The 68,122-nt window shown below is 33.3% G+C and overlaps 1 protein-coding gene across 1 annotated transcript; it reads right to left on the reverse strand.

Moving 5' to 3' along the window:
* Positions 1–16,374: 16,374 nt before the first annotated feature.
* Positions 16,375–57,080, reverse strand: LOC122268573 (peroxidase-like). Its single transcript, XM_087163460.1, has 13 exons — positions 56,911–57,080; positions 50,484–50,604; positions 49,171–49,394; positions 41,869–42,036; positions 35,733–35,882; positions 33,035–33,139; positions 31,308–31,415; positions 27,905–28,040; positions 24,717–25,070; positions 22,709–22,897; positions 19,955–20,124; positions 17,944–18,046; positions 16,375–17,304 (listed from the first exon to the last, which is right to left on the reverse strand). The coding sequence occupies exons 6-13, from the start codon at positions 33,123–33,125 to the stop codon at positions 17,238–17,240; spliced, it is 1,218 nt and encodes a 405-aa protein (XP_087019586.1). The 5' UTR covers positions 33,126–33,139; positions 35,733–35,882; positions 41,869–42,036; positions 49,171–49,394; positions 50,484–50,604; positions 56,911–57,080; the 3' UTR covers positions 16,375–17,237.
* Between the last annotated feature and the right edge of the window lie 11,042 nt (positions 57,081–68,122).

A 68,122-nucleotide genomic window follows, 5' to 3' on the forward strand; every position in this document is an offset into this window, starting at 1 on the left:
GCAAAGCTATCACAAAATTCTTGCCTATTCCTGAATAGAAATTTGTTCAAAAATACTAACCTGCTTCACCTGTTCCAAAATACTAGCCTGTGACAAAATACCATCTGTTCCAAAATACTAGGCTGTGACAAAATACTGCCTATTCCAAAATACTAGCCTGTGACAAAATATCGCCTGTTCCAAAATACTAGCCTGTGACAAAATATCGGCTGTTCCAAAATACTAGGCTGTGAAAAAATATCGCCTGTTCCAAAATACTAGCCTGTGACAAAATACTGCCTGTTCCGAAATACTAGCTGTGACAAAATATCGCCTGTTCCAAAATACTAGCCTGTGATAAAATAACAAGCTGTTTCGAAAAAGCGTGTGTTGGCTTCGAATGTTGCTGAATTAAGACTAATAAAGTCTTCATAGAAAACAAAAACAATATTTATTAATAATATAAGTACACTCGTAACTTACTACATTCACGTACATATCGTATTATTCTACAGAATAATAATGTTTACATCACAAAATCGAAACTGAAACTAAAACATAACCGCTGTTGCCATTCTTCATTTTTACAATATATATGTGCTTACGGTGGCCAAGCAATAAGTTTTTGGCAAGATAATTGTTTGCCTAGTATTTTGGAACAGGCCTTTCCAAGTAACCTGTTATTTTTATAACAGGTACGATTAAATAACAGGTGAAAAATACCTGTTCCAGAAAATATTAGCCATCTTTATTTTTTTCAGATATATCATGCTAAACCTTTTAAAAAGCTAGCGAAACCTGTCTAATATTTGCAAATTTTGTTCGTAGTTATTTACCGTTTTTTTAAATTATTTTGGCTAGTCCGGAGCAGTTGGCATCTCCGTACCATTAATAAAAATAGGAGGGGTCCTAGTTTGCTCCCCTGGGGAACACCGCTATTAATAGATCTTAAGGTTGAGAAAAAGGTGTTGCACTTGACCATGAACTTTCTGTGTGTTAGGTAGGATCGTATAATTAGAGTAAGTGGTCTAGGGAAATTGTATTTAATTAATTTATAGATTAGTGCATCGACCCATACCTTGTCGAAGGCTTTAGCCTAATCGAGAAAGACGGCACCTGTATGTTTGTTGTGTAGCCATCCTTCATGTATGAGATAGACAGAGATGCCAACTTGCTCCGGACAGCAAATATATATTTTAAAGTGGTAGTTTATCATTTGTGATTCTTGGTTTAATAAATTCAATTTAGTAGATTTTCATCCACCACTATTTCTAAATAATTCGTAGGCTTATATAATTCACCACTTTATAGTACTTATGTCACGCTATACCATTTAAAAAGCAAGCAAAAATAGCAAAATATTTGCAAAATTTACTTTGTAGTTATTTACCGTTTTTTTAATTATTGTGGCATCTCTGGATAGATAGCTATAGAGAACAGGGCTGAAAGCCTATATATATCAAGACGGAAAAGAGTAAAAACTGGTTACAAGCAAGTTTCATTTTTTAGCTTTTTTTCGGGAATAATAAATATTCATAACTACCAAAAGTTTTTAAGGAGTATAATTTTTATATTGCTTCTTCGCTGAGAAAAAAGCAATTACAGTGAAATGTTTATTGTTGTGAATAGATTAAATAGTTCCCTACCAGTATTTTCTCTTTTCCGTCTCGCTTTCATGAGTGATGGAGATGGTCTTGACGAAGAGCACAAGGTGGTTTAGTGTGATGACTGCAACCAATCTTCCCTGAAATGAACAAATAATCAGAATAATTTTAAGTATTGATAAATATGTAAATAAGAAGGAAAAAATTTGATTCCAATTTAATTAGTAAATTCACAATTTTCACTTCCACAAAATTTTCACTTCTAACAGTTGACCATAATATGAAAATTTTCACTTCTAACGCGTCGATTACTAACAGTTCACTTTGAAACACAGAAAAGAAGTCCAAATTATATTGACTGAGAGAAAATCTGTCTTGTCTAGCAGATATTAAACAAATAAACAAAACTTTTATTTCAAGCAGGTACCTCGAAAAAATTATGAAACTTCTTTGTTTTCTACAAAAGAAAATTGTTTTAATTTTTAAATAGGTTTAAAATTTACTAAATCTGGTTACTGGTTTAAAATCAAATTACTAAGAGAAGCATTATTTAACTATGTTTGGCTATAGCATCAATTTCAGCCGATAGCTGCGTTCCATTAAAATAAATTTGCCTATTTCAATGGAAATTTCATTGCCTCTGAAAATTTTAATTCATCTAATAAAGTTTTATTTTACGAAATATTTTGGAATTTTCTTTGCAAATTATTTTTAAATCTTCTTACGTCATGCTAAAAATATATGCTTCCAAATTAACTTGTGAGTAAAAATATTTTGAATAGTCGTCATACCTATCGAGACAATAATTATGTCATGACGGTTAGCTGTAATTCTCAGCACCTATAAAGACCGTTTCTTCAGGTATACTGTACAATCAAATTAATATATGTAGAAGATGATTTGTCTCCAAATAAAAAACTAGGATAAGTAACACCTATTTTTTGCGTGAAGTTTTTCTCCAAAATGCGAATATCATACTCTCACACATTACACTGAGATTGTGTTGATTATTTATTTCTAAAGTAAAAACTTACGTTAAGGAACAACTACGAAAGATTCTTTATTAAGAGTGTCAACAGCTCGGAAGTTCTATCTATATGTAAGTTAGAAGCGTGCAATTGGCATCTCAATTACCCCAGCCAGATTACAAATTAAAATATATAACAAAAAATCTTCCGAAACAATAAATAAAAATTATAATATTTTATATGAAATAATATAGATTTTTTATGAAGATAATATTGATAAATATAGATGGAAAATATAGATTTTTATGAATTTTTATTTTACAGGAAGATATTTTATGAAGATATTTCTTATGAATATATATAATTTTACATTGCATACTCCATAGTCTTTAAGTTAACTAAAATAGTCAAATAAAATATTCATTCTGGATACTACGTTTATAATAAATACCCTATAGTGCTTACAATTTGGAGTGGAATTTTAAGAATGAAGTAGGCGTTACTTTCATTTAAGATCTTATTCAAAGTAAAACGGCCGTCCTTCTCTTTTTATTCTAAGAAAATATTGCTTCATACCAAATATGATAAGTGTAACTGCTCCGGACAAATGCAGACCTGCCAACTTTTAATCCCTACCATTATCATTTTTCCCAGTGGTATTAAAATGGAATTAAAACTTCAATTTTATGCAAACAAATACGTTGAATTTGAAAAAAATTAAGTTGACAACAATGACTTGACTTGATATGATGTAGAACAAAGTACCTGCCCGCGAAGCGGGCATCTCACTTCTTCATCTGGCTAAATTTTGCCATTAGGCAAATGTAAATAATGACTTTAGAAAGGGTAAATCCCACAGAAAAAATTTCTGTGGTCGTCATTTGTGGGCTCTCCGTTTCTATGCCTTTGCAGCTGGGAGAAGGGATTGGAGTAATGTGACTAACTCCGCGTCCTTCAGGAGTTCCTGCAGCTCTCTAACGATGTGTAGGAATCTGGTGGCTGAACTGGCAGCACTCCGGTGTTGCCTTTTCTTTTGTGCTGTTTTCTTCCTCGGCCTGGCACCGCAACCTGTGAAACAGGCCGGGTGTTCGCCTTGGCAGTTGATACAGGTCGGAGGCTCATCTCGGGGCTTTGTGCAGCTGTAGGAGAAATGCGCACCAGCGCACTTCATGCTGGCAGGCGGGCGTTGCTGTGCAGTTTCTTTGGGTGTGGCCAAAGCCCTGACATCTGTAGCATTGACAACAACGCCTATGCCTATGTGAGGTGGGTATCTAAGTGTCGGCCCCGAAGGGGCCCTAACTCATTCATCTTAGTGGTGTTGGTGGGAAATTGCCGAAGCAAATCTAAGTTGGAGGTGATTCAAAAGGTGAGGCAAAAGTTCATCATGTGGCTATGGCTGGCATGGTGGTGAGAGTCAGTAGACTAGGTCTTGAGGGCTGGTAGAAGAGAGGAAAGCAGTGATAAAACTGCTTCATCCTTGAGTAACTCCTGAAGCTCTTTGAAGATTTTCAGGAACCTTGTAGCATTGGAGTGAGAGTCTTTTGGTCTGGTTGAAGAAGCTCGTTGTTTTCTCTTTGGCCGGGCACTGCAGCCTGTAAAACAAGCTGGGTGATCGCCTTTACAGTTGGCACAAGTAGCTGGGAGGGAGAGTGGCTTCTCACAAGTATAAGTGAAGTGTGCTCCAGCACACTTCATACAAGCAGGTTCGTTGGGGCAGGATTTCTGCGTATGATCAAATTTCTGGCACTTAAAGCACTGAATGGCGTAGCGCCCTCCATGAAATTTTTCAATCTTAACTGGCAGAGTCAGTAGAGTCTTTTCGTTGAGAAAGTCCCGATGTTCAGGGGTATCTGGAAATAACACTAGGAGAAGGGGGAGGAGCTTGTACTCGTTGTCCCGCCTCTTTCTTAGCTGCTCTATTCTGATTGGACGTCGTCCGTTGTCCTCGATTTCTTTGCGGATATTGACAACAACGCTTCGCTTCTTGTTGGTTGGCCGGGGTGCCTGAGGCCGGAACGGCCCTATACCCCTTCATCATGAGATGAGTTCCTGGAGGTGTTTCCTTCTGGTACTGTAAATCTAAAATTGAACGTAGAAAATTAGTAATGAGCAAGTTGCTCAAGTAGTATCACATAAGGTGATGCCATTTGTGGTTACATACATAAAAATACCGTGCGAAATAATACATAAAATACAGTTCAAAAAGTGAAAATTAAACTTCTAATGTGAAGTTTGTCTAGTATTGTACGCCACTAGTACAATTTTTCTCTGTCATCTCTTTCATAATCTCTAACATCTCTTTCATTCACACTAGTCATACAGTTCTCATTCTCATTCTCTTATTACAAATCTTAATGATTTTGTCAAAGCTTATCAATCTTTTCCTATATAAGGATTGTCCAGTGTATTATAGTGCCATTATACATGGTATTGGTCCATTACATTTTATGCCATACAATAATTATTTACTTCTAGTTAGAAGTTTGTCATAGATATATCATACTATCATATCAACCATATCATTCTTTCTTTATGTACAATATTCATTCATTCTTGAATTTTGCCCCATTACAAAGCATTGTCAGTATAATAACAAATCTATACGATTTTGTCTGCTTATATATAATATTTACATGTCATGTCCGAGTTAGGTTTCCATATTTAGTGTTTTCTATTGCCATAAATAATGCCATTGAGTTTTCTCACATGGTCAAAATTACATCACTTGTGAAAAAGTGTGCAATTGGCCTCAGGGAGGCGTCTTCTGCTAAATTTTCGTACTCAAAAATTGAGTCGAAATTTGCTGCATTGCAGTCTAGAGCCTTTTTAAAAAAGTTTCGATTCAGTTTGTTAAAGTGATGTTCGAAACTGTCCAGTTCTAAGTCCGTGTGTATGTCAACATTTCTCTGATACCACTCTGCGCCAGTTAGTTTTCGCAGGATCTTGTTCTGCGTTTTTGTGAGTTTCCCAAGCTCACTTTCTGATACATTACACCATGCTGGCGAGGCATAGGTCATGATTGGCCTTATCATGGAAATGTACAGTAGCCTTTTTAATTTTAAGCTCATTTTTTCACTGTACATTAATGATTGCAGTTTTAAAGTTGCAGCATTGGCTTTATTCTTCACGTTTTTCACATGATCCGACCATGTCAGTCTGCTGTTAATGACTAGACCTAAATAGGTAGCTTTGTTTACTCTCGGTATCACTTGATTAAATAGTACCAGTTCATTATGCTCTCTAATTGATTTCCTGGTCTTCTGGATAATCAATAGTTGGGACTTTTGAGCATTGATCTCGAATTTCCAATCTAAACACCATTCCTCATAATCATATATCTTTTCCTGTAATTTCTCTATCGCCATGTTCGGGTTGCTAGATCTCACTATGACACCTGTGTCATCAGCGTAAAATGCAGTTAAACTGTTCCAATCGCCCCTATCGATTGGAAAGTCGTGTGTAAAAAGGATATACAAAATTGGTCCGAGTATGCTACCTTGCGGTACGCCTGCTCTGATACTCCTCACCGTGGAGCATACGTTTTTCATTCTAATTTGAAAATTTCTATCTGCCAAATAACTGTTAATAAATTTTATCAAGCCTTTAGGGAATTCTAATTCTATCAGTTTGTAAATAATGCCTTTGTGCCATACTCTATCAAACGCTTTACTAATATCTAGCATCAACAAAGCCGAAGTCTGTTTTAGATGTAGTCCTCTGCCAACATAATCAACTATGCGCAACAACTGTTTAGTAGTATCGAGTTTCGCCCTAAACCCGTACTGCTCATCCGGTAAACAACTTAAGTATGGTTTGAGCCTAGAATATACTATTCTTTCTAGAATCTTCCCAAGAGTGCATAGCAAACTTATAGGTCGATAACTAGTCGGAGATAGTAAGTCTTTGTTTGGTTTAGGAAATAGTATAATATTTGCAGTCTTCCAAATCGCCGGAAAGTAATTTAACAATAAACATGCATTAAATATCTTAGTTAGATATTCTATGTAATGATCTGGTAGGGCTTTGATCATTTTGTTTTTAATATTATCTAAGCCAGGGGCTTTTCTATTATGCAGTTTAACTATTATCGCTTTTACTTCTTGAAAATCAGTGCTATCTATCAGCTGAGGATCTCTATTTTCGCTCAAAAACTTATCAACGCTTTCATTTACTATCCTATCATTATGATGATTAAAATTTTGATTTAATGAGAACTGTTCTTCCATACAGTCCGCAAATACCTCAGCTTTCTCTCTTTCTGTGCATACAAAGCCATTGCCAGATCTTAGTGGCTTATTTTTCTGAGGGTCCGTGCGCAGTGCTTTCGCCAGTTGCCAGATGCTATTATCTTTTACACATAAACTTTCTACTTTTTCGTTCCACTGCCTCGTTTTAAAGTTTTTGCACATTCTCTTTATCTGTCTGTTAAGGTCTAAGTATTCCTCTTTAAATTGAGGATCTGATGTTGTTTGAAACCTCTTCCTACACCAGTTTCGTTGTTTGATTAGGTATTTAATTTCTGGTGGGAGCCTTAGGAAGTTGACCTTATACTCTCTAGAAGTACTTGCTTCGGTATGTGCCTCTTGTATGGAAGTTTGGAAGTGCCTTATTGCGTTATCAATGCAGTCAGTTGTATCTAGGTTTTGTTCTGCTATTTCGTTTCTTTTTAGGATATTTTCATAAAGGTTCCAGTTTGTACTATTAATCATTCTTGGGCTTTTTTCAATTGCTACGCCAACAGAGGTTAAAACAGGATGATGATCTGATGATAGATCATTTATCGTACTTGCAGCCATTGGTACTTTCATATTAGTTAAAGCAAAGTCTAATATGTCGGGAATCTGATTTCTCATTACTGGGTAGTAAGTGGGCTCTAAAGGTGCTACCACTGTGAGAGAGTATTTATTGACCAACTTTTTTAAATTTATTCCGTTTACATTCGACCTGTTACAGCCCCATATCGAGTGTTTGGAATTGTAGTCGCCAGCTACAATTGTGTCATAGCCACCTTCAAACATGCATTTTAGCTGTGCCTCTGATATGGTATGAGTGGGTGCGTTGTAAAGACCCGCTATTTTAATTGTATCATTGTTGTAGTTTAATAGGATAGATACATACTCAATACCATTTTCGTTTATCTGATCATACTCATTATGATTCAGACTGTTCTTAGCTAGGATCGCTACTCCACCTCCTCTGTATCTTCTGTCACATCTATATGTTGTGTAATTTGGGACTTTAATATTACACTGTTTGTTAAGGTGAGTTTCTGTGATAACAAATACGTCGGGATCGTATTCTGTTATAAACTCTTTAAGCTCCACTAACTTATTTTTTAGTCCGTTTGCATTCCAGTTGAACAAATTCAAGTGGCTTTTCCTTGTGTTTGTACTACTCATCATGGGTTATTGATTTTAGGGTTTTTAGCAGGTCTAGTAAGCCTTCTTTTTTGATCGAATTTACCAAGTGTTTAAGCTCAGTCATTACTAATCGAGCATCACCTAAGGTGTTCAGATTGTCAGTATCCATGGTCTCTGTTTGTGGTCCGATTTTGATACCCCATACGGGGTCCTTTGTTTTGTCCTTTTGGGTATTTAGGACAATTTCTGAAATTTGAGGGGTGCTCGCCCCCACAGTTTGCACATTTCGCTGGACTACTCTTACTTTTTTCACATAAGTGGGTGAAGTGCCCCTCTCCACACTTTAGACATTTTATGTCTTGATTGCAAGAATCCTGCACATGATTGAATCCTTGGCATCTGAAACATTGTGTTACATGGTTGGTCCGGCCCTTATATGATTCAACTTTGATCTTTAAGTTCATGAGGAAAACTAGATCGAATATCTCTTTGCTCTTCTCCGTTTTGGGCATCGTCACTATAAAAAGTGGGAGTTTCTTAAGAGCCCCATCTCTGAAACTTTTCATCTGTTTCACCTTTTTTAAGGTGAATCCTTGTGCAATAAGTGCACTTTCTACTTCTGATTCCTCTGTGGTCGCAGGTATATCTTTTAGGACCACTTTAAGCGGTTTTTCTGTTTGCAGTTGAAAAGTATGAAACTTTACATTAATTTCTCTGAAATATCGAGTAACACATCTATAGTCATCTTCACATGATAAATTCAGCTTCAAAGTATCCCCGAATACTTTTCCTGTAAATCCATTAATATGGATTTCTCTCAGTATCTTACTAATCGTAGTCCAGGTGTGACTGCTATCATTAATTATTATCGGAGGGACTTTCCTTTTTTTGTTCTTTTGGAGTTGGAAATTTCTCTCTAACTCCATATCTTCCAAATCACTTTCTGAGGCCTCTTCCTCACCTTCCATTTCTTTTTCTACCACTTCCACAACTTCATTCTCCACTACTTTAGGTTTCTTTGTCTGATTACTAATTTTGTCATCGCTATCAGACGATACCGTGTTTACTTTTTTATCATCATTCGTGCCAGCTTTTCTGCTACTCTTTTTCCTCTTTTTAGAGGCAACGTTTGCATAGGTTTGTTTAGCCGTCATTTCTTTGATCGGCTCAGTCACTTTCTCTTTTAGAGTAGGAGTGGGCACCTCCTCTCTCTGTGTCAACGCTTTTTGTAAATGTCTATTTTCTTGTCTCAACTTATCATTCTCTATCGTGAGATTATCAATCTTACGATTTAGTTCTGCCATTACTTCTCGCAATCCTTTTAACTCTTCTACCATACTAGCCAGTGCCCCATCACTGCTACTTTTAACTACACTTACGTTACCCCCACTCATTGGAGGTAACCAGCCATTCTTAATCGCCTCTAAATACTGCTTAACGCTCTCTCCGTTCATCGCATTTGCCCCTGATGCGTGAACCGCTACGTCTAGGCCGGGTACCGCCGCGAAGCCCGGCGGGAAGCCACCGCTGCTTCCGACGCACTCTCCGGTATCAACGTTTCCTTTCAACACTTCACTATACTGCACTTCAGGGGGGGTTCCTACCTGCCTAACCGTGTTGGAGTTAGATGTTTCTCCCGTAGGATACTCCATTAACTCCTGTTCCAGTAGCCCTGTGGCTGCGATGGTGATATTCCTTTTCGAGAGCCCTGAAAAGGGCTGGAGTGAATCACTCAACTCTGAAACTGGCTCAACAGTCCGGATGCCCGATAACCCGGGGATCGAGCCCCCGCAGCACTCGGACCCTGCGACTGAAGAGCACCGAAGGTGACCGCTACCTCTTCCACCGGAAGGCATCTTCTTATCAAGAGAGAATCTCTTATCAGGAGCTAAACTGGAGACGTCTTTCCTCTTCGGAGTCAGGAACCTGAATGGGTGGGTGGTGTGGTGACAACAACGATAGTAACGCATATTAATATATAAGCTTAATTTTTGTAAGAAATAGTGGTGATCAAAATCATTTAAAAATTAAATTTATAAAAGAAAAAATAGTATATATTTACTATCACTTTAAATATGAAAATAAAATCTCCGTCTAAATACGGGAAAGTTGGCAGGCATGCAAATGGCTTAACAACCTACATCCTTGAACGAAGATTCCAAAATGTTTCTTCCTACCCTTTCAAGAATTTGTGATCTCCAAGAGGACTTTTAATCTTTTAGGGACGGTCGACTCATAAATGTATTCGTACGGAACCAGAATCAGGATGGAAAGAAAAAAAATATGCGGTAGCGCAAATTTAGAAAAGGCTTTCTTTTTTTTTTCCAGTTTAAAAGTCTTATTTTTGCTTTCACTTTAATTTTAACATATCTAATAAATGTTAGTTTAAAGTGTTACTATATAATTTTTATATTGAATTAAGTAAAGTAGTGATATGTTAAGAAAAACTCCTCCCCCAAATAAACTGCTATAGAAATATTTTGCCTATCAGTTCTATTATTTTCACCCAGATTGTCGCCACTCTAAGAATGCATATACATACCTGCCAACTTTTAATCCTTTCAACGATGTTATTCGCCAGTGGTAGTAAAATGAAATGCAAATTACAATTTTAGGCAGAAACATTTGCTGTATTATGAACAGTATTACATATTAATCTATATGCTTAATTATTTTAAAAATAGTGGTGAATTAAAAATATTATAAATTAAGTTTAAAAATGCAAGGAATATATAGAAAGCATACATTTCACTACCACTTTAAATATAGAAATAAAATTTTACGCCAAATGCGTAAAAGTTGGCAGGTATGCATATATATATGACTCGCCCATCTGGAAGAAGTTAATCCGGTGTTGTTGTCGCCAAATAACAAATTTTCTTATTACGAAAAACGCATTTCCTAGCTCATTTGAAAAAGCGAAAAGGCTTAAGTATCAACTACCAAATACCAGAAGAGAAAAAATTACAGAAAAAAAGGCAACTTTCTCCCTCCCTAAGTTTGAGACACAATTTTTTAAAAAAAAAATTCCTAATCATTATCTTTTCTCTGCCCTTCTGAGAATTGTTATCCATTCTCGAAGAGCGCTTTTAGAGTTTGCTTGAAGCAAGTGTTGTCCTTGGATAAGCTGCGGAAACTAATACTTGGTGCACTGGAGTACCTAGCCAAAATGGCCACCTCCTTAAATTATATGATTACAAACTGAATCAAAGGCCATTGATATTAAAATTATTTGGGTTAGTGAACTTAATGTTAGGTAGTTAAATAATATTCTGGTAAAAGAAGATAGAACAGGGATAACACAGACAGGTATTAACATGAACAAACAAAAAAATTATTTATTATAAATCAAGCACACAAGATTAATTAACTATTCGTTACAGTCTGTTGAAAAGCAATTTCCATTTGCAGTTGAACCCTATATAAATACTTCATAGCAAATCATACTGGCCTACAATGACGATTAACGCCTACAATCATTTTAAAGCTTAATAAGATGAAACTCTTCCCTCTCTTTATGAGGAAAAGTGGTCTACAATATGAGGGCAAAACAATATTCGTTTCCAATTTCAAAGCCTTTTTAATTTATGAAAAATATCTTACCTTTCACAACATTATATTTGAGAGGAATAAGATACAATATGAAAAACTTTACATTGCATACTCCATAGTTTTTATAAGTTTTAGCAATAAAAAGTCATATTTATTCTGGATACTATGTTTAATAAATACCCTACAGTGTTTAAAATTCGGAGAGAAACTGTAAGAGAGTAATGGGCGTAACAACCGGTTACTCGATTTTACTCTAAGAAAATATTGTTGTATACCAAATATCAGAAGTAAAAAATTACTGCCCACCAGCGGTAAACTCACTTGTTACGTTTTAACAAGAATTATATAAAGAAAAAACCAAATTTTTTCTGTTTGCTGCTGCCCTTATAAGACAAAGATATCTCTAAGAGGGCTTTAGTAGTTAGGACTTGTTCAATATAAAAAAATATGTAATAGATATAAAAATAAAACTGTATTCAAAAACATATTTTTGAAAAAAACTGGTAGTAATAACAATTTAAAAAATTAATATTCTTTTAGTAAACTTTAAGGTCTAACATAGGTATGGCCCAAACAACTTTTGTTGATGTTACGATTTTGATGTTACTATTTTTACTGACGGAATGAAACTAGGTCTGTGAATCCTTTGACGCGCTTGAAATCAACAACCAGTAGGGGAGGAAGCAAAGATGTCTTTCCTTAAAAGTGCGGAGCAGTCTAAGATGTGTGAAGCTCAGGTGGCTAAGCCTTAAAGTGACCATTGGCGAGAAGCGGGAAGCTGTTGTTAGAGCTGGAAGTGTGAGATAAAGACCCGGCTTCCTACCCTTCTATCAGTGAACTTGTGGAGGTGACAAGTTTTCAGTTTTGTGGTTTTATTCGAGAGAGTATCTCTCTTGAGTCAGCTGAGTAGAAGTGGAGGAATGATGACCTAAGCCTTCTTTAGCAAGGCTATCAGCCATTTCATTCTTATAGATGTTAATAAGTGAAAGGATCCAATGGAAATGAATATCATGTTGATTGGAGATGAGCTTTAATTTGTTCATAAAACATATAGTTGTTGTGTCCGTTTGGTCAGGTGTTGAATCATGCCGCGGCTGTCAGTAAGCATCAGAAGATTGGTATGGTTACCTTTATTCAGGGCAGGGCATACAATTGCATGACATACAATATTCTGTTATTTGTAAATGTGTTTAATAATTTCATGGGTAGATATAATGGCTGATATTGTTTTTAAAAATAATAACTCATTGAAAGTACAATGCAATGGATAATATATTCTGAAAATTGAGAATCGTGCAAAACGGCAATCAATGTTATGAACACATGCATGCGCCTTAGAGTTCTGCTATTAGGGAAATTCGGCGTTTAAAAGTGGAGGAGAAGAGAGGGATATGGATGGCTACTGAGGAGACAGATTCCGGTCATTTTTGTCTACCATTGTCATGCGAATTGTAACAGAATTTCAATGAGTTTAGTTATAATTGTTAACTTATTGCAAATAATATTAAAACTTTAAAAAAAAAAAATCATAAAATCCACCAGATGCTGGTAGTGAATAATCAGAACAAGTCAAAGCCAAATGTTGTTATCCCGTGGTAACTCTTGCAGGAGTAGTTATCTTTATTCTACAAGTTTTACTGTTCACCTGGCTATCAATTTTTAACCGTTAGTGTCGTAAGTGCATCTAGTTTGCCCTTGGTGTTGCTAAAATGATCAAATATGGAAGCTGGGAGCAAATTGTAACCCTGGTCACCAGATGAACAATGTTTCTAACTTTAATGTTTAAAAAATCCATCCAATACGGTTTGTTTCAAGGCTGACGGCTTGAAACAGTTCAAATGTCCATGGGTGAATAACAGTATTAGGAGGTACGCACTAATGTTGGATAACGGTAATGTCTGCACACGGATTACAGTGGGTTTAAATTTCTGTATTATTGTTATAGTCAGTGCCGTTCCTGGCGGGTATGCAGCGAATGCCCCGCACGCAGGCGCCCAATTTAAGGGGCGCCAAATTCATCAAAACTTATCATCAAAATTTAAGCATAGTATATAGGGGCGCACAAAATTATTCTTGCACGTAGGCGTTCGCCACCCCAGGAACGGCACTGGTTATAGTAACAAACTTATTCGAGTGAGTAGATATACAATTTAAAGAATGACAATCATTTTCACTTAGAAGTACAGATCCTGTAGTTGGAATGTTGCGATTTGCGCTGTGTCGAGAATCTGAATGATTAGACTTTTTGGCAATAAGTGGTTCATTATTGCAAGAACTATGTGTTTATGGCAGACGGGAGCGGAATATTCGGTATCTTGTTAGATTCTTGAACAGAGAGTAAGGAATATTGTGAATGGGCTTTAGGCGAACCTCTTTGAACTGGACGTAAACTGCACTTAAAAGAAGAATGGTCAATTTGTTCACGTAGCCAGCAAGTAATATCTTCAGCAGAGAATTGTTAAATAAAAATAATGCGCGCAGCCAATAGGCTGCCTTCCTCTAATTGGATGGTATTCCATTCAAGAATTATTGCAAATAGTTTAAATATTGTGCATAGCCTTTTTATCCATTTTTTAGCTGCGGACATCAGTAGGAGGGGGGGGGGTTCACCAGCCATGATTGAGATGAATAAAATACTATACGAAAAATTTTACTTTGCATACTCCGTTGCTTTAAAAAAGTGAAGTAAAATAAATAAAATATTCATTCTGGACACTATGTTATCTAGTATAATAAATACCCTATAGCATACCTGCCAACTTTTACGCATTTGGCGTAAAATTTAATTTCAATATTTAAAGTGGTAGTAAAATGTATGTTTTCTATATATTCCTTCCATTTATAAACCTAATTTAAAATCTTTTTGACCACCACTAGTTTTAAAAACTTTAAGCATATATATTACTATGAAATATTGTCGTATAAGTCCACATAAGCTTTATCCAAAAACAGCATATATTTTGGCCTAAAATTGTAATTTGAATTCGAATTTACTACCACTGGGGAAAATCATCCGCGAAAGGATTAAAAGTTGGCAGGTATGCCTATAGTGTTTACAATTTTGAGTGAAACTCTATGAATGAAGTAGGCGTTACTTTCATTTCAGCGCTTATTCGAAGTAAAACGGTCGTCTACTCGTTTTTTTACTTAGAAAATGTTGTTTTAGACCAAATATCATAAGTGTAAGCGGTCCGGACAAATGGCTTGACAAAGTATACATCCTTAAATATCTTGAACGAAGATTCCCAAATGTCTCTATTTCAACCTGACCTTCCAAGAATGTGTGATCTCCAAGAGGGCTTTTAATCTTTTCGGGACTGTCGAGTCATAAATGTATTCGTATTGAGGCAAAATCTGGATGGAGAAAAAATAAAATGACGTAGCGTAAATTTAAACTATTCTTATTTTTTCTAATTAAAAGGTCTTATTTTTGCTCTCCCTTTAATTTTAACTATTAATGTTAGTTCAAAGTGTTATTATATAATTCTTATTTTGAATTAAGTAGTGATATATTAAGAAATCAAACAATTCGTTCATGGGCTGAAATAGTGGCACAACTGAAAAAAAAACACGAATTTTGGACTAAGAACAGGTGTAAATATGAAAACATATTCCTTCAGCAGCAATATAAGCACAACTCATAATTCAACTTGAAGGTAATCTTCAAGTTGAATTATGAGTAGGTTGAATTAGTTGAATTAGGATTCAATACAGTTTACGCAAACTAAAGCATTTTGATTAGCAATGAAAACTTTAAACTCACTTATCTCAAAACATTATTTTTTTTAGTTGTTCCGCTTTGTTGCCCATGAGCCAATTATTACCCCGCACACAAATAAATTGCTGTAGAAATATTTTGTTTACCAGCTCTATTTTTTTGACCCTGACTGCCGCCACCCTGAAAATGCATATACAGGGTGGTCCTAAAATATATGTCAAAAATGTAAAGGTAGGTAGAGGGGACCTAAATAAGCATATTTCGTATAGGATTGTGTGTGCGGTGATGCCGCCTTGAGCCAGTAGGGAGCGCTGATGACTCCGGCGTATAAAAGCGGATTCATAATTTCCCGCACTGATCTGAAACAGCATGCATCGTTTCACCAATGCGAAGCTTGCCGACGTGCATTTCATGTATGGGCTGCACAAGGAAACAGATTAGCTGTTCACAGGATGTACAGGGAGCGTCAGAAATCACCTGGACGCTGTCTACGGCCAGCATTGGATAGGACGGGGTGATCCAGTTCCCTTGCCACCGCGTTCTCCTGATTTAACCTGCTTGGATTATTTCTTTTGGGATCATATTAAAAGCCTGGTGTACGAGAGTCCCGTCACATCTGAAGAAGATCTTGTTGAACGCTCGTCTGTTGCTGCTTTACATGTGCTCGGCAAGCCTGACGTCTTTTCTAATGCACGCCGATCCATGCGTCGTCGCTGTGAATCTTGTATCGTTGTTGGTGGCTGCTCTTTTGAACCCCTATTGTAAACTGTTGATAAATTTTTATTTTCTTTTGTCTTTTCAGTTTCCTTTGATTCATATTGCTTTACAAGCTAGAGCTTTAATGTGCCATTACTGCACACACATTTCTTCCGAAATATGCTTATTTATGTCCCCTTTACATTTTTGAAGTATATTTCTGGACCACCCTGGTTATTGCTCAGTCATGTTACCATTCCAAACCAATGGCTGAGGACGATGAGCGTTTGATTTGTGTACGAAAGTTATCCTCGAATTTTTGAAGAAAAAAACAACAAAATATATTTCTTATTAGTTTAACTGGTAGATACGTATGAAAAAAAAGAAATTTTATTTTACAAGTGGTTATTTGTTTTTATGTATTTCTACCTGATGAAATTGTGATTAATTACGTAAATCTGGTAGACTGTTCACGGATTAATAATTATTTAACAACGTTTATAGTTTTTTTTCACTTTTAAGTAGTTTTATTTTACTGAACATTTTATTTTTTAAAACGATACAGTATCATTATACAATGGCAGATTCCAGACACTTTTTCTCTCCCAAATTAACAGCTGTGGAGAATTTGGTGAGCTGCGTAGCACAAAGACAGACACGAAGCCACGTGGAACATAATTAATTTAATTATGCATCAAAGTTTGCCAGAAACAGGCGGAGTTAACAAAAATATAACACAGTTACAATAAAATACATAAACAAATAATAATTCTAAGTTAGGTAAAAGACGTTGGCGAGAAAGAACTATATTTCAAGAAATTTGATGTGTGAAACGGCACTTAATTTAATTAACTTCAAATTAATTAAATACGGTGCTGTATCATCCATCAAATTATTTGAAATACAGTTTTTTCTCGTTAATTAACATTTTAACTTGTGTGGAAAAAATTAGCTCAACTTTGAAACGACATTTTGCTTATAACGATGCTGACGTCATAGATCATATGTGTGAGTATCAGTGATCTTTTCCTTCTTGCTGTGCAAGTAACCAATTGTCTGATATAAAAGCTAATTTAAAATAGTTAATGATAAAACGATGAAAAATGCCATCCTCCTCTATAAATATTATCAAAATAACGCTGACTTTTATAGGTTAATACGTTTACTATTGTCTTTTTATACTTTAGTTATGAAATTGAGTTTCCGTCGAAAAAACGTTGATCGTATAGGGTTCTGGAGTCGAAAAATATTTGGGAATCACAGTACCATAGAACACTAAAAATGTCAAAGATAAATCGTTACACATGGAATTAATTTCATTTATCTTATTAACCCTAGCTTCACTAAGTCATGGTTCTAGTCATGGTTTCTCTCTCCACAATGATAAGTCAAGAGGCTTTATTTTTAGACATGCTGTAACAGGATTACTGAAAATAGAATAGACAAATTAATTAGTTTCTCAGCAACTATAACTAACAATGATATTTGCAAGATAATTGTTTGTAGTTTTCAGTTCTAGTACTAAATTTCAAAAATACGGTTGAAAATAACTTTCACTAACAAGATATTTAAAGCCGTGGTGGCTTCTGGGATAGAGCACTCACCTCCCAATGAGGTATCGGATTCGAATCCCAACGATGACTGGTCACAAAATCCGTACACGCCTAACACCCACTACAGTGCTGACATAAAATATTCTCATTGGAAGGGGGATCACGTGTTAAAGTCCCCTTGCCTTCAAGCTAACATGGGAGGTTATCCTCCCATGTAACTCAAATGCTGGTTAGCTCAATCAAATAGACCTCCACGCAGGTAAGTTTCTCCCAATATTTGATGCAAGAGTTCCATTGTCTTTTGGATTGGGTTCAAAAATACAAGGGTACGGAGTTTAACATTTATGAACTCAGAATTGCGTCGGCTGATCAATAATAGTTATGTAATATAAAATGAAATAACAAGAAATTGAAAATATTTAAGCTTATAAATAATAATGCATATAAAAAATAAAATTCCAGTTAATATATGCAAGTTTTTCTGGTTTATATATGTGAGCTTGTTTAACTTACTTTTTCCCAGGTAGAGCAAATGGGTATCTACGAACTTTATCATATCTTGTAGTGTCACAAAGCCAGCGTGCCACAGAGAAAGATTTAATAGTTTCCAGTTGATCTGAAAAATATTTGAAATGAATTTACCTTTAAGAAATTAAATTATATACCGTAAATTTTGCCCCCTCTTTGTTATATTAATGAAATTTAAATCAGTAATTAGTCTTAACCTCTTCCGATTATTATTTTTCGCAAGTGCGTCGTTTAAATTAATAATAATACATTTATTTTAAGTCATATTGACCAATGGAAAAAAAGGATAGCGATAGTTCAATGTAACATCTGTTTGTCCCCTGCACTTTGCTTCTTTGAAATATCATGTTTTATATATTTAGCCAGAGGCGTGATGTCTCAAAGGACAGGGATAAATGAGCGCCCTATGAAACGGCTCAGGTACGAATCCTAGCGATGGCAGGTTGAAATGACCCATCACCTCCAAATCAGAAGGCCTCCACACGGTTTCTTTTAACCAGTTATGCGCATGAACCCAAATTCTACTTTAAAAGAAATTGAGAGAAATTTATCATATATATTTGAGAACTGAATCTGTAGTGGTAGTAAATAAGACAAACCAATAATATTCAGAATTTAAACAAATTTTTAGACTTATATTTTCCACCACTTTCTTATTTCTTTTAGATTTTCTATTAAATGGCTCTTCCGTTAACTGGTTTACCTTCATAGTGGTCTGATTGGACTACCTTATAAGAATCCGTGTGGAGGCTCTTAGTTATAGGAGGCGTTCACCGACCACAATGCTGATGTAAAATATCCCCAGTGGTAGACTGATCATGGGTTAGAGTCCCCTTGCTGTCGAGCTAACCGTAGGAGGTTTGGTGGTTTTTCTCTCCATGTGAGGCAAATGGGAATTAGATCCATCAAATAGCCCTCCTTGAAGGCTAGTTTCTCCCAAAGCTTGATACAATACTTCCCTTTGTGTTATAGTCAGGGATCAAAATTACACTGCTATGGATTTGAATATTGGTTGCCTTCAATTCAGAACTGAATCGGTTTTCAAGGCCGGTAATAAATATATTTGGTCAAGTTTCAGAGAGCAAGAAAAAGAGAACACCCGAATATTTTTCGATTTCAATGATCGGATTTTCACGTACTAGGATTCGCTGATTCAAGAGCATAACTCTATGAGTCACTGAATTTGTGTAGATGATATTTACAGCACATGAACGTACTTTTTCTGAATAAACGCACTTTTTTTACATAGGAATCGCATTCTTTACCCGAATAGTATGGGTTTAGGGGGTAGTCGAAATCAGAAAAATATGTTCCCAATAATTTAGGTCAGAAAATAGTCAACTATTTGGACTTTTTAAAGTCAGTTTTTTTTAAATGTATTTTGCCTTATATCAGAAACTGACGAAATATATTAAAATATTTTGCCTCAAAGATAAAACGAAATCATCCCCAGACTATTTTATGTGAAATATAATATTTTAGGATAATTTATTATTTTTTATTACTTAATTTACTTATTGCAGAAAGAAAAATTTGAATTGTATGGCAGGTAATTATTTACACCGAATTTATTTACATTATTTTATACGACAAAATCCAAAATTTCAGTAAAATTAATCGGATTAAAAAAAAATTGAAAACTCATCAGTAAGGATTGATTAGACTTTGCAAACGATTTTTCTCCCTCTCAAGCTTTTGCTTATGGGTGGTGCAGCTGATTTTCCAAAATAACAAGTGCTATCAGGCACAGCAGGCAAGAGGTTAAAGAGTTCGTGAAAATCAATGTGTAAGATTTTGTACGATTTCAAAAATGTAAATTTGAGACTGTCATTTTGGTATACCTTGAATATTTCAGACAATAAATATTACATTTTTTGTTGTTTCAGTGAGATTAATTTCAAGGATTATTTTTAAAAAGGGTATTAATAATTAAACAAAAATAATCATAGTTTTCTAAAGGAAAAGCATAAAACAACTTCCATTTTTTTCCCTTTACCTTTTGTGAAAGGATATCTTCCATTTTCATGTGTATAGAAGAAACTGTCACCAAATTTTAGACGATGAAACTGAATGGCTGATATACACGTAGCAGTAGGACCTGTCACACCCCCTTCTATCGGTTTCTCCACTGTCATTCCAACCCATAAGTCAATATCCCTTACGTCCCTGATAAAATAAGAAAAAAAAAGAGATAGATGCAAAAGTTGAGAAACATTCTTAATCAAATAACTACTGCAATGTGTTCTTAATTAAATAAAAACTGCTATAATCAGTGCAAACTTAGCTACATCGGAGAAACTAGACGTGCTTTAAAATTCAGACTTAAGGAACACGATAGATATGTCTGTTATTAAGAATTCTATGAATCTTCAATTGCACATTGTTGGAATCTTGAGCATAAATTCAATTTCGACTATGCCAAAATTACTTCCACTCGAGTCACATCAGCTTATCTTGATGCCCTGGAATCTTGTTTTATTCATATGAATGGTGATTCTCTTGTTAACGACATTAGTTCTTCGCCACCTCTCGGCATAGCGTGTGAAAATATATTTTACCCTGAGTTGTCCGTCTCGGCCACTGTGGTTTTTCTTCTTCTGTTTTTCATCCTTTTTTTCACGTACAGGACGTTGGGCTACCGAAGAGGGGATGCCATCCCCTCTGTAGAGGATCAAAATTGTGATGGCATGTCTTCGGGTCATCCTCAGGGATGTGTCCCAGACTGTCGCCAATAGCCCACTGTGCATCCCTAGTACGACGTAAATGAACTACAACATCATCCTTTTTTTTCTCTCTCGGGTGCAGTGGTTTTTTTAGTTTTATTTTTCCATTTTCCTTAGCTTTATTTTTCCATTTTTTGTCGCCAACTTTACGTTTTTTCTTTCAAATTATTCTTGTTTCTTTTCATTCATGTCTGGCAAATCTTGAAAATGGGTGCCTATTTTTGAAGCACGTCGAAACATGTCGACTGTTGTTTCTTATTTCTTAATTTTGAAGCGAATGAAGTTTTAAATCAGGTAATATTCTTAATTAATGCAACAAGTTGCAAAAAGTGCTTTCAGATTTTTGAAATGCTACTTTTTATACAAGAGTAAAACGAGGAGTAACGCTTAAGTAAAAGATAAAAGTCCCGTGTACTATTCAGTTTTTTAAGTTCATTTATAACGTTATTGTCTTTATAATCAAACAATAGAAATGAATTAATAAAAAAATAATTATTTTGCTATATAAGGCAAAATTAACGGTCACTCTGGAAATGAGGTAACGAATGACATTTTCGTCGAAAAGGCAACCCATTTGCATGTATTGAAATGTTATTTTTTAATAAATATAGAATTATTTTGAAAGATCTCTTCCGAAGATAACTTTATTTTATGTTTGTTTCTTAAAATGTTTCGATATTTTACAAGTGGATGTTTTAATGTTTACCATATTTTTAGAAAAGATCATATTTTTACCATATTTTGAGAATTTTTTTAAAGAAAAGTCTCGTGTTTTAAGAGCATTAGTAGTCATAAACTTCTTGTTAAAATTTTTGTCAAATTTTCAAACTGTTCATGTTTTGATTTTCCCCTTGTTTGTAGATGTTTCTTAACGGCTGCCTCGCTGTAACTCTTCTATTTGAAATTGTAACTGTTTTCATTGGCTTTGTGCAATTTCATCATCACAATATGTTCGCTACTTTTATTCAATGTTTTCACTGTTTTTATTCTTCTTTGCTGGATGCTCCGCCTGTTATGCCTGAACACTCAAACCCCTAAATTCTGTTTACTGAGTAACTACTTTTGTTAATTTTAAGGTTGCACTAAAATTTTTGCGGCTTTCTGGTTGGGAGGAGGGAATCTTTGGATCGTGTTGAGTTTGTTGCTCTGCGCGCCAGGGCGCCCAGCCAACATCACTCAGGATTTTTTCTGGTGTTACTTTTGCCTCTCTTGCCCATTATTCCGACCTATTGTCATAGATCGTCACCAAACCTACCTTTGTGAATTCTCTTTTTTTTTGCTGAGTAGTCACGTGCGCGCACTTTGAGTCTACAGTATTTCCCGGATGCCCCCTGACGGGGACGGGACGGGGTTAAGCTTTGATTAGTAGTCGTGAACCTAAAATTGGGTCGGCTGTTCTACGACGTTTGTAAAATAAAATAAGATAGCCCATTGTGCACCTGTAGTGCGATGTAAGTAAAATACCCACCTACCCATCCATCGTTCCTGAAACTTAACAACATTTGGAAAGCAATTAAATTACATTGCGACTATAAAAAGTATGTTTCAAATTTTTTCTCCCATTGATTGGGATAATATGCTTCTTACGTAAATTTTATTTCACGATTGAATACTTGAGTTGTTTCCTTGCCGTATTTGCAGTACTGAACAAACAATATGAGTAATACTGAAGCAATACTGAACTGAACTGAATAGCAGTACTGAACAGAAGTGATGAAGCATTACTGAACAGAAGTGATGAAGCATTACTGAACACAAGTTATGAAGCAATATTGAACACAAGTGACGGAGCAATACTGAACACAAGTGATGGAGTAATACTGATCAGAAGTGAGAGCAATACTGAAGATGATGCTCCTGTATAGTATCAAACCTTGCATGATTTTCATTTGCGAACTTTTAACGTCACTTTTTGTTATTTACTGACATAAATATTTTCTTCTCAAGTGTGTTTAAAATGTCACTATATTAAAATTTCACTAAAGCATTCAACAATCACATTTGAGGGTGAAAAACAAAAATCTTACTCGTATATTTTCTTCAGAAACTCGACACTATCTTGTGACATTCTGTTTAAGAGATCAGAAAATGTTTCGATCCTGGTTTTCCCCTCTGAGCACTTCTCAACCACGTCGGTGTAGCTTGAGAGTCCATGATCTCGCCCTCTTTGGATGTTGATAGCAGCGATATCAATTCCGAAAGATGCTTTGGGTGGTCTATAAGTGGGAAAATAGTTTTAATTGACACTATAGTATTTTCGGTTAAAAACATTAGAGAAACAAAGAAAAAAGATGATGCAAAACGATGATTCCTCCATTAGCGACCTTAATACGAACACAAGGTTCATGCGGTCCTTAAAAATTTAAAAAAGAAGAAAGGTACACTTCGAAAAACTGTATTCTCAACTACGCTTAATATTTCTAAGAAAAAAATTAACTAGTTTCGAACTTTAGAGTTTAGTTTTTTTAATTTGAAAGTGCGTATAAATAAAAGAAATTTGTAATTTTTTTCTTAAAATTGAAGTATCGAAAGTACTTTTAAAAATTTTAAACCCATATAAACCCTGAAATACATTGATTTTGGTACGAAAGTTTTCCTAATTGCAATGAAAAGATATTAGTATTTTTTTTTTTTTAGATTTTACACAATATTACTGTAAAAGTCCGAAGTCGAGTGAATCCTAGGCTTTACTTTTAACTTTAGGATTTACCAAAACTGCTTTAGGATTTACCGAAATATACTTTTAATACGACTTCATTTCGGACATTTACATAGCCTATGCGGTTAAACGGAGAGTTACCAACACCTTCCGGTATGACACCAAAACGAGGAATTATTTATTATTGAATTTTTAATTCTCATATATATTGTGTACTGATTCATTATAGGGGACAAAAACATCGCCAACTGTAGGACAGCATATTTGAGACCATAAAGGTAACCCATTCCCTATACAAAGCAATGTCACTTAACTCTAAAAAAACAACCAGTATATGTATAGTATACCAATCAGTTACAGTTAAGTTATATCAACATTCATCATCGGGTATACTGGATCGTGGCACTTAACCTTAAAAAAACAATTTAGAGTATTCATGGCAGTGGCACTTAGCCTTAAAAAATGTCGTCAGTGCTGGTTGAACCAAAAAATGGCACTCACATCCCATTATTAATCTGTTTATTAAAAATAATTGACAGCGATTATTGTTGATTGATTATTATGTTTGGTGTTGGATTTGGCGAAAAAAATTTAACCATCGTAACGGCTTTTAACTGAGGAGAACCGTATATATTGTATACAGTGTGTCTTAAAAAGTTTAAAACACACTTTAAAATTTTTAATTGAAAATATATAAATTGATTTAATTAAAAATATAGACGATTTGAGATTGTGCCAATGAAACTGTCTCACAATTATTTTTCAAAAAGTTACATGAAATTAAGGAAAAAGAAAACAATGTAATATTTAATTCCATTTCACGAAAGGTGATTCCATGTGAAAAAGCTGAACTAAGACACAATTTTCTCGATAACCACATAAGGGATTTCAATGTTTCTTAAAAATAAATTTGGCAACAGTAAAACAGAATCTCTCGCATCTGGCTTTTACCAAAATGAATTGATAATTCCTAATTTTTAACGTAAAGGATTGATCTTTTACCTATCCAATCTGGTAAATCCTAGGTTTTACCTTTAAAACCTTCGGGCTTTTACAGTAATATCAATCCTGGAATCCTAGCTTTTCGAATTATTTGAATCCGTTCAAAAATTACGATTCATTTAAGCATAGTCTGTTTAATTTCGAAAGCGTTAAAATCTACATTAAACAAACACTTAAACCCCATACATTTTTCTATAATGTGCAAAACTAGAAATTCCTTGGTTTATTTCAACATTAATGGATTTTAAGGGGAATTAATTAATACTAAAATAATATGAAATACAAGAAAGGTTAGAGCTGTGAAAACTGCTTTTGTACCTGTTTAGAACATTGGAACAAGAAAGAATCCATCTTTTATAAAGGGAATTTTTTACCTGTGCAAGTAGTCAGTGACATCAACCTTCACAAAACGGTCATACTTTTCAGATGGGGCTTCACACGATCCAGTGATGTAGGCGTCCAACTGTCCATTATAAACTGGACAGAAGTAAGAGTATGTAAGGCTCATTCTTATCTCCGGATAATGTGTGCTCACAGCTTTTGGCAACATGCTATGCAACCGAAATGATGCAGTATTGAACTCAATGAACAGGAAAGGTCTAGTTTTTTCATCATACAAAGAAACTGCATCCACCGATAGATTGTATTTCTTCATACTTTCTGGTCCTACTAGCCATGGTAGATATTCTTGGTAGACTATATTTTGCTGAAGAGCAACGACTATTCTCCTGTTAAAAAAGCAAGCAATAAAGCTTTCAGATCCAAAAAGCTGATTAAAAAAATCTTTTATAAACATAAGCATTAGAATATTCCTTTGTTGATGGAAAAAATGATATTTTAAAGACAGCCGATCGGCCTGTGTAGGGGGCAGGGAACTGCTCCTGGGTCAGAAGGGTTCTGGGTTCGAATCCAGGGCAAGGCATGGATGTTCTTTCCTTCTCTGTACTATCTGTCCTCACTGTGGGAGCGACGTTGGCCCACCTAATATGGTGCCCCTGAAAGAGAGGTCAACAAAATCGCCCTGTATATGCCTGAATTGACGGATGATAACACAGGTGGGCATTGGAAAAAAAATATTTTAAAGACATAAACATGTATTCCCAGCTTTAAGAATGACGACTATTATCCAGTTGTTGGAAAAGAAAAACAGATTTTAGAGCTTTTAGCATGCATTGCAAGATTTTAGAGCAAATACTCTTTCGTTGATTAATAAAAATAACGGATATTAGAGTTATAAACATACATTCTCCGGTTTTAGAAACTCCGAATATTCTCGTGTTGATTGTAGAAATCCAAATTTGAGGATTATAAACACAGATTCTCTGCCTTACAAACAACAGTTCTTTGAAAAAGATCTAAACAATTTTTTAAAGCCGTAAGAATATATAGAAGCATTGAATTAGAGTGATAAGATTTAGAGTAACGACTATATTCTTGTTGATTTTATAAAGCAAAACAGGTTATAGAATTATAAGCATAATTTTTTATTATATATATGATTTTTACAAACAACTAATGTATTCTTGATTAAAAAGAATCTAAACTTTGTTTAGAGCTATAAAGATATAGAACCATTAAGATAGAGCTATAAGTTTTAGAATAACTTCTGTTCTCCTGTTGTACAATAATGTACAACAGTTTTTAAACTCTCAAACATAAAATTTAAGCTTTTTAGGCAAACATTATTCTTCGTTTTATCGAAAAAAATTAATTAATAAAATCCTAAAGCTATCAACGTACATTCGAAAATTTTAGAGCAGCGACTTAGTTCCTTTTGTCAAAAAAAAAAAAAAACATGTTAAGGATCATTTAAAAACAAGCTAACATGTTACTACATGTTCCTGTTTCTTAAAGGCAAGCATTATTTTTCATTTTATTGAGAAAATTTTTTTTTAAAAAAAGAGAAGATTCTAAGGCCATGAACGTACTTTCATAACTTTTAGAGCAACGCCTGCTTACTTTCGTAATTAAAAAAAGAAAGAAAATATTTTTAAATTCAGGATTTCCGCGATTTTCCTAAAAGCAAGACAAAGGAATTGAAAAAAAAACTTAACATCCATAAATGTAAACATAATCAGATTTTGGAGGAATGAATACTTTAGATTAATCTTTTTAAAACAAAAATAAACTAACTCTGGTGTTGGAGCTATTTTAAACTAATAGCTTGTGCTTCATTTTCCCCATTCGTCTCAGTTATTATGAAACAAACTTTTAAAATTTTTTTTTGTTTTGAAAACGTTTACAAACTTATGGGGAGGTAAAGAACATCATAAGGACTGGAAATTGAATAGCAATTCATAAACGATACGCAGTGATGCCAACTGCTCCGCTATCTGCAAAATTTTAATAAATTGGTAGCGATATAAATAGAGGCGATATAAAGCGATATATATAAAAGCTTGTAGAGTAAGGATAATTACGCCTGCTTTTTACTACTGTTGCCACAAGATACCAGCAATAAAGGTGCATTTCATATGATAATTTGAATTCTTGATATTTAGTGTTTGAAAAATTACTTTAAGCCTAAAATATTAAATTAAAAATAACTTTAGTTTAGTTGCTACTAGAAACTATCGTTTTACAAAGAGGAAGAAGTTGGCATCGCTGGACACGCCATTAGAAGCGCTTCCCCTGTAATGAACCTCCTGGTGGGGCCGCAATTGAATCGATACCTTCACTTTAATTATCCAAATGACTTGTATTTTAACCCATTAATTCCTACATAGCAAACTTAAGGACTGTGATTCATCCCCAATTAAGACTATCCCTTGTGCTCTGTCAACGCTTCCTATAACTGAATGCCTCCACACGGCTTTTTATAGGTAGTCCGATCAGACCTCTGTGAAGGATATCCCATACCTGCCAACTTTTAATCCTTTCCATTATAATTTTTGCCAGTGGTATTAAAATGGAATTAAAACTTCAATTTTAAGCAAACAAATACGCTGTATTTGAGAAAAGTTGACAACCAAGATAGTAACGCATATTGATATATGTGCTTAATTTTTGTAAGAATAGTGGTGATCAAAATCATTTAAAAATTAAATTTATAAAAAAAAATAGTATGTATTTACTACCACTTTAAATATGAAAATAAAATCTTCCCTAAAATCTGGAAAAGTTGGCAAGTATGACATCAACTTTCCGAACGAGTCATTTAATACAAAATTTAGTTAAAATAAGAAAGTGGTAGCAAATGTATGACTAATAATTTTTTTTATTTATGAATATTATTGGTTTGCCTTATTCACTTGTCAACCACTACAGATTCAATTCTCAAATATATATGATAAATTTCTCTCAATTACTTTCATAAAAGGTTTTGGGTTCACGCGCACAACTGGCTCACTTTTTAAGCAATCTGCGCGGACTACTTATAAAAGACCGTGTGGAGGCTTTTTGATGTAGGAAGTGATGGCTCTGTACACTATATCCTCTGGAAGTACTATATCGTTTCATTTAATTTGCACTTTATTTATTACAGCCTTCATTTTCTTGGCTACAACAACAGTTAAAGTTTCATGGGCTGAAAAGAGTGTTAACACAAGCGTTTAATGCTTACCTGGTTTCCTGATAGAGTGTTTCATTATCCCAATGAGGATTCAAGCCAAACAACTTGTCATGTATAGTATTGTGTAAACGGACCAATAGAGTCTGCACACAGATTACCATTGTATGCTGGTTTACTCGTTCGTCACCTATTTAACGAACAATACGAGAAGATTAATTTTAAACTGAAAAGTTTACAAAGTTTTATCAATGAAGTAAATCAATGAATTACTGTCTATCTGCAGAAGTGATTTTTCGTACCATCCCGCTGTAACTTTTGAGTGTATCTTGTGACCTCTAATTTGTGTTATCTGTTCTTCTACTTGATAAGGGTTTATAAGCCATCTTAGCAATGAGCACACAAGTTTTCACGAAATTCATGTAAAATAATGTTTTTCTCTGTTTTTGTTACAGATATTCTTAAAATATTTTTAAATGCGCTGCATTAGAAACAAAAATAGGAACAAGAGCCGAATTGGAACAGGAAAGTTTTATCGTGGCAAAGGAAATTTTTTTTGTTTCGTCTTTACTTAAAGGAAAAAAAACACAAATTTTTTAATCTCAGATATTTTATGTATACACAGACCTGCCAACTACTACGCTTTTTGAAAATTTTATTTTCAAAAAGCGTATTATTTTTAATTATTGCACATTGAAAAATGAAAGATCTCAGAATTTTCGGTAATTTTGCCAACATTTTTAAGCCTCTCTAAGAAACAGCTGGAACAAAGTGGCGTTGCATGTGAATTTTCAAATCAGTTATCTGCAGTGGTGTGGAAAGTATGTTCAAATGAAAAAAAAAACATAATACCTTTAAACATAAACATAGCTACCACTAAAATAACTTTTACAATAGGCATAGAAAAGTTGGCAGCCCTGTATACGTTTTAAACAAAAATTATAAACCTGCCACTTATATTGAATCTTGTAATAAAAATAATTTACTTCCAACATTTTTGCTATAACAAAAAGATTGTTACTCATACTACTACTTCTTATTAACAATTAGAAATATCTACTTATTTGTCAGATATTTTTAAAGTTAAAAGTGGCTATAATTGAATAAAAATAAGTGGCAGTAACAGCTAATTTACTTTTCTGAACAAGAAATTAAAAATTTAATGTTTGTTCTTCCCTATTTAATGATTTCAAGATTAAAAGAATCTCTCCTATAAGTAAAGTTAGTGTTTGAGATAGATATCGAAATAATAGTCCGGGACCTGTTGTAATTCCTTTTTTTTTGGTGGGGGGGAAGGGCGTTGAATGGCTGGAGATGAAAACTCTACGGAATCCTGTGAGGGATTTTAACCCTTTTGAAGGCTGTGGCAAGTATACTTAATACCACGTTTTACCACTTTTAATTTAGGTTTCCATTTTTCAACAACTTCAGCTTTCTTGAAGTGAGTTTGAATAAAATTGGTAACCATTTGTCACTTTTAAAAAACGTATAAAAGTTATAAAATACATAATTCCTTTTGAAGTTTGTCGCATTTAAGGAATTTATTTTATAAATGAAAGAAAATAAAAGTCAGTAAATTCCTAATAGGTCATGTTAAATATATTTCCCACCAAAAAAATGGCATTTTTATAAACTAAATGAGTTATTTTTTATATGTATCAATTACTGTTCTTAAAACAATTTCAATTCCAAAAATACTTTAATTTACCTTTACTAGAAATAAAGTGCCCGTTAAAGGGTTAACCGGAGGAGGTTAAAGGTTTAAAAAGGGGAGTTAAATTTAAATGCTGATATTTAAACAAATGAGGTATTGTTTTTTATGCAATTTTCTATGAATCAAAAACAAACTCGAAACGATAAGATTAATAGTTTAGAAATTATAAAGGTTTTGTGTACAAAACTTTCGCTGAAAAAAATTTTTTTTTGACAAAGTATAAAGGTTGTCGCAATCTGGGAATTATGGTCCCAATAATTTGATCAGAAGAGCGGTTCAAAGTTTTGAACCCTTAATGTTAATTTTATATTTTGCATTTATCATTATATCTCGAGAACTTTTTAAGCGAATTTATAAAGTTTTGCCGACAATTCTAAAATTCGTTTATCCAAAGGTCGTTCGTCAATTCGTCTATGCCAAGAGTAACATTTGGTTTATTAATTTTCGTTATTTAATTTATTAATGGTCAAAAAAATTTAAGTTTTAAAGTATAGAATTCTTTGTATCATTTTTAAGAATATAGTTTTACTTGACAAAATACAAAATTTGAGCAAAATCAGTTAAATAGTCCCTGAGAAATCGATTTTCAAATATATGACTTTTTTGAAATTCAATTTCTCAGGAACTATTCGATTTTGCTGAAATTTTGAATTTTGCCATGCAAAACTATGTTTTTCAAAATTATGATAGAAATTCTATACCTTACAATTCAAAATTTTCCATACCATTATTAAATAAAGTAATGAAAATTAATAAGTATTATTTACCAAAAGTTATTTTTTGCATCGAATTATCTTTGGATAAAGGAATTTTATAATTATGTGCAAAATGTTTTCGATTCGCTTGAAAAGTTCTCGAGCTATAGCGAAATACCTAAAAAGTAAAATTTGCAATAAGGGGTCCAAACTTTGGACCGCTCTCTTGACTAAACTATTGGAACCACATTTCCCTGATTGTGGCTACCCCCTATAGTTTGGGGGCCTGAAATCCGAATCCGTCTAAAAAAAGTAAAGCATCTTCTGCACTAATTAATTTCTGCACTAATTAATTAGGATATTTGAAGTCTCCCCGTTGAACGATTAATATTGAGTACTAAAAAGTGACGATTCGATGATAAGATCAAAATTTATTTAAGGTGATCTGTTTTTCATTTTGCACACAGTACGTATCACAGCATATACAGTGCCTTGAGAGGTGGAATTAAAATAAGATTTCGTGTTGTTCCAACTCAATGGATTTAATTCTACCTCTGCTTTGTTTAGAAAAGGGGAGGCTTTCAAACAACTACCGAAGGATACAAAGTTTTTGAAAGCAGAGGAATGTCTTTAATTGTGTTTTTTCTACCAGCTGGAGAAAATTTTTCTTTGCTAAGTATGCGATAAAACGACAACCGGATGCAGTGATGTATCTTTCTTTATCCTTATTGTATCTTTCTTTATCGTATCCTTGGATGTATCTTTGTGATTTCTTCGTTTAAATTGTGATACCTGTTATTAATTAATTTAAATTGTGATAATTTGATAAGAGTTAATAAGTTGTCTTTTGCTATGAGCACACAAGACTGTATCCGTACAGATGAATAGCAGGAAGGTAAATTTGATTAAATAATGAATGATTAACAGGTGGTACCTTACAATAGGTTTTGATTCCATTTATTACATGGAATGTACTCGGTTCTATAAAATTGAGAAACAGATGTGTAAATGCAGGTAGCTGTGTTAAAAATAAATATTCTCTACATACCTGATAAGAAACACTTTTCAATTTCATTGGCAGGACAAAACAGGGTTTTGTTGCTGGAAGCATGTGGCAGTATTTCCCCGAAAGGAGTTTGACGAGTATTTAGTCTACCTGCAGAATATTGAATGCATACATTATTGCAAGAAATGATAAAATCTCTATAGTAAAGATGAAATAACAAATTGTCTGTGTGTTTTTGTGTCGATCTGAAGGCATATGGTGGCGCTTTCACTATGGTGTTTCTGTGACGTTGAAATCTTACGCTCATGGTCGCAAGTCCTAAAGAAATAAAAAGGGTGTTTTTACTTCATAATATGTGAGTAGAGCTGAGGTGGCTCAGGGAATAGAGCGGTCGCCTTTGAATGAGGTGAGCCAGGATCGAATCCCAGCTATAGCTGGTAGACACGAATTTCACACCCGGCTCGCATCGACGAAAGTGCTGACGTAAAATATTCTCAGTGGTAGACGGATCAGGTATTAGAGTACCCTTGCCCGCCAGGTTGACCGTGTGAGGTTTCCGTGGTTTTCCCTTTCACGTAACCAAAATGCGGATTAATTCCAACAAAAATTCCTCCGCGAAGACTAATTTTTTCCAAAACTTGATCGAGGAGTTCTCTTGTCTTCTGCATTGGGTTCAAAATTGCAAGGATACGCAGTTGAACATCAGTAGTTGTAAACCCAAAAGCTGGGTAGGCAGTTCATCGACGGTTATAAAAATAATATGTGAATGCTATGAGGAGCAGAAATCTATTTATAAATGTCTCTAATAATGTGACAGATAATATCTGCCCTACACAACAAATCTATATTAACTGTAACCATTTGTCAACTCGGCATGGAGGTTTCTTTTCATTCAGTTAAGACATTAAATATTTATGAGAACGACAAGTGAAAGATTATCTCAGCAAAACAAAGTGGATGAATAAAATTTTTATAAAAAAAATGATGGAATATTGATGGTTCTTAAGGTGGAGAAAGAAGCAAGATGAAGTTGAAAAGAAATGAATACATTTTCTCGGAAAGAGCCTGACAACATTGTAGTTAGAGAAAAAAGTGAAGCGAAGAAGAGTTACAAGTATTTAACTTTCTTAAAGTTCTCTATGCTTTGTTTTAATATGGTTGCCCCTGTTTATGATACATGCTTGCTGTTACCTATTTGTTTGCTTTCTGGAATCAAACTGTGACATCAGTTAGATTTCTGAAACCTTTCGATAAGCAAACATTTGAACAATTATGCAATTGTATTTATGCGTAATTGTACAATTGTAATTATGAAATTGCGCTTGAAGTCTAGCACTTTAGGATAGAACAGCTTAACAAACAACAATACCGTGGATCCTCGGCCCGTACGCAGACTGATCAAATTTGTCACTTACCCGCAGCCAGGGAATCGTGTCTTTGCGATAAATTCATAAATTCACAGTGGGATCCGTGTTCGGGAACCGAAACATACTGAATTTCTATCTTTCAGGACATTAATTTATTAACAGCATTGTCGAAGTTCTGGCAATCCGCAATTCCTGTTTATATAAGTTCACGAACACCACGATATCTAACTATTTCTCAATGATCGTAATTTATGATAGTAGTTGAATTGTTATATTGAGAAGCTGAATATTAATGTATTAATGAAACAGTTTTCTGCGTCTAGTTTTTCCAGTGTATATTCAACCCCTGAATATTTTTTTATTTGTTAAAAAAAGTCTTAACTATTTAAGCATCATACTTACCCGAGGAATCGTTTGCTCTCATTTGTTGAGCTTCTTTATCATTACTTCCGTAGATAAGAGAAACATCCAGGAAGGCAGTCTTTTTATTCATCTGCTGCCTTTTATCTGTGAAGTTCAATTATAAATTCAATATCAAGAGTTACCGATGTGATTAATTTACTTCGGTTGGTAGTAATTTCCATTTTTATTATACCACTAAAATATTGCTACGAATTTGCAAAAATATGCAAAATTTCGAAAATATTCTCGTGTTATGTAGCTAAATTTCGCAGGCAGACCCTTAATAAACAGTTTAATTAGAAAATTTGAAAGAAAGTCTCAGAATTCTAACCTAATTTAGGGTGAGAATAAAGCCAACGAATTTCTTGTGGAAAACTCGGTTTGGCGACACTTTTGGATACTTAGCTTTAATCTTGGTGATTTGGCGATACTTTTCTACCATTTTGGCGACAAACTGATAGTTCGGGAAAATACGAGTATTGAAAGAACATGACTAGTATTTAACAGGGCTGAGTATTTACGTAGTTATACGAGAATCGTCTAGAATCATGTCAAAAATTCCGGGTTTTCCTCGCCAAACTTTTATAAATAGGGGTAAGTCAGTAAAGTAGTAATAGAGTATTAGTCTGTTCATAACTGCAATAATTTTTCTATTTGCGAGTCTCTTTTGAATTCATTGATCCGTCAAAAGTTGTAAAGCCTGTCTGCTAAGCTGGTGTCTGAGCTGTAATTGAGTGCTAGAAAAACTGTATTTTCTTAAAGTTTCTACTAATATAATTTTAGAGTCTTAAGGACTGTTTGATTCATTTCAATCTAAATCAAAATGAATCCTTGTGGTTGGTGCAAAATTTAGAATTATACTTTCTTTACAAAATAGCACACAGTGATGGTCGCAAATGTATCAAATGTCTTTTTCTCTATATCACATTTTGTGGGAACCCTATTATGCAAGACTAATGTGATATATGTTCCTTCCCCTAAAGAACAATTTTTTTTTGCATTTTCTGCACTTAACGTTTCCAGCGAATTTTTATTATTTAACGAGCAAAATAGTTAAAATAAGAATTCTACACCTAGTTGACCTACTTGAGGGAAGGTAAAAATCTATCACCTCAGTAATTACATTAGATACCTACATCAATATATTAGGATTATTAGATATAAATTATTACAAGGAAAAGTAGTACGTCAATAATAGTTTGACAATTTTTTCGTCTACCAAAATGAAAAGGTATTTAAAGACAATTGAAACAATCATCCTTAGATATAAACGGCTCTTTTTTTAAAATCCCATTAACTACCGTTTTTCTAACGTTCAGAGGTTTTGGCGTTAAATTCTTCTTTAGAAGGAGTAGGGTTTTACTCTCAGTTTCGGATTGAAGTCCTGATAGCCTAGGAATTATAGGCGGCCCATGCACAATTGTGCCTGAAAAAAAACTTATTACCTCTATAACTACATTAGATACCTACATCAGTATGTAATTAGATACCCATTATTACAATGATACTGGTTCACCAATAATAGTCAATGATAGTTCAGGACGGCCAACTTTCTACGCTTTTTGGAAAAATTTCCTGTAGTGGTAGCTAAGTTTATATTTCAGTGTATAATTCTTTGTTTTGTAAATTTGATTTCAGGTTATTTTCCACACCATGAAAATTATTCAAAACTTCATATAAAACGAAAATTAGTCTTCAACTCTCTTATGGGGATAACGTTTGAAAAAAATCGCCAAATTTTCTGAAATCTTTAGCTTTTAATTAACCCTTTAACACACAGATTTTTTGAAAAAAAACCAGCCCCCCCCCAAAAAATTTTTATGTAAAAAAAGAACCCACTTTAGAACATTGTCTTTTCTTTTGTTGGACAATTTTGATATACTGCGTTTTTGTTCCATGGAAAAAGGATATATTCAGAGATGCCAATTGCTCCGGATAATAATTAAAAAAACGGTATGCCAATTGCTCCGGAAAATAATTATAAAAACGGTAAATAACTACAAAGTAAATTTTGCAAATTTTTGACTATTTTTGCTTGCTTTTTAAAAGATATAGCATAACTTAAATACTATAACGTGGTGAATTATATAACCCTACGAATTATTTAGAAATAGTGGTGGATAAAAATCTGCTAAATTGAATTTATTAAACCAATAATCACAATTGATAAACTACCACTTTAAAATATATATTTGCTGTCCGGAGCAAGTTGGCATCACTGTAACATTTTATTCTTGAATAAATAAGTGTTATAGCTTACAATCCAATGTAAATGATAAATATCAATGGAAGGATTTTTTTTCGTAGTTTTCATATTGTTATTTTCAATTCTCGATTATATTCGAGTGTGAAAAATTATAGCAGCATAAAATACAACGCCGCTCGAATTATCTCGAGTGTGCACAGTTTGGCATGTTTAGCGAGCTCGAATTTACTCGAGCGCACAAGTTAAGGGGTTAATTGTCTACCATTCTATAGAGAATTTTGCAAAAAGCATAGTAGCTGGCAGCTCAAAAAAAATGTTGTAGTAAAAGGTTATTGGGCATTTGGCACAATTGTGTCTATAGCAAAAGGTAATTAGGCATTTGGCATAATTGTATAGCAAAAGGCTATTAGACATTCAGCATAATTGTATCAATAGCAAAAGGTTATTAGGTATTCTGCATGGTTGTATCTTTAACAAAAACATTATACTTACCAAAATTGCATTGCGGATAAGGAGCTGTTCTTGCAAATGGTATGCATGACAAATTAAACTGGTTGTAGAAAGGATCGTCAGGACTAACTTCAATATCGATGCAGTTGGGATCAAGATTTTCTACACAGCAAGGTATTATGGTTCCATTTCCTGAAAGAAGTAAAACAATATTAATAAAAAAAATTTCCTAGAACAAACTATATTAAATGTTTTTCAAGTAACTTTATAAAAAATATAATCAATGTAATTGTACCGATTAACCGGTTAACGCTCAGCGTCATATATTTAGGGCAGTTCCTTTTTTCAAAGACATTCATTGCGATGGGAAACTTTTTTCAGCATTTTCATTTATCTGGGTGAATTAAAAGATTCCCAGATACCATGATGATGTAGTTATTTCTGATTAGATCTAGAAATTTAAGGAGCACTTTTTGATCTATCAGATCTAGAAATTTAAGGAGCAAGCACTTTTTGATCTCTCAAAGACTTTTTGAATACCCTAACGGCAGAAAAACCAATTAATTTCGATAATATATTATACCACTTTTTCCATAAAACCTTTGTTTGCATCATTTCAATATATAAATTCGGGACAAAACGGGTTAATTTTTAAAAGTAACTGCATAGGTGCCAACTGTAAAGCAAGTTGCCTGAAAAGATGCCACCTAGCTCCTTCTTTGTAAAGAAATATTTCCTAGTGGTAACGAAATCTATGTTATTTTTCTAGTTCGGTATTTTTCATTTTAAGTGATTTGTCCAACACTACATATTGAAAATTCAAAGAACCATATCAAATGCAACTTCAGAGATGATTAACTGCTGGTGTACTGAAATTTCGGTGTGATCCCGATAGTTGCCTTTGATGTCGCCCATTTGATGTTCCTGAGGAGGAAACAATTTTGATGTTTTGAGTTATTGATGTTTAATCCTTTTGGTGAGTAGTTCTTAATGATTCTCTCGCAATTATGTCTGGACGTGGCAAAGTTTGAAGCTCGTAGTTTAAAGTAAAGTACAAAAATTAAGTTTAAGCTTATTCAATTCAATTTTTAAAGTACTGCAAAATGAGTCTTCGACGTTGCGGACGTGGTGGAAAGACAAGCACGCCTACTGGGCGTCAAAACCTCAGTGACTCTACGACGGATGAGGAACCCACAGAATTCGACAACAAAATCAAATCACGCAATATGGCTACATATCAAAATCATCCACGTGGCGGAAAACGGCAAACCGAAAAGACATCACGAGAACCAACGGTAAATGTGGAAAGCATGAGTCCAGGTGAACGAATGTTACATGAAGAATGGATGGAAATGATAAGGACGACCAACGAACAAATTGAAACAACAGCGAAAGTGCTCCAGAATAGCTCGCAACTCAAAACTCAACTTATGGAAACTCAAGATGCAGGCCAAAATTTAGAACAGAAAAGCGAAATAACAACCGATACAGAAAATACAGCTAAAAATAATGCAGAGCCTCCTCCAAAAAAGCGGAAAAAGAAAAAGAAAAATAACGTTGAAAAACCTGAAGAAAATTCCTTCATGACTACAAATAGCAGCCCTCCATTACTACTAGATGTCGCCACTTCCTTGTAACTTTCGGAAACCAATGTAGATCCTGACTTAGCCCAACCCAAGGAGGATTACCATGCAACTGCAGCTCCACCCACAACTCCGGAAATAGATCTACCAATCATGCACATTAAAGCTCTAGTCCGTGGACTTCCCGTAGGCACCAATGCAGAACATATCTCCCTTGAATTGGCCAAGACAGGCATTATAACACAAAAAGTCATACAGTTTAAGAGAAAAGTGGGCGAGGCCTATCGGCTCATCCCACTTTTTCTCACAATATTAATCAAAACAGACCAAAATCAGCAAATCTACTCAGTTACCAATATTTGTGACCTTCCTGTGAAAATTGAAAGATTCCGTGGCGGGAATAGCCCAATCCAATGTTACAACTGCCAGAATTTCGGCCACACACAGCGAACGTGCAAATCTCAACCAATATGTCTTAAATGTGCCGCCGACCACCGTTTCTTTCAGTGCCATAAAGACAAAACTACACCACCCAAATGCAGCAACTGTGGTGAGGCACACACCGCCAACTTCACGGGATGCAGCATCCGTCCCCCCAGGAAGGGCTCTCGAGCAACTCCAACTATAACTCCACCAACAACGGCAGGTCAAGCGCATAGACTTGTCTCAATCATCAAGGAATTAAAAGAACTATTAAAAAACAGAGAAGTCCTACAACTACTTCAAGCAATCATGCGTGATTCCACTCCAGATTAAAGCCACTTTGACTAAACCTGAACTCTTTTTTGAACTTTTGATAATATCTCTAGTACTATGCATATTTATATTCTTGAATGTTTATCACACTAGATGGCGCCACTATGGCTTAGAAAAATTTATGTAGAATCTTCATAATTTATAATTTTCATAATTATTATTTATAATCTTCATAATTTTCCCGATCATGTGTATATATATGATCATCAATTTTTTATGCTCAATTTCAAATTTCAACTGCAATTTATGTAATATCACAGATAAAGCTTGTATCTCATGTATATCGACCTAATCATGACTGTATTCACTTCTTTTTTAAAGGCAATTTGTGTAAATCATCGATCAAGTTGTACAAATTTCTAATCATGGTTATTTTTATGTTACCACACTGTTACATAAATCAAAATGTTATATTCACTCTAATAATATTTTTAAGATGGATGGGTTAGGAGCCGCTGCGTGGCCTAGGCACCCAGTTGTTTAAATAAAGCAAGCAATATGTTAACTGCTCCGGACACGACTAAATATTTTTAAAAATTTTAGGAATATTTGCTTAATACTTGCACTCAAACTTGCGGATTTTTAGGTTAATTTGTCCAACATTTTAAAAAAGTTCAACACGGGTTACCTGTAACAAAATGCCGCATGATATAAGCCTCTTAGTTATTTAGAAGTAGTGGTGAGTAATAACCTAATAAATCGAATTTACTGAACCAAGAATCATGCATTAAAAAAATACCACTCGAAAATATTTATCTGCTGTCCGGAGCAAGTTGACTTCTGCACAATTGTATTGCAAATATCTCGCGGTGATAGTGGGAGTAATTATTCTTATTCTAAAAGTTTTACTATTAATTTCGCTGCCAATTTAATAAAACTTTTGCAGAAACCGGAGCATTTGGCATTCCTGGTAATGATTTCAACTAAATAGACACATAGAAACCAAATCATAAAAAAAGTAAAAAACAAATTGGTTCCTTAGAAAGTCGCCAAAAAGCAGATTTAATCCTTTCAAGGGCCATTTATTTCCAGTAAAGGTAAAATAAAGTATTTTTGGAATTGAAATTGTTTTAAAAATAGTTATTGATATAAGAAAAAAAAATTATTTAATTTATAAAAATGTAATTTTTTTGGTGGTAAATATATTTAACGCTACCTATTGACTTTTATTTTTCTTTATTTATAAAATAACATTTATAAATGCTACAAATTTCAAAAGGAATTATGCATTTTATAACTTTTATACTTTTTTTAAAACTAACAAATGGCTACCAATTTTATTCAAACCCACTTCAAGAAAGCTGAAGTTATTAATAAATGGAAACCTAAATTAAAAGTGGTAAGTATACTTCCCACGGCCTTCGAAAGGGTTAAACAACAATTTCAACTTTGGAAATGCATGGTAAGGTGAGGTACCTCTGTATCCTCTTAGATAGTTACACTAAATTAAATTTTGTCTTTTACAGCACGACTATTCAATTAGACGAATGAGTTAAATATCTTTAATAGGGTTAAATAAATAATCCCATTAAATTGAAGCGGTGAGATTAAAAACTGCATTTGCCTCAAAAATAAATAAACAGCAAATAACAGTCTACACAATTCAAGGGCTTCGAAAATAGATGCTCTTTTTCTAGACTCGCCAGACGTGGTTTCCCCTGTTTTGTTTTTCCTCTTGGTTACTGTGGATTTTTTCTATTTTGTTATCTCACGTTTATTTTTCATTTTTTCAGTTCGGGTTTCTTTGTTTAAAAAGGTTTTTTCCCCATTTTTTTTATACTTGATTCAAAACCTTAGTCGTTTAAAAAAATACAAGCTGGAAATAAGAGTTGACTTGTTTCACGCCTTCAAAAAGCACCCGCTTTGTTTTTAAAGTTATTTTGAGACCTGTTAATAAAATTAAAGTATCTTAAAGATACTATTAGTTTCGATAATCTCTGCGGTATTTACCACATTCCTTGCTGGAGCCTTTACTGCATATCAGCTAGACGCGTTTCTAAATTTAGGCATAAGGAACAAGATAGATATTTCCGTTATAGATAAGTCAAAAATATGAGAAGTCATTAATTGCGGCACATTGTTTGAATCTTATTCAAAAATTCAATTTCGGCAATGCTAAAACTATTTCCACCGCAGTCACATCTACTCATGTTGAAGCACAGGAATCTTGTTTTATTTTTAAAACTACTGATTCTATTACTAATTATATTATTTCCGCACCAACCTCTCGGTAGCTCGTGGAAATGCATCTTACCCTAATTGTCACACCACTTTACAGTCACCATTTTAAAATTAAGGAACTTTATACCTTAATAATTAGTAAACACATTATTTTAAGAATATTAAAATTATATAACAATAGTGTATTGTGTATTTTAAATGCTGTAGTGCTGATATGAAATCAAACAGCATTTAAAAGTACTCGGAGTGCAAAGGATTAAAATAAGAAATATCTTTTAAGATAATAACTTTTAAATAAGAACTTTTAAATAACTTTTAATCTAAATATGAAATAATTTTTAAGGACCATGAGAACCTAGTCGAAAATGGGCGTCTACTTTTGGACATCTCTGTGTAAATAAATAAAACTATTTTTGTGTGTTCTATATTGCATTAATTTCTTCAAACCATTTTAGTAACGATAATAATATGAAAATATTAAAAATTTAATCGAATTATCTAAATAGTTAATAAAATTTATCGAATTTCTAATAATCTTGGCTCCGCCGGTCTATGGTGACGTGTTAACATTCTTGTCTTTGGCATAAGGTATTTCACAGAGAGAACAATAATAAAAATAAATTGCTCTTCATCCTTTTACGCAGACGAGACTCCGGTGTCTCTTTTACATAGGTTTTATCTCATGCATATGTTCTATCATGTGCCCTCTTACAAGCAAAAATATATTTTGACACTTTTTAACTGCAAAAAACAGTCTTAGAGTTGCTAGAAAAATATCTGTTAGATTATCGGAATTACATTTGTACTAAAATATAAAATCCTAAAAAGTATCTTAAAAAAATTATTTTTCTTTCGTGTTCAAAAATGTATTAATAATTGATTTTGTAAATTAAAGAAATTCCAATGGTAAATAACTGTTGCTCTTAGATCTAATAACTGCAAATAGGAACAAATTTGAAAAATAAGTGTTTGAAAGTGAGTCATGATAGGAAGATTTTACTGAACGCAGGAAAAGACAGCTGTGTTTCATGCAGTATTTCATAAGTATAAATTATTTGAATGCTAAATAAAATACTTTTCAATTATTTTGACCTAAATTTATACAAAATAGCGAAAAAAAAGTGTGAAAAATATATTTAAGGTTAATTCTGCATCAAAGGGTTCGAGATTTGCAGATACTTGTTTTTGGTATAATTTTAACGAAATAAATTTAAAAAAACTTACTGTTTAATATTGAATATTTAATTAGAAAGATTTGGTGAAAATGTTTCTGGCACTTATGAGAACCTTATAACCACGCTGTGATGTTTTTGTGGTACAACTGAATTAAAAAGAAGGCTGCTTACTTAAATTTCGATTCATATTAAGAACCCCTTATTTTCACGAGGAAATAAATGAATTCATCAAATAATTGGTTAATTTTTAAAAAAAAGTGAGTTTTTTTAATCTGATTTCGTTACTTGAAATACTTTGTGATATAACTGATTAAGCATATTTAAGGTGTAACGTCTCCAACTATAAGACTGGTTTTTGGTACAAAAGGAAAACAATTATCAGATAAAAAGTTATTCATGCTGAGCCGTTTTAAAATTAATATATATTTTCTTTTATGTTGCGAACTATGAACAAGGTAACGCTTAAATATTAAGCACACTTACTAGATATACCTGGACCAAGGGTAATATCGTGGACCAAGATTTGTCCATAATAAGAAAAGAAAGCCGATACTTGATTGGATGGAGCATCCGTATTTTCTAAGTTTATGCTGATGTTTCGTGCATTTGGCAAATCTTCTCCGGAAACTGATTTTCGCAATCCACTCACACCTATATTAAATATATAATTACTATTACTACTACTACTACTACTACTAATAATAATAATGATAACTATAGAAGTAAAGATGAATGACCCTATAAAGAGGAATGTCTTGTATGTGGGGATTAGTTCTATTAATTAGTTCCATTAATTGCACTTTCCTCCCACTCACTCATTTATTGCAGAAATTATATATATTTACAATTATATGAAATAGTAACAATCATTATAAGAAGCATTATGGGTCTGCCATCAAGAGTTGCCTGGGCAAAGTGAGTGTAAAGCCAACCGGCAAACCTATTTCTAAGATTCATCGGAAGAAGTTTAAGAAAGCCGAAGAGAAATTGAAACGGAGAATCTAGGAGAAGTGGATATAGACACCGCATTTGACGTAGAACAGAGATGAGTAGATAATCTTAATTTATTTAACTCTCGAAACTCTGTCTCCAGGGAAAATAAATAAGTCATAGTTTAAGTGCCTTAAACCTAAAGCAATGCGATAATTTTAAACTCCATATATAATCTTGCTGTGAAGAATTATGGGCTTTAGAATGAACAACTAACTTAAATATTTTAAATTTTTCTAAAAATCGCCAGCCAATTTGGCGAAATTTTTCCACCTAGATGAAAATTATCTAAATCACTGCCCTTATTTTCAGTTTTTGCAAATTTTTATAAGCCCAGCTAATGCAGGATTGAAGTAGGTTTTTAAATCTTAAAATATTAGAAAACAACATTTTCATTTTCAGAAAATTGTGGCTTTTCTCTATATTTACGTTTTGCGCTATTTTCAAAATAAGCGTTGACAGCTCTGGCTTTAGATAGGTTAAACTTGACTTCACAGTCATGAATAACAATACTAAGATTTGCAAACTCAAACCATATTCAAAAATAGCATACAATTCACAAAAAAGCATCATTTCATATTACGACGGATCCTTCGAAAAACAGCCTTAAAATGCTTTCTACCATAGTCAGTCAAAAAATGGAATGGTATGCCAGTTTCGAATGGAGAACGCTCATATTTCGCGTACTTTTATTTTCTCCACCTCTAATGAAGTGAACTTTTCCACTACGTTTTCCCTCCACCAACTTGCCATAACAGAATAATAACAACCATTATAAGAGAGTCGTATTGGCTCTGGAGCGTCTGCCTTTAAATGTGGTTCGAATTCCATCGATGGCTGGCCGATACGAATTCCGCATCCAGCTTGCACCGACCACAGTGCTGACTTAAAATATCCTCAGTGGTAAGCGAATAATGAGGCTAACTGAGTCGTCAGGCTCACCATTGGGGGTTTCGTGGTTTTCCTCTCCATGCAACGCAAATGCTGGTTAGTTTCATCGAAAAGTTTTTCACGAAGGCAAGATATCTCCCAATATTTGGAATGGGTTCAAAATTACAAATTACAAGGCTACGGAGTTACATTAGTAGTCGTAACCCCTCCCCCCCAACAAAAAAAGGGTCGGCAGCTTAACGAAGGTTATAAAATAAAATAAAACTATTATAAGAAACTAGTGGCCTGCGCCGCTTGCTCGCTGACGCTCGCTAACCCCCGAAAGTTGCTACGCAATCTTATATGGTTTGCTTCGCAAACCAAGTTCGCTTCGCTCACTATTAACTTAGGTACATTGCAAATGCACAAAATTCTAAGAATTTAAAACAATCATTCAAATCCATATAACAACTTTTTAAAAAAAAAAAATTATAGCTTTTTAGTAAATACAAAGTCATTTGAGGGGGAGGAACCCTCTCATAGTAAGTTGAAGACAACTATGACAACAATAAACTTAAACATTTATTTAACAACGGAACATAACAAGCTAAAAACAGAAACATAAAAATTAAGTAAGACTGTGTGGGATAGAGACTGAGTAAAGTTCGAAGCTTCTTAAATACTGGAGCAGTTCCAAGGTTGCCGATCGTGTGTTTGTAATCCCGTTGATTCTTTTGGCGCATACGCACCATGCCTGGCGCCACATCACTCCCCACCGGAGTTTCATAGTCGTCAGATTCTGAAACGAACTCTTCTACCATACCGAGTAACGTACTTCTTTGGGTCCGGTACCTTTTCTGGCAAAGGAGACTCGGTAGTTGTAGTTGAAGAAAGGTCAGACTGGCAAGGAGAATCATCGTGGAATAAAGTATGGGGCTCGTCCACTGGTAAATACGCTGGTTTCAACCTGTCAATAGAAATCCACTTTTTCTTCGTAGAGATCTGCAAAAGATAGATTTTAGATTTTTTCTTAAGAACTGAATATGGACCATCATACGGAGGTTGTAATGGTCTCCGTACGGCGTCATGTCGCGCGAACACATGCGTACAAGTCTGAAGATCTTTTGGTACATAAACGACTCGTTTGTCATGCCAAACAGAAGCTACAGGCTTGATCTCACTAAATGCCTTACGCAACTGGGAAGTCAATTCAGACTGCGAGATGTCATTTCCCGAGTTAGTAAAGAACTCTCCGGGAACTCTCAATGTTTGCCCATAGACTAACTCAGCAGAAGAGAAGTTCCAATCCTTCCGAACAGCAGTCCTCAAACCCAGGAGAACTAGTGGCAAATTATCAAGCCAAGAATCTGTAGTATAGCACATAAGGGCTGCTTTTAATGTTCTATGAACACGTTCAATCATCCCATTGGCCTTAGGATTGTATGCAGTCGTACGAATAATTTCAACACCCAGAATTTGTGCTAATTTCTTGAAAGTGAAGGAATCCAGTTGTCTTCCCTGATCATTTGAAATTCTAACAGGAGCACCAAACCGTGAAACCCAATTAAAAATCACTGCTCGTGCTACTGTATTTGCCGTGATATCTTGTAGAGGTACCACCTCAACCCATCGTGTAAACCGATCAATTAAAGTTAAGCAGTACTTATATCCTCGACACACCGGTAATGGGCCAATCAGGTCCAAATGCACGTGCTGGAACCTAGCATTAGGCACAGGAATTTTACCCAATGGTGATATAACGTGTCGATGTATTTTAGCCTTTTGGCAACTTAAACAAGTGCGACACCACTGAACAATGTCTTTTCGAATTGAAGGCCAAACATATGTACTACATAACTGTCTTAAAGTAGATGGGGCACTGATGTGTGCAAGGTTATGTACAGAATCGAAAATCATTTTTCGAAATTTCATGGGTACATACAAACGAGCACTAGGTTGGGAGACATCAAAATACAAATTTACATCAGAATTAGGCAAAACAATTAATTTAAATTTAAGATTAGTAACATCTGGATTTTTTAAATATACCTGCAATTCCTCATCAGTCAACTGCTCAGCTGCAATTTGCACATAATCAATTTTGTTAGGAAAAGCAATTTCTTCTACCCTTGACAAAGCGTCTGCCACTAAGTTTTCTGCGCCTGCTAAATATCGTAAGTCACAAGTAAACTGTGATATAAATTCTAATTGTCGTAAACGTCTAGGAGAGCACTTTTCAAAACTTTGGGCAAAGGCGTGTGTCAAAGGTTTGTGATCAGTTATAACATGAAATACCCTTCCTTCCAACATATAACGAAAATGAATTATTGACAAATAAATCGCCAAAAGTTCTTTGTCATAAACAGAATATTTAACTTGGGCATTATTTAACTTTTTGGAGAAAAAGGATAAAGGTATATAACCAGATTCAGTTTTTTCATGTAAGGCGCCTGCTACTGCAATGTCACTGGCGTCCGTAAACAGCACTAACTGGCAATCAGGTGCCGGATGAGATAGCTGAGTAATGTTTACAATACTTTCTTTGCATTTTTCGAAAGAATTTTCTAACTCTGCAGTCCAGTTAATAGTTTTACTATCGCCTTTTTTACTACCCCCAAGTAAAGCGTTTAACGGGGCATGCAATTCTGCCGCTTTGGGAATAAATCTCCTATAGAAATTTAAACACCCAAGAAACCTGCGTAAATCTTTTAGAGTTTTGGGTTTAGAATAGTTAACAATTGCATCTACTTTATGTGGTAAGGGTTTAACACCATGCTCATTTACTAAATGTCCAAGGAAGGGTACTTCAAAAGATCCAAAAATACACTTAGAAGCATTAATTGTTAAACCATACTGTTTTAAACGTTCAAATATTAAACGTAAGTGATACAAATGTTCAGTCTCGTTAGCACTTGCCACGAGAATATCATCAATATAAGCAAATACAAAATCTAAACCATATAAAACTTCGTTAATAAAACGTTGGAAGGTTTGAGGTGCATTACACAAACCATAAGGCAGATACAAAAATTCAAATAACCCAAAAGGTGTTATAACTGCAGTTTTCTCAATGTCTTGTTCTGCTACGGGAATTTGATTATATACTTTAACAAAATCTATAATACTAAATATTTTCTTGCCAAAAAGATTTTGAGAAAAATCCTGCAAATTTGGTAAAGGATATTTATCAGGCCGAGTACAGGAGTTTAAAGCTCTGTAATCGCCGGTAGGTCGCCAATCAGAGTTACTTTTTTGGACCATGTGTAGGGCGCTGGCCCAAGGACTTTTGGATGGCCTACAAATACCATGTTGCAGCATGAAATCAAATTCAGATTTGGCAGCTTGAAGTTTAACAGAATTCAATCTGCGAACTTTTGAAGCGACCGGAGGACCAATCGTGTTAATATAATGCACTGTATCGTGCTTAATTTTAAGATAATTAGGTCTAACTCTAGTAATTTCAGAAAATTCCTGAATTAAATCGTGATATTTAGTATTGCCAAATATTGTTTTAACACTTTGGATTGAGGAAGGAAAGATTTTACCTTGATGAGCCAAAGACGTTTTCGTATCAATTAATTTCTTATTTTTAAGATCGATTAACAACTCAAAATGTCGTAAGAAATCCGCGCCTAAAATTGGTTTTGAAACATTCGCAATTATAAATGCAAAATCAAATTTTCGATGTAAACCAAAATCTAGCGACATAAGTTTAACACCAAATGTTTTAATAGCAGTACCGTTAGCAGCATGCAACACATAATTTGATGTTGGCCTGCAACCTTTAAATGTTATAGGCAATAAACTTACATCAGATCCGCTATCGACCAAGAACATTAACTTAGTTTTGCGATCAGAAACAAAAAGTCGGTGGCTAAATTTTAAATTCTCACTACTATTAACCACCGGACTAATAGTAGAGCTCATCAGTTTAAATTAAAATTGCAAGGCTCAATACATTTGTGTGCTTTTTTAGCATACTTCCTATGATACCAACACATTTCCGTTTCGGCAGCTTGACTCTTTGCTTCACCTTTAGAAATGTGAGAAAAACTTTTCGAAACATTTGATTTGGAGCGCAAACGACTACGGGATAGACTTCGGTATCTACGCATAGATTTTATTTCGTTCTTCAACTCTGCCAAATCCGTAGACACTTGAGCTATTTTTTCCATAAGTGAATCTCTACTTACAACTTCATTACAACTTGAAGTTGCAGAAAAACTAGTTACTTCAGAAACCTTATCTGCCAAAGTTGACAAAGTGTCTAAACCTTCCGTACTAACACTTAAAATAGACTGAATAGATGAGGGTAAATGAGATAGCCAAATAGATTTAATAACCTCATTTGAAAAATTAGATCCTGCTAATTCTCGCATATGTCGCAACAAGGCAGACGGCTTAGAATCCCCCAATGCAAGGTCCTGAAGTAAAGTTTGAATTCTTTTACTCTCGGACAAGGAAAATTCTGCAATAAGTCTATCCTTAACGGCAGTGTAAGGCTTTCCCAAATTTGAGTTTCTGACCAAGTCCGCAATTACTTGCATAATATTCTGATCAAGAACAGAGATTAAACAGCAATACATAGTAGATTCAGAAGTAATCCCTGATAATTTAAAATTAGCCTCAATCTGCGTAAAATATAGACTTGGATTATCAATCCAAAATCCAGGTAAGCGAAGGCCAATTTTATGAATATCAGTTTCAGTTCCCGTTTTATCTTTATCAGCCATTGTAACACAAAACTAAGCAACTAGTTAAAGATTCACTCATGAAAATTTTCAAACTAAACTAGTTGTATATATATACATTAGAACAATTCAATAACTAGAGAATATATGGAAATATATGGAATGATTCAAAACTACAAATATTATACTAAGAAATATATACAACAGCATTTAAAGTTCGTATATTCAAATTCAATAACTACTAATTAAAGTCTCTTACAATAATGTTTAAAAATTTCAGTCTAACATTATACAATAAAAAGATATTACTATACATTAAGTTTAAATTTCAAGTAGTGCAAAGCAAAGCAGTTGACCAAATAAGAGAGGAAATTGTACATTACCAAATTCAAGCAGTTATTCCAAATTGTAAAACAACGGATAATAGCGTATCCAAAAACATAATAAACACAAGGGTCACCAATTGAGGGGGAGGAACCCTCTCATAGTAAGTTGAAGACAACTATGACAACAATAAACTTAAACATTTATTTAACAACGGAACATAACAAGCTAAAAACAGAAACATAAAAATTAAGTAAGACTGTGTGGGATAGAGACTGAGTAAAGTTCGAAGCTTCTTAAATACTGGGGCAGTTCCAAGGTTGCCGATCGTGTGTTTGTAATCCCGTTGATTCTTTTGGCGCATACGCACCATGCCTGGCGCCACACATTAAAATAAATTTGAATTCAAATAAATGACATGTAATTCGTTAAACCTATTAGAAATGTGCTATAGTATAAAATCTTAAAGCGTAACAGCACGACTGAGACTCATTTTTCAATGAATAACTAATAACAATAATAAAACAAATAAATTCGTGATATAAATCAAAAATCGTAATGTAAAATCGATTCGTGAAAAAACGCTTTTGACAAAATACTAAAATAGAGATCTATCGACAAAGACTACTCACTTCTGCCTAGCTTAATAGTATGAGATTGCCGCAGCTGATAGGGTGAATTTCGGAAGAGATCACATTTGGTGAGAATGATCTCACTGGTTATTTCAGTTTCCGTTTTTAAAAGCGCTATATGGTGAGCTACCTCAGCTAGATTTGGCATGTGACATTTTTAGCTGCAATCATTGGTCGATTTTCTAGCGTTGCCATTCGGGGAGTTGTAATGAGGCTTTTTTGTCGCCGTGTAAGATAAATATATTTATAAGAAATAGAAATTATCATAATGTATTTACCATTATACGAAGCAGAAACAAATCTATCAGAAGTTGAATCAGCGCTACCCCAGTGTGGACTTTTCAGATTGTTGCAAGTTCCATCTATAGTTCTGTATTTGGCTGTGCTGTTGCATTTTGGAATAGTGTGGAATTGGTTGCATTTCTGCAACACATCTTGCACCTCTTGGGATTCGTTGAGTTTTTTCAAAATTTCGACTGTTTCATTTTGTGAAACTCGATATCTGGAAAAAGGAATTTTATGTTTTAACATTTTATTCGTATTGGGATACCTGCAAGTAGTGAAGATTGGTTATTTAAACGTGGCATTTATTCACATTAGCAGCCATTTTCCATTCTATTTCGAGTTAGCCAAGCAGTTACAAATAAAAACTAAACATTTTAGAATTATTGGTAGTTCCTAAAAAAAACTCAATTCAGTGGAGCGACAGCCCATAGAGGGCCAAGGCTTACTGTGCCCATCTCAGTTTTCTTGACCTTGGGCTCTAGGGTGCAGGAGCAGATGTTCCAGTTAGGTGGTCAGTCGAACGCGAAACCCCCAGTGTTCAGTTTCCCAGTGTTTTCATGGTACTCATTTATCGACCCACTGCAGAAAAGAAAGGCTGAGTCAACATTGCCCGGCCAGACGATCGAACCCAGGACCTGTGGCACCGGAGCACGAAGTGCTACCACTCAGCCACCGGGCATCTTTTGATAATTCCACAAATATATAAAAAGTTTCACCACGAGTTGGAACAAAGGGGTGTATCATAAGAACTTTTAAATCATTCAGTCGTGCATAAAATGATAGTAAATCACATTACAAAAGAATGAAAAATCTTTGAAAATACTTTTCCGAAAAGGATTCGACAATTGGTCGTCCTGAAAATTTCAAACATGTGTTATTTATTTCTTTACATCAGAGTTGCCAAAGTTGACTAAAATTGCGATAAGTAATGATTAAAAAAATTTAAAATTTTGAAAAATAATTTCAATATAATTATTGCATTCTTCAAGAATGTTTACAATAATGCAGATTTCAAAACTTTTTTTTAAAAAAAAGGAAAGAAAAAAGTGAACAGAAGGAAAAAGAAAGAGATTTTCCCTCCTCAATTTAGTTTATCCTAGTTTAGAATGGATAAATTAGGTACCTAGTAGGTAAACATGATACCACTTCAAAAAAAGTTCAAGCACTATCTTTCAATTTGCGTGGTCAGCCCTTTTGCTATGACTTTGACCAATACATTTGCTGCTAAAAAAAGAGCTTATAGAGTAAAAAGCATAGAATTAAATATAGAAGCGTTTTCATATTTTTGTCCAATCCCTGTACTTACAAACCAGATTTCTCAGCAATATCTTCCAATTGTAATTGTAGGAATACATATTGCTCCAATTTTGGTTCCACAGTCCCTATAAAGTTTTGTACAAACAAGGCAGGACCTAAATTCTTGAAATCTAAAAGAAAATAAAGTAATCAGTTTCATGACTTAAAAATATATCGAGCAATGTTCTTAAGAATATCATTTAACCGCATTTAATTTCAAATGTTATAATGCTTTTATTTATGTAATAATTTCCTGCATTTGAAATAGATACATTTAAAGATAATCAAATGATATAAACCAAATAAAATGGTCAGTTCAACGAAGAAAATTATGTGGAAAATCCTGTATTTTCGCTGTAACAACTTCCTTGGATATCCCGAATTATCTCGGGTGAGTATATATTTAAATTAATTGATATCCCGAAAAAACTCGGGCTTTGCAGAAATTGTCGCTATGATTCGTTTATCTCGTTTTTACTCAGAGAATGGAATTATACTACTTAACCTTTTCGGGACGGGCGAGTCCTAAATGTAGTCGTGCAGAATCAGGATAGTAAAAAATAAAAAGCGGTAGCTTAAATTTGAGCAAAGCTAATTTTACAGACTTATTTTTGCTTTCACTTTGAATTGATCACATCCATACTTGCCAACTTTTGGTTTGTTCCATTATGTTTTTTCTCAGTGGTAGTAAAATGGAATTCAAATTTCAAATGTAAGCAAAATAATACGTTGTATTTTAGAAGGCTTTAACTGACAACAATGATAGTAAGGCATATTAATCTATATACTTAATTTTTTTAAAAATAGTGGTGATCAAAATCATTTGACAAATAAGTTTATAAAAGAAAAAATAGTATATATTTACTACCACTTTAAATATAAAAATAAAATTTTACGTCAAATGCGTAAAAGTTGGCAGGTATGCACTTCCAATCCCATACCTGCCAACTCTTCCGGAAGATTTTATTTTCATATTTAAAGTGGTAGTAAATATATACTATTTTTTCTTTTATAAACTTAATTTTTAGATGATTTTGATCACCACTATTCTTACAAAAATTAAACACATATATTAATATGCGTTACTATCATGATTGTCAACTTAAGTTTTCTCAAATACAACGTATTTGCTTGCTTAAAATTGAAGTTTTAATTCCATTTTAATACCTCTGGAAAAAATGAAAATGGGAAGGATTAAAAGTTGGCAGGTATGCAATCCTAGTGTATCAAATGTAAAACTATACAATTTTTTATTCGGAGAAAGAAGTGGTAAATTAAACATAGCAAACGATTATTACATACCTGCCAGAGATGCCAACTGCTCCGGACAGGTCAAAATAATTAAAAAAGCGGTAAATAACTACAAAGTAAATTCTGCGAATATTTGACTATTTTAGCTTGCCTTTTAGAAGGTATAGCATAACAATTGAATACTTAATTTGTGAATTATATAAGCCTACGAATTATTTAAAAGTAGTGGTGGATAAAAGTCTACTAAATTTAATTTATTAAACCAAGAATCACAATTGATAAACTACCACTTTAAAATATTTATTTGCTGTCCGGAGCAAGTTGGCATCTCTGACCTGCCAACTTTTAATCCCTTCCATTATCATTTTTCCCAGTGGTATTAAAACTTCAATTTTAAGACAACAAATACGTTGCATTTGAAAAAACTTAAGTTGACAACCATGATAGTAACGCATAATAATATATGTGTTTCAGTTTTGTAAGAATAGTGGTGATCAAAATCATTTGAAAATTTATTCTTCTTATAAAAGAAAAAAATAGTATATATTTACTACCACTTTAAATATGAAAATAAAATCTTCGGGAAAATCCGGAAGAGTTGACAATAATATTGCCCACACACAAGTAAACTGCTATAATTGTTTGGCTACCAGTTTTATCTATTTTTTTTTACCCTGATTATCAACACCCTGAGAATGCATGTAAGACTCTACCGTCTCGAAAAGGTTAAGATAGCAGTTCGAAATTTTTTTTTTTTGTGAACTTCCGCATTCGCCCTGCGAAAAATTTTAACTATTCAATTGTGCATATTGTGCAATTTTTCGTCAGACGTTACATTAATATCTTTGACCGTAAATAGTACTTAATTAAAATTAAGAAATATCTTTCAGCTTCATGTTGCTTAAATAATTAGTGGTAGGTGAAAAAATGAACAGGTGTTTAAAAGTAAATAATTTTACATTTCATAGTTTCCACGAGCCTTAAAGAATTTTATAGTGGTAGAAAATTTATGTTTAGGATAGCAGGCTTTCTTTGAAGATTTATGTTACCAATTTAGGAGCCTGCTAGATTAAACATATTTTTCAACATGTATATTATATTTTAAATATATTATATAGTGGAGGTTATAAGTAAAATATATGTGATAGAGATTCATCTCCTTCTTATAACCACAGAGATGCAAAATGCTCCGGATAAGCCAAAATAACTAAAAAAGCGGTAAATAACTAGAAAGTAAATTTTGCAAATATTTGGCTATTTTTGCTTGCGTTTTAAAAGGTATTGTAAGACATTCTTCTTCTTCATAAGCGCAACAGCCTTTCACAGGCCAAGTCTGACTCGTAGATTTTCCTCCATCTGGCCCTGTCCGGTGCGACGGCTCGCCATCGGTTGACTCCCAATAGCTTGAGGTCCTTTTCAACGTCGTCTATCCATCTTGTAGGTGGTCGTCCCCTACGTCTCGTCCCTTCAATTGTGGAAAAAGTAACTTTTTTGGCAGGGACAGCATCAGAATTTCTGAGGAGGTGGCCCAGCCACATAATGCGTGATGCTTTAATAGTTCTCACAATGTCGGTCCCACCGAATTTGTCATATTTTTTGTAAATTTCGTGTTGTAAAGAATTCTCCTTACGTTATTCTCTTGAGGAGATCCAAAGATTTTCCTCAAAATTTTTCTTTCAAAAATTAGCAATTTTTCCTCCTCTGTTTTGTTTAGGGTCCAGCACTCACTTCCATACGTAACTATAGGCCTGATTAAAGTTTTGTAGATGTTTAACTTTGTCTTCACACTGATGAACTTGGATTTGAGTTGGTTTCTGAGGCCGTAGAAACTTCTGTTAACCATGAAAATTCTGTTATTTATTTCGATTTTCAGGTTGTTGTGGCTAGAGATCAAGGTTCCTAAGTACTTGAACTGGTTAACAGTTTCAAAAGAGTAAGTCATTATCTCCAGAGGAGATCGATCAGGAGCTTTATTTGTTGCGATCAAAAACTTGGTTTTGTCTGCATTTATAACTAGTCCCATCTCCTTCGCCGCTCTCTCAAGCGCTACAAAAGCGTCAATGACTGAGCGTTTTGTTCTTCCAACTATGTCGATATCATGCGCATTATAAAAAGACTACTTTAATTACTTACATATTGCTCAGTTTTCAACAATTTTTTTTCCAAATTTCAAAGCTAAAATTTTGTAATTAATTTTAAATTGTTCTAAAAACTTTGGTTAATTTTATTCAATATTTTTAAAACTATAGCTAAGAAACGCAGGACAAAAAATTTTTTTCTTTATAAAAATCTCCGTAAATATTTAAGCTGGGTTTACTAAATGTTTTGTGATTATTGCATATAATAATTAAAATAGTTATTGCAAATTACAAGTTTATTAATACATTATTGGAATAGGGTGTTCAAAAACACTTTTTACTTTATAATCTTTCGTCGATCCCCCAAACCTCTAAAAAGCTTTAAACTTCATTGATAAACATGAAAAATCGCGTAACCTAAACACATTTATATTTATAAAATGATTTTCTAAATGATTTTTGATAAAGATCAAAACATGTGTGAGTTTATAAGTGTCTCCATTATTTTGTCCAAACCCCTGCGCTTATCCAAACAATGTATTAAAATAATAAGTATATATTTATATTTAGACATGTTCTGAACCTTTATTGTTGAATTAATTTTAGTTTTCTTTGCGATACATTTATATGAAATACATTGTGAATTTATTTAAAGCAGATTGGATATATTGAATTGGAACTTGTATTTATTAAACCAGAAACTTTTTATGTTTCGAAAGTAATTTGATAATTCTTAAAATTGAGCATAATGTATTCTGTGACTCCTTCATTTTATAATGCTATTTTTAGTTATGAAGCCTAAATAATGCTGAATTTCATTTAAAAATGAAATAAAAACCGAAATCAAGGTTATATTCTTTTTATCTTTTTCTTTCCTTTTATCTTTTTTTTTCCTTGTTTTTTTTTAATGAGTCAAGTTTTTTGAAATGTGTATATTCCTCTAGACGATTTTAATCTTCTTTCTTATCTCAGTGACGGTGAGGAAAGGCTCAGTGAATTAAACAAAAATAAATAAATAAATAATAGTGTGTTTTGCATACTAAAATGAAAGGGGTGAATAATGTTATCTATGTAAAATGTATTTTTCTTACTCATTGTCTTGTTTGACTGTTCAATTTTAATAAAAACATGATTTTTATTTCATAATTTATTTTTTGAATAAAAAAATGCGCTATAACAGTCTTTTTCTAGAAATCTACAAAAAAGTTCAAGATTTTTTTAAATAATTTGATTTTTAACTGAAAAAGTTCGCATTTTATTAGTATAAAAAAGGAAAAAGTCAATAATTTGGAGTTTATTAGTAAAAGAAAGCACCAAAATTTGTATTTATGTTTTACAAATTGCCTAGATGATGTATGAATGTTTTTTTTCTTCACGAAAATGTGAATTTTGATGATTATAGCGAAACAAAATGAACTGCCCTCAGTCGTCCCTCATCTGTGAAGGGGACAAAAGGACTAAGAATCTAAAATTCTTAGTTTTCAGTTAATCACTACGCAATATACAATACAAATATACAAAAAACACAATATAATACAAAGTTATATCAGTTTTTGTGCAAGGTAATAACAGTAAGTAGACGAGTGATTTTAAGTCTATAAATTCGTTTATCAAAAAATCAGGTTTTTGCATCTTAAACAGGATATCTCATATTGTTTTTAAAATAATTGTCTCGAATTTTTTAGAGTGTTTATGATTATAGTACACGTGTTTTGAACTACAGACTAAGAGAAAAAAACTTTCAATTTTATACATGTTTTTTTCGCGAAGAGAAGAGCGGAAATTTTGAAAAAGTTGCTTCTACATTGCTATTGCATTTGCATTGCTATTGTAATGCTGCACTGCATTTTAAAAGTTGCTAACTACGTTGATCCCTAACTCAGTAGCATATGCCCTTGGTTTTAAGAAAATAGCTCAAAACATAGTTAATAGCCTTCTAAATAAAATTCTCAAGGGATTTTTTGTTTTGGGTGATAGAATGTTTCGTTTCTTACAGTGTTTAGTGTGTATGTAAAAAAAATGCTTAATTTTTATCTGAAAGTGGCTATTTGATTATAATAATAAATAATAACTTTTTTTGCTAGTTTCATAAGTTTATGCACATAATAAAACGTATGAACTAGTTTTTTTTAAAAATTTTATATTAATATTTAAAGAAAAAGTTGTCGAAACTAGGCGGATGCCTTAAATATGATCAAAATAATTTACAGTTTATTTTGATTGCTTTTTTTAGTTAGCTTTTTTGGACACAGCTACTAATTTTAATTATGAACATGGAGTACCCCCAAAAGATGCTCCAATTGGGGTTCCAAAGCCAAAAAGAATTGGGAACCGTTGCTCTAAGTCAGTGGTCGGCAAACTTATTAGCCAAAGAGCCAAATATGAACATTACAAAAATTTTTAAAAAATTGGGAGCCAAATCTGCTTGTTTAGAAAACTTTTATTACATTAAATAAGTAGTACACTAAATAAAACTAAATTTCATACTTAATAAATATTTATTAATGCGAACAATGTGCTTGCATCTCCTTGGAAAGTTTGAGTAAGTCAGGTTTGTATGTTGTTGTTTTTAATTTTAGGCATGATTCCAAGTTCTCATCAATAAGACGACTTTTCAATTTACTCTTGATAATGTTCATGCTTGAAAAAGATTGTTCGCATATACATGTAGGGAATACATGTTCGCATATACAAAAAGGGAAAGAACAGCAAACGGGAGCTTTTTCAGCTGATCGTAAGAGTCAGGAATACTATTCCAAGCGTTGAAAATGATCATGTCTTCCTTCTCCAGGTCATTCAAAGCAGACCACTTGTGTTCGTTACGTACTCGATGTTTGTAACGTGTTTTTACAACAATATAAAATTTTAATTACCTATCTATCTTTTAACTTAAACAAAAAATTATACATGTTCTCGATGTATAGAAGAATTTTAATTTATCAAAATAAGGTGTAATTTTTTTCTTACCAAGTTTTTTTTTAATGAAAATATTATTGCGCCTTCCGTGGATATTTGTGCCAGAGCCGCACTTAAGGAGCCAAGGAGCCACACTTTGCCGACCACTGCTCTAAGTTAATATAATTTCAGAGTTTGAAAATTAATACCTACCTTTATCTTCTTTGGTTGGGTTGTCTTTTAATCTTTTCTTTGTACATTGATCCAGGGGCTTTTCTTTGTAGAAAAAAGACGAACATCCAGCTGTCACAGTTATTAGAAAAAAAGCGAGGTACAGACTAAAAGAAAAATGAAAAAAGTACAATTTTATCGAATATAACCAAAAAATCGATCAAATTTTATGTCGATGAAATGAACCTGGCTTATTTAAACTTGGGAATAAAGATTGTGAAACACATCAGGATGTAATAAATAAGAAGTAATTTTACCTGTTAAAAATATATCATACGCCATTAGCCTTTTATCATACAACTGTTGTTGTTGTTTCTAATGCCACTTGCCAAATACACCAACAAGCCTTCTTGATGAAACCAAGCGAATGAAAGGAAGAGGGTGCGTTTCCTGTTTTTCAGTGGCCTTATTTATGGAGACAAATATGATTTTTACAATAATGGATACAAGTAGTTCGAAGCACGATAAAGGCTCCTGTCAACATTAGAACATTCTACGAGCCGTACGAACGGAATCAGCGAAAAACGAAATGTAATTCGCTGATTGGATAAGCGTTAGTTATTGTTTTAAATTTATATATCAGTGATATTTGGTAGCTAATAGCTCTATTTGGTCAAAAAAGTTTATTGCGCGTTCTTTAACACTAGGTTTACGGGACGCGTCACTTTGACGTATTTCGAATTTTACAAGGAAAATTGCAAAACCCGTTTGCATTTTTATTTTATCGCTTGTAATGACTTTTATCCATTGATCGAGGTAAATATATATTGAAGTCTATGTTCTGCAAAAGCGTTGAAATATTGAAATTCCCTTCGTGGTATACCTATCTCTACGGATATGCATCGATTTGATGCCATTGTAATTTAGACAAAATTTTGATTAAGCATGTAAACATCACATCAATAATAAACAGGAATGTACAGACAATACTTCGATCCGTTATCCGATATCGTTATCTCAAATGAAACAAGCGATAAACAACTGTTGCTGATAAGCAATAATAGAAGGAACAAATGCAGAATGTCAATTGATGTCAGAGTGTCAGATCTTGAAGATTTCAGTTGCTTAGTTCGAGTATTGAAAAATAAAATACTCGAATAATATTTAAATATTATAAGCAATACGTATTAATTAAAATTTTAAAAAAATATGTGCAAAAAAGCAAAGTTTATGGAGAAAAGGTTAATTGGAAATTGGTTTAGGGGAACAGTAGAAAATCGCCATACTCAGATTAAGCTCAATTACTTTCAGTAATATGTACTACTGGTTTCATGGTAATTGATACAATTTTAATAAGAATTCTATGACGGGTTTGCCATAGTTTTAGAACATATTTTTTCCAATGGTAGTAAAGATAGTGTATCAATATTTTAATGAATTTGAATTAAAAGAACTTTTTCCGTCACTTCTTATAAGTAGTATTTTAAGCAGTAAATTAAATGTCGGTATAGATAAATAGTTAAGCTCCTAAGTCCTTATCAAGATTTTTTAAGAATTCTATTTGTTTTTACTTTTGTTTGCTGCTATTGATACATGTATTTTCACACAAAATTCAAATGCTGAAGGGTTGTACAATAAGCGCTAAATACATCAATGCAGATATAAAGGTATTTTATTTTATTTTACAACCGCCGTTTACAACCGACCCGATTTCGAGTTTATAACTACTAATGTTCAACTCCGTATCTTTGTAGTTTTGAACCAAATTCAGAAGACGAGGGAATTCCTGGATCAAATATTGGGAGAAATTTGCTTATCTGGAGGACATTTTGATGGAACTATCCCGCATTTGCTTTGCATGGAGAGGAAAACTTCCCACGGTTAGCCCGACTGCAAGGGTACTCTAACTTATGATCCATCTACCACAGAGGATATTCTACTTCAACCATGTGGTCTGTTCGAACCGTGTGAGGAATTTGTATCGACCAGCCGTCGCTGGGATTCGAACCCGGGCCACCTCATTGGAAGGCGAACGCTCCCCTGAACGATCATGGCTCAGGTATAACGTATTATATCAATATATTTGGTAATTATTAAAACTTCACCAATACTAAGCAGTTTTAATACCTAATGCTGGGTAAATAAGTGTCTGACGCCGCCTAGAAAGGGATATGTGCCGGAGAAAATTATCTGATAGGGGAAAATTTTGATTCTCAGTTGGCTGCCGCGAGCAATTTCCTCTCGCCAAGTGATACGAACTGCAGTTAATCTCTAATATGCGTTGAACTACAAAAAACGCATTTTTCTTAATATAATAACCTAAAGTAACCAGGAAGGGTAACAAATAATAATGAATAAGAAAGGATATTATTTTTGCTTTATTAATTGAAGAGCGTAGTTGCAAAACCAGGAAAGTGACTTTTTCAGAGAGTCTATAATGGGGTGCTAAAAAAAAGTAGTCTCCGAAATATTTTATTACCGATTTAATAGAAAGGATTAATAATTCTGTTCCTTATTTTATATACCACTGCCTAATTTTTAAATAAAAATCGTGCAAGCGTACTAAAAACTAATGTTGATAGGTTGTGTTAAGATTAACGCGAAATAATTTGGCATAAATTTTGATAATATCGAGAATAAATGGGTCAAAGACTTACAGAATTTCAACATTTAAAACAAAACAAAAATTTCCTTACCGCATTATCATAACTGCAGGCAGTGAGATGGATAACTAATGAAAGGTTGGAAAAAATATTGCAGCTTTATAAGTACGAGTAATTTTTTAGGCTGAATAAGCTTATATTTAACAAAATAATTGGTTCCTAAGTTAATATCAATTACTCAGCAAGATCAGTTCATTATGCCTTAGATTTATTCGATATATTTAAATATTTATTTTTATTTCCTTATACGAGTATTAATACTTTTTTCCCTTCTTTTGAAACTTATAATATTTTAGGAACATAAAATGAAACTAACTTATTAACATAAGTCAGTTTTATTCTATGGAGATCGTTTAATCAGGAAGGAAAAATGGAATACTTTCTGACCAAATTATGCTTCCATTGCTTCAATTTATACAATTTAACAATTGATTAATGAGGTATTTATTTTTTCACTCACACATTTTATGAGTAGTTATCGAGCATAATTTCAGGCTCAAGTTGTTTCTATATATATATATATATATATATATATATATATATATATATATATATATATATATATATATATATATATATATATATATATATATATAATTTTAGAAAATTAATGATTTTTGGAAATTAAGTTTTATTTAAGAAATAAAGAAATAAAATAGAAAAGAGAAGGGAACATGAATTACCTTGCACATAATTTTAGCCACAGATTTGAACGAAATGAATTTGCACATGGTAAAAATTATATAAATTAACAAAGAAGTTTTTTAGTAAATTTATTTACAACAATAAACAATTAACTCAATGATTTTATATAGAATTTAATTCTTTTAGTTCGGTATCCATTGCTCTTCATCAGATTTTGAAAGAGTTTGTCTATTTGTTTTTGTTTTTTTGGATAAATAAATATTACTACATATTATTTTAAATCTATTCATTTGATTAAAAATGGTATTTAAATAGATGTTCTCTTAGAAACATTAGAATTCCAAGTAATTAGTTTACTTAGATTAAAACTAAAATCATTTCTTTTATCGTATAAATCAACAAAGCAGACATTTTCTTCTTTTATAATACCCAAATCCAAAAAATTGAAATTAATATTATCATCATGATTACGAAGCAAAATTAATTCCTCGGTGTAAATATTATTTAATAAAATAGTATAATCTTGAAAATTAAAGATTATTAAGTTATCAATACATCTAAAAACAAATTTAATATTAAGAATATAATTTTTTTCATAATAATGCAAAAATAAGTTGGCTAAGAGAGATGAAAAATTAGATCCTTGTGGTATGTCATCAATTTGAAGAAAAGTATCTTTTCCATTGTAAACATAATTATTAAAAAGACAAATACTAATAAGAATTTCCCAATAATCAAAATCGCAATTTAAGGATATTTTTAAAATCATAGTAATAATTCAAAAGGACATCTTTTAGTTTAGTAAAGGGAATGCTATTGAAAAGATCCTGGAAATCAAAAGTCGCAATGGAATTAATTTTATTATGTTTAATAAATTCTAAAATCGGTTGATTATTATTGATAATTCAAGAAAAACTTTCTTTGATAATATTGTTAAAAATTTTATTTAATTAGTTTGAGAAAAAGGTGCCAGGTTTAGTTAGGTAAGCATTAGACCTGCAAGTGATTGTTCTAAATTTTATAGGAATTTTATGAAATTTAGGACTGAAAATTAAGTAAGGATATTGCATCTTACTAATTTTAATTTTTAACCTCTTATATAAAGCTAAAAGTTTTTTAATGACAATATTATTATTTAAATTACTCAGTTAAAAAATTTTATTATTTTTTAAAACTCCGTATTTAAAAGTTCAACACAGAATTTTTTACAGAAGATTGCATAATTATTGTCAGCTTTGTCTATGGGGGTAATTATAAAAATTTTTGTACTTGCTTAATTTATTGAATAATTTTAGAAAAAATTGTTGAATTGTAACTGCTATTTGAATTATCATTATTATTGAAAATAAAGTTTTTAAAATAATAATAAGCACCTCATTTCTCATTTTTTCGTTCTGTTAGCATACCTAAAGGTAAAGTGAATCTATTTGATATCTTTGAACAAAAACTATTGAGAATATTAAGAAAGAATTTTAGAATTTTACTAAGTGATATTTGGTAAATGGGTCTAAGTTTTCTATAATATTTAAATTACCTCTAATAATATATTTATGATGTTTATCAACGAAATCAAAATATTTCGCTTCTTCACAGTGACATTCGTAATCGGGTACATTAATCCTCCCTAAATTTTTGCTTATATCATTATAATTAAATATAGTTCTACCAAGAGATTTATTATGATTAAAACTTTTAATTATGTCAAAATCTTTTAATGGAAATAAATTTTTAAAATTTTCAAAAATATTATGAAATTTGATCTTATCGAAAATAGGGTTTTGAAAGTTAGTAACAAAATATGAATTATCTAAATTTTTCCTTTAATTTGAGGAAATTTTACTTATTTTAGCTTTACCAATATCGAAACAAAGAATTTTGAAGTGTAAATGAATAAAAGAAAAGTTAATAATAAGATTTTGAAGCTTATGTACATCATTATTCTTAAGGGAGAAAACAAAATCTTTAATTGATTTAATATTATACGAGGGTTGCTATTTATATTTCTGGCCTTGGCAACAGTAAGTGTTGCTAGGCGACCGCAGACGATTTTAATCGAAAGTTTGATATTTTTAATCATAAATTCAGCAGACGATTTACCATTATAGCTTCATTTGCGTTGTTGACTGTAAATTGAAAAGTTCTTCTCCTTCAAAAAAAGGAATTGAATCGTGAACATTTTCGTGCCATTATTTCTCATAACTTTCGACGTGGATTGTCAAGACAAGAGTACTTCGATGAACTTAATTCTTTATTCAGCGATAAAGCGCCATCCTACAGCACTGTAAAAAATTGGTATAACGAATTTAATCGTGGTCGATGTTCGATCCAGGACGAATCTCCCGTGCAGGTCGTCCAAAATCCGTTGCTGTGCCAGAAAAGATCGATGCTGTGCGTGAACTGATAAAGCAAGATTGTCATGTGACATGCCGTGAGATAGAGGCGTCTTTGGACATTAGTATGACTAGCATCAATAAAATATTGCATGAACATTTGAACGCAAAAAAAAATTGTTCGCGTTGGATCCCGCATAATCTGACAAACGCTCAAAAAAAAGGATCGTGTTGATTGGTGCAAGGAAATGTTGGGAAAATACGTTCAAGGTACATCAAAAGCTGTGTATAACATCTACACAGGTGACGAATCATGGATCTATGCATATGAGCCGGAAACAAAACAGCAATCAACTGTATGGGTCTTCCAAGACGAGGCAAAACCAACAAAAGTTGTTCGAGGAAGAAGCACATCGAAACAAATGATTACCTGTTTCTTCGGCATTAATGGTCATGTGAACAGTGGCGTTAGAGCAACGCAGGACGGTCAATTCTGAATGGTACACGACCATTTGGCGCCCAATGACTTCTTCTTATTCCCACACATCAAAAATAAATTACGTTGACAACGATTTTCGACCCCCGAAGAAGCGGTTGATGCATTCAAAACGCATGTTTTGGAGTTACCTCAATCGGACTGGAAAAAGTGTTTTAAAAATTGGTTCAAACGCATGCAAAAGAGTATTGATCATCATGGAGAATATTTTGAAAAACAATAAAACCAATTTCGATCCTACATATTTGTTTTTTCATTATTAGGCCAGAAATATAAATAGCAACCCTCGTAATGTTTATTAAAATCTTTTTCCACATTAGAAATAAAACTTATATTTAATTTGTCACTATTAAGAGAGTTTTTATTACTTCTTGATCCCCGCTTACCTCGATTTGTACGCTTATCTTTAATCTGAAAAAGTGAATAAGTTGAGGAGTTATTAAAGTTAATCTGTGTATATTGGAAGGTATCATTCATAGCCTATACGGCAAAATTGTTTTGCATTTAGAAGCATGTAGTAATTTTCTTTTTGCAGTCTTAAAACTAAATCTTCTACTACATCTGAAATATTAATTTTTGGCACTATTTAAAATGATGGTCTCTAAAATGATTCAATTCCAGGTTATTGGTAATTTTATTACAGTTTATATCAGAACGGTGTTTATTAGTTCGAATATTAAACGAGTTACTGGTTTGTCCAACATATTTCATATTACAAAAACCACAGATTTACATATAATTTACATTTTTAATTTTACAAAAAGATTTGGAGCAGCCGTTATTAAGAATTGTATGTTTTTTGTGAATATTAGGGCAAGTTTTGCTGCTCTATTTATCACACGCTTTATAAAAATGTAAAATTTCGGGTATAGAATGTAATTCAAAAAATCCTTTGCTCTCGATTTTGCTTTCAGAGTAGCAGGATGTCGATCCGAAGATCCCCTCTGAATTAAGCTCTTCGTACTAGGTACAACATGAAGAATAATTTAAATATTGAACATATTTTTTACCAGGCGCTAAATTGTTATAACTGTTTAAACCAATTATAGCTTTTTTCAATTTTCTTCGCGTTTTTTTTTCTTATTTTTGTCCCTTTTACTTTTATTTATTATGCTACATATATATATGTAGCATATGCTCCTTAAATTATTTTTATCATCACGTTTTAATTATTACCCATGGAAGACATAAAATATTTTTGTCATCTATGTTAAAAGTCAAACCCGACTTTAGCCGTCAATTTATTACAATACTTAAAGAACTCAAGCAGCTTTATAGTATTCAGGCATTTCTTCTATTTCTTAACCTATTCTATAACTTCCTGTCCTTATGTTCAATACCAATATCATCTAATATATTTGATGAAGAAACGCAAGAGGAATTTTCTGTTGCAGCAACATATCAGACAACAGGGAGATTTTGGAAATTTATGTTAGCTTCCGTACGCTCCCTTGCTTAAGATAAGTTGGAACGCTGCAAATGTGTGGAACCTCAGCATTTGGCGCCACTAGCTGATTCACCGAATTTATTTTGCCATAAATTGATTAGGCATAAGTTGGTACAAAACAATTATATGATCAAAGAAAAGGTGGGAGAGACTCCATTGTCAAGTAATCAAATATAAGTAAACAAAATACAGAGCTATATACAAGTAAATATCTACAAAATTATATATAAAATAATATATAGTCCTCTGTTAATATAGTGATCCGGCCGTCCCGGTTAGTAACCGCTCATGCCGGGTTGCTCACTGTTCTAAGTTTAACAGTCCTCTGGGTCACCTGGATCGGACCCTGAGAAAAGGGTTGCTCCTTCACCAGGATTACCAGAGTTCTGGTGTAATAAGCTGTGTGTGTATGGTGTAAATCAAAGCGAGGTCAAATAAAATTTAAGTGTTTTTGTAATATTTAGAAAGTATGCAATCGGACGCAAGAAACGCAGTGAGTGGGCTATAGAGAACATTATCACTAATAATCTCCGGGTCAAATATTTTGTTAAAGTTGGCATCTTTACAGTCCTGAGCATTGTTGTAAAATTTTGTATTTAAAATGGCCATATAGTTGGATATATCCTCAATTTTGAGATCCTTTTTAAGAAGGTTATTGCGGATTGCCAGAGATGCTCCTAGCATATTTCGAATAAGTTTCCCTTTGAAATTTGAAAGTTTCCTTTTCAAGCTGTTAATTATCATGAATTGGCTTTTATCCGGGTGTAACTTCGTTCTCCATTTGGAGCAGCAGCTTCTCTTGTAGTAGCTCAATTGCTCTATTTGTGTTGAGAGACTTAGTGACAATAGCCGTATCGTCCGCGTAGAGCGCAACGAGTTCATTGTTTTTATTATTTTTGTTGATTGGGAAGTCTGCAGTATATAAGATTTAAGGAATGGGGCCTAAAATAGACCCTTGGGGTACCCTTGCCCTTATCTGTTAATAGTCAAAGTAATTATTGTTGATCTTAATTCTGAAGTATCTGTTATTCTGATATGAGATGAGTAGTAACAAGATATTTTTTGAGAAATTCATCTCATGTAATTTAACAATGAGACCCTTATACCCGATCGAACGCCTTAGCGACGTCGAGTAGGATAAGGGCCATTGTTTCTTTTTTGAATTTGCCACTGCTAATGAATTCCATTAGCGTAATGATTCGTTTCGTAGTTGCGAGATTAGTTGCGAGATTAGCTCCGAAGTCGTATTACTCCTCTGGTAGGTTAACAAGATAGCAGTTGAGTCTATTTTTGATAATATTTTCAAACACTTCAGATAGGGTTGGGAGTAAGCTGATTGGTCTGTGATTATTCGGATTTGACGCATCTTTCCCCAGTTTAGGGAAGAGAATTATATCTGATTTCTTCCAGTTATTAGGGAAATAGCTGTTTATGACGCAGGCATTAAAGATGTTAGTTAAAATTGGTATGATACTCGGGGTTGAGTTTTTGATCATCTCATTTGTTATAGCATCATGCCCTGGGGCCTTTCTGTTTTTAAGTTTTTTGATAATGGTAATTATTTCACTATCATTGGTTAGCTGATTTTCATTAATATCTGGGGTGTTGAGTAAGATATTAGTATACGTATTCTCAACATAATTGTCATTGTTTGGGCATGAAGGCTCATCATTGAGGTTAAATTGCTCATACATTGTATTAGCGAAAACAGTGGCTTTATCTGAATTAGTGTATACAATATTATTATTATTATTGTTAGAGTCGTTGAGGGGAAGTTTGGTCTGAGGGGTTCTCTTAAGAGCTCCAGCCATCCTCCTTATCGAATTATCTTCTTTGTTCAGAGGAGCTATCTTATCATTCCAAAGGGAGTTACGATAAATTTGGCATTCTTCGGTAATGATTCTTTTGAGCCTATTGGCCTCAATTTTGTAACTGGGATTCGCAGTCCTTTTATAATACTTAATGTATTTGTTCTTGAGTCTAATTTTGTCTTTCATCTGTTTGGGCAATTTAAGGTTATTCAAGTTTTTAATTTTCTCAGTAGTGGCATCGATAAGTGCGTTTTGCATGATATTGCCTAGGCCATCGATAGCAGTATCAATGTCCTCGTTAGTCTTGATGCTGGTAGGTGGCTTTAGTTTGAGAGTTAAAATATTATGATAGAGGAGCCAGTCTGTATTCTTTTTCTCAATAGAGCTCTTGTTTATATGCAAATTAGTGTTAATTAACACTGGCAAGTGATCGCTACTAAGATCGTTTATTACATTGAGAGCAAATGCTGGAGGCATATTAGTCATCTTAATGTCCAGAATATCTGGTCTATAATTATGTCCATATGGGTAGTGAGTAGGATCCGTAGGAGCATATAAAGTAATGCCTAGTTTCTTAACAATGGTATGGAGTCTAAGTCCTTGTCTATTATTGTCCTTGTCTATTATCTTTGTCTATTACAACCCCAGATGATATTTTTTGCATTAAAGTCACCTAAGACTATGGTGTCCATGCTTTTATCGAAGTAGTCCTGGAAGAGAGACTCCTTGAGCTCGTTGTATGGGGGGGCTGTATATTGTAGTAATCTTAATGTCTTTATTCGCAAATTGAGTAACGACTGTGGTCTCATCGATGTTGTCCTTGGTATATATATATATATATATATATATATATATATATATATATATATATATATATATATATATATATATATATATATATATATATATAAACACAAATTAACATGAAAAACATGAATAGAATAAAAACTAAATTGTAGAGAAACAAGAATGGTAAAAGCAATTGTCGTTATCAAGACACATTTATTGCTATAAATGCGATATTTCTGAATAAAGAATAATTATCCTAAGATAAAAATTATTCTTTATATGTGTCGATATCGCACAAAACATATAATTGAAAATTTATGAAATAAAAGTAAAAAGCAATCAAACTTACCGGCATGTAGCAAAATGCGGTTTTAGCGAGGAGATAAATATTTGAAGTGGTGCTTATAGCTTGAAACATATATATATATATATATATATATATATATATATATATATATATATATATATATATATATATATATATATACTGGTGTACAAAACTTAAGCAACAAGTGGTTTTTCGGCCACAGCTCCCCAACAAAGTATAAGATAGTCATGAAATTGCAGTATAATATGCACGTAATTCAGTAGAAAGATTATTTGTATGCAAATTTTAGAAATAAAACATCGTAGGTGATGTAAGTGTACGTAAACCTTGTGGGTCGGCGCGCACAGGTCAAAGCTGTGATAAAAGGATGAAGAGCACCGTAGTTAAAGACATTCGCTGCAAGTGCAAGTGATTTGTTTTGTGAAATATGTCCTCAAGAAATCATTTAGACGACTTTACTCGAGGAAGAATGATTGGGAAGCTTGAGGAGGGGCGTAGTATGACCAGTGTCGTCGAAGAGTTCGGGATCAACAAAAGTGTTGTTTCTCGTGCTTGGAATGCCTTTAAAACTACTGGTACAGCTGTTCGGAAGGTTGGTGGTGGCCGTCCAAGGTTAACAACACCAAGAGATGACCGTTACATTGTCCTCCAGGCGAAAAGAAACCGTTTCCAGTCAGCGAGCGCCATATCTCAGCAACTGTGCACAGCCACAGGGCGACAAGTATCAAGGTTTACAGTGGCCAGA

Source organism: Parasteatoda tepidariorum, chromosome 5, assembly GCF_982258835.1.
Source record: "Parasteatoda tepidariorum strain Cologne lab strain chromosome 5, Ptep-v5.0, whole genome shotgun sequence".
In the NCBI taxonomy this organism is placed as follows: domain Eukaryota; kingdom Metazoa; phylum Arthropoda; class Arachnida; order Araneae; family Theridiidae; genus Parasteatoda; species Parasteatoda tepidariorum.

Bases quoted from the DNA above. Each gene is read 5' to 3' on its own strand.
- LOC122268573 (XM_087163460.1), bottom strand. From the start codon at position 33,125: ATGAATAAAAAGACTGCCTTCCTGGATGTTTCTCTTATCTACGGAAGT. The intron at 31,416-33,034 runs GTAAGTATGATG...AATATTCTGCAG, and splicing joins GAGAGCAAACGATTCCTCGG to GTAGACTAAATACTCGTCAA. The intron at 25,071-27,904 runs GTAAGCATTAAA...CTTTTTTAACAG, and splicing joins ACACTCTATCAGGAAACCAG to GAGAATAGTCGTTGCTCTTC.